Consider the following 72,089-nt stretch of genomic DNA (forward strand, 5'->3'; position numbering starts at 1 on the left):
TACTTGGCCCAATTTTCCAAATTGGGCCCAACTCCTTACTTAGGCCTCATCCTAAAGCCCACCCATTCTATTAGTCGAAAACACTTGCACTCAGATGACCCAACAAGAACCCAAGCACTTAAGGCCAAAAGAAAGGCCCAACCTCGAAGCTCAAAACACAAAACCCAACAGACTGAGTATGCGGGGCGTACTCAGTTGTACGCTAAGCGTACATGCTAAATGGCTTGTATGTCGTGCGTACAGACTTGTACGCCCAACGTACTCACCCATTAAGCCAAAACCCTCCTTAAGCACTTAATGCTTAAGACCAGAAGTCCAAGCCACATATCTAATCCCTAATAAGCGTCTAGAACAATAAAATAATTGACTTGGTGACTTTGCATGCCCAAAAAGGACCCAAATTCAAGATATAAAACTTCACTTATACTAAATGGACATAATATTATGCAAGTGTGATTCTTAACCCTAAAGGTGCCAACTTTATGGACTTTGAACCTTAGAAACACCAAGAGTGGCAACTCATAGCTCCTGGAGTGGTGTCAAACCATTGGATCTCATTCATGGGGCAAAAAAGGGGTCCAACACTCATATAAACTAGATCTAAGATTCTAATGAACACGATCAAAACTTTTTACCTCAAACAAGCTGGAAATGGAGTAGAGAATCAGGATCCACAAGCTCTTCTTTGATCAACAACCTTGCACCAAACTCTTTCTTCTTGATAATGAACCAAAACACACCAAGAAGCACATAATGAGCTCAAAAACACAAAGGAAAGGTCAAGGGTTACGAAAATGAGGCTATAAGGCCAGTGGAGGCTGAGAAATAAGGGTTACATGAGCCACAATTGAGATTATATAGTGTCCAACCCCATATATTAAGGTTTCACTAAAAGACACGTACGCCCTGCGTACATATGTTGGGTTTTGAGCATTCTAACACTCCTAAGTGTACATGCAACCCTAAATACCTTGGATCTATGTTTTCTCTATTATACATGCAAATAAGAACTTCCAAGGTATTATCCTAATCTAGCATACAAAACAATAACTATAGCAAGATAGAATACATACCTCTTTGATGTAGAAAGTCTTCATGAAGCTTGAGTGCCTAGTGCCCCAAGTGTGACACCTCAAATGGAATCACAATCATCAAAACACTTGGAATGACTTGAGAGAATTCTACACTTATCAAAATCGGCTAGCCCTCTCTAGAATAATACTAGTTGCCAATTTTGTCAAGAATAAGATCTTTATATAGTGTTACAATTAGGGTAAACCCTAATTGTCATGACTTTCCATTTCCTTGGATCCATGGGTACAAATACACCATGGAGCATCCATGGACCATCCTATGGGTTTTAGCCCAACTTGATTATCCATGGAGCATTAGCCCACTATACAAGTATGGATGATTTACACAATCAACCCATATATTTAATTAGTCTTCTTTTGATCACTTAATTAATCCTAGATTAATTCTTGATCAATACTAATTAAATAATCTTATTATTCTTATTATTAATATACTAGAACTTATAATATATTAATAACCATAAGTGTCTTATTTCTCTCATCCAAGTGCATGATGGTATGCAACCCAAATGGACCATGCCGGGTCGGGTCAAGTCTTACCAAATATAGTTATGGACTTAGACATTAATCCAACAGTCTCCCACTTGGATAAGTCTAAAACTATTATTGCGAATGACTTCAAGAACCGACCGGCAATCGTAGCTCTCAAAAGCTTCTGTCGAACTCTGACCTTGTCGATGAACTCTGACCTTTGTCAGTGACTTGTCCATTAGATAAGGGATCATATATTCCTCCATTCTAGATATCATATGGACTGAGACATGGATTATAATCATTCTCTCTGTCCATTTGTTGTTTCCCGATTTCCGATTTATGACGACTGACTAATTGAACAAATCAAATCAGTCCTGGCCCGGCCGAGCACTTCCATTTGTCATCATCAAATCATCGAGGGGCCCACAGATATCACTTTTATCCCGAAGGTAAAAGGAATGGATAAACTTCGACTCATATGGCTTGCTCTACTACTTGTTGAATCATACACAAAGGCACGTTTTATAGCACAGAGTTACCAAATGCGTTTTCGTGCTATCAATGTACTATCAACTCATAGTAACAACTCATATCTCTAGGTTTGAAGAATATAAGATATTATCGTCTCATGATCACTCGTGATAAAATCCATGAAGTGATTCCAATGAGCGCGGGTTGAATCCAATACTCAGAACTTATGAGCACTCATGAGTGTTGTAGCCTTGTCCAACAGCTTAGACCTCTACAAGCCAACCCATGACAGTCTTAATTCATATCTACTTCCAAAATATGACCGACTGTGGATGGTTTGAATAACTTAGTCATTCCAGAAGAATAACCCAGTTTATTCGGGAAGTCAAAACATGCAAAGTGAAACACAACAATAATTGAATCCAATATGGTCTCAGAACTTATGAATATAAATAAAATACCTTTTATTTATTACCATATGATTACACATTATTCATTGTATACTGTTTCAACTATCAACTTTAATCTTGAATTTAAAACAATAGTTGTCCCATGCTCCAAGCATGTACACTATGTTTTCTAAACACTAGTCATGCCATACACCAAGTATGAATACTATGTTTGTCTATGATCTTTACTTTATGAACTAGATCAATTGAACATAACTTCAATGATTCTCTTTTCACACTCCCAAATCCTTACTGCAAATGCAAGAATTCCAAATTCATGCCATTTACTGAAATCTGTTAGATTCTAAACTTATATGCATTGATACTCTTGTAATGATTATGCACAAAGTCATAAAGACTTGACAACAAACATTACAGAGCATTCCAAAGGAGATCAACTCCTTGGAAATATCCTTCTTGCATTAAGTTTCCTTAATCTTACACAGATTGAAATTTCTAACTTTGAAACATTTCCAGATTCCATTCTGACTTATCACTTCTGAACAGGAGTTGCCTCCTTGCAGATTATGTCAATATGGTCCTTCCAGAATTATCACTATACTTCCAATTGTCCTTGAGCAACCAATCTTTGGTAAACCTTAGATTGTCCTCGACAATTGTTTAATCCTTTTAGTCATATCCAGTTCTAAACCTTTTCCCTTCTTAATGCCCCAGGCATTTGGAAAATTTTAGAACGGATGATTATAGCACATGTAATCGATCCTATATCCGAAGCATATGGGACACGATTCATGATGTCTCACATAAAGACTAAACCAGTCTTTTGCTATAACATTTCCATTTCAATTTGCCAAGTTCTCATAATTCAGATTATGAAAAGGGATGCCGTAATCATAATCGAATTTTAGAACGCAAATAATGGACCCATATACAGAATTTCCTTATGTTGAGCCATTCCAACATGAAATTCATATATATCCTTAACTAAATGATTAAAACCTCATGATCTAAGCTTATAGATTTCAGATGAAGTATAATTTCCTCTCCCTTAATTATAGCAAAACAACTTTTTCCCAATTGAAACTTTTGTTTTCTATAATTAACATTGCTAGCTTGCAATACTTATCATAATTATCATGCTCCCACTAACATGATGATTATTAGCATAACACTTATGCTCCCACTAGCTTTGACATGTACCCAGAAATTAGTTGGACTTCTAGAAATCAATACTTCATTGACTTTCTTACCAAAGTTCAGATTTCTGATGCTAGATTGTTTTGATAAAGCTGTATCAAAATCATACACCTTCTCTTAGATAGCACACTTGTGTATCTAAACAATTATGAAGAGGGATGCCGTAATCATAATGTTTAGACCTTTTTGCCACTTCTCACAAGTCCAGGTTAGTGTGCCGGTTAACCACACGCGCTCCACTAACGACTTTGAGAATGCAAATATCACAATTGCTATCTAGATAAAATCTACTTAGTGAAAGTGTTTCCTCACCATCATTTTCATGAATCGGAGAGAAACCTTATGACACTTAGATTTAATGGTGTATGTGTTCTTATCCATGTGAATTGTCAAAACCATAGCCACAAGACAAGGATAATGACAAATCCAAAACCATATGGATTGAACTCAATCTTAACTTCTTGCCACTTGGCAGCTCAAGGGCCTGCCATTGCTTCCAAGTTGTTATGCAACACATTGAGAACTCTAAGAACTCATATGCAAAGTCAACTTTAACTGGAATGGGCACAGAATATGTCAACACGATAGGTTATAAACCTCAAGTCGTGTGCTAGTGAAGAACTTCAGGTTTTATTCTTGATTAGTTCTTGAGACTTTCAAGACCTTTAAGACTCCCACTGTCCTCTTGACCTATAAGACTCCCTTGTCAAACATCCAAGAGATAGTGCGGATTCTAATCAAGAAAAACACTTCACACAATTGGCCTAAGTTGGTCTTAGTTTTATCCAAAACATCACAACTTACCAATTTCAAATGTACAAGAGTAGAAAACTTTTACTCTTACATTTGACAAGTGTTTTAAACCTTCTTTAAGACATGTCACTCAAATTACAATCTTGGAGTATGACTCTAAGACTTGTATTGGAACGAAGTATGACTCATCTTCTTGATTTAACCATTTCAACAATTCAAGATCCCTCTTCTTAGTCATAAGAATGCACTAAGATTTCCTTAGAGAACTAATTGTGCTATGGTTTCTTGATCATTAAGATGATCACAAAACGGATACTAAAGTACTCTCCCATCTTTTCAGATTTGAGAAACTTTTATCCTTCTGCCTAAATTGATTCTTCTTATTCGCTCTGCCATACATTGGAACCTTTTTCCAATGTCTCAGAGTTACACTTAAGCTTGTAAGTATAATCATATTTACTGAGCTTTAGTAAACTATGACGAATAGTCTTACCAATCTTTTGTGGTGGACTAAATCAGTGCACAAAACTATGTACTCGATCCTTTAGTCCTTTACTTGACTCACACATCCATGTGAACAAGTAATTAGTCTTAATTTTTCCAAAACTTGAAAGTTCTCATTCATCATGCTATACAACTTGCATGATTCCAAGTTCCGGTCCAATTGAAACTTGGGTGATGAGAATCTTTCCTTATTTGGTAAATTTAGACATTACCATAAATGAAAGAATCAATTTCATATTTCCACTCTTGCTCTTAACGGAATTATATAAGCAACAATTTTTCCTCAAATGCCATTGTAAGGATATTTTTAAAATAAATAAAATCAAAAATTTTTCTTTTATTTTAAAACTTTGCGGAAAAACTATCCTTACAATCCATATGAAAACTTGTTGTTATCTATTCCTAAGCAATATCTCATAACTCCTAAGAAGTAGCTCAAGAATCCGATCTTCAAACTATGCGATAGAAATCCATCTACGCCATCAGATTCAGCATATTCTTTCTTTAAGTTTCTTCACTTTTCTTTGATTCTTAAAACATCACCATGTGACCCAGTCACATCATGTATCAAGAATCTCAGAATAGAAACTTAACAGAGTTAGATAGTGGACTTTACCTGAAGTAGAGTCAAACTTATTGACTTTAACACCCTTAGGTAAATTTGGCAGCTTCGCAACCAATGCCCCTTCCTTTGGCAATATACACATATGGACCTTTTGATAATGGTACACGAGACTATCACAGACTTAGCTTTTCTCTTTACCATTTGGTCAACCGAGTTGACTATGGCCGATCCCTTTCCATTGGGAAGAGAATGCTTTTCTGGATGTCCAATGTCATCATTGTCAATGTCCATAAAGTTTTAAGGAAGTTGATCTTAACAAATAGATAAGATCATTAAGGGTCTTGTCATAGTCTGTTTCATAGGTGTTCCAAAAGAACTCACTATGTGACTTAGAAAGTGATTGAACCACCAACTTTCTCAAGACTTTGACACCCAACTCTCCCGGCTTGTCAATATGTGACTACATCTCCAAGACGTGACCACACCTAGACCTTGCCTTGCCAATAGGGCTTGAGTGACCTTAAACTTTTCAAGAACTTGTGGGTTAGGGAGAATAATTGGAGGAGGTGAAAGAAGTATGATATCCATGGGACATCATCTTCATTAGGAAACCTTGTTTCAAGAGATTTGGGAAGATCATAAATGTCTAAACCAGACATCTTTTGGGAGATATTCAAGATAGTTGATTTTAAGTCCTTAATATGACACCCAATATGAAATATTAAGGCTAGGACCCAACAAACTATTTTATAACTTGGAAGAGGTATGCCGTAATCCAAGCTATAAAATATTTGAAGGTAGGTGAATGACGATTCACCAATTTCCACCAAGATAAACGAAATGTATTATTAGGTTTTAATTGGTTTTGAAACTCCTAGATCTTTGAGATTCATTGAACTATTCAATGGCATGTTTCAATCTCGAGTGTGCCCTCCAAGTTTTGTGACTGGGATGCCGAGGATCACAAAACGAGGTGTGAAGTAACCATGCAAATCACTTGGTTCCCTTAATAAATTACCCCTCAATCGATGTGCCGGTTAACCACACACGCTCCATCGATACTATGATAAATATTAAGTCACCCTTTACCTACTTTGTTAAGTCCAAGTTAGTGTGCCGGTTAACCACACACGCTCCACTAACGACTTAAACAAAGTGCAAAGTGTAATTTCATGGATTAGCACCTTATTCACATTTTTCCTAAGTAACTAAGATTGGGTATTATTAAGAGTTTAGTTACTTAGTATTATCATTAATACTTTTAATGAAGGGAGAATTCTAGTCCTGTCAAACCCGTTCGGCTAACGACCCTCCACCGGTCAAGCAAGCGGTGGGTGAGAGTGGACACCCATTAAGTTGCCATTTTATAGGCAACAACCTTATACCCACCTTATAGACCGGCTTCGTGAATGAGGCGTACTAGCGGTAAGACTGACTTTACTCTTATACATATATATATTATTAACTTATAATATTATAAAGTATAAGGGTTGAATTTTAACTTTTAAAATTCTAAGGGCTAACTTGGAATTAAAGTATTCATAAGTGAAAACTTTACAAATTCCAAAACTTGAGGGCAAGTTTTGAAACTATTCAAAACTTTTCATTTCTTGTAACTTATGAGTTTAATAGAGTAATAAAATGAGGACTTTTCATTTTTCTAACTCTTGTGTTCTTTTAATGGTTTTTTTTTTTTTTTTAATCCAAGAGACTTTTGGTTTTCCATAACTTGAGGACAAGTTATGGACTCCATTAAAACACATTATGATCAAGAATTAAACTACCATATAGGTTACAAATAATTCCTATGATCATCTAAACTTCATAAGAACAAGAACATGAATATGAACACTTTCAAGAATAAAAATCACATTAAACTTTGTAATTTTGATAACTAGTTGTTGTAAATGAATTAGCAAAAACATTACACCAGCTAAAACAAGTTTTTCAAGTACCAAAACAGTTTAGGGTAATGTTTCCAATCCATTTCCAGCAACTAAAGTCGAAAATCTGCACTCTGTCGACCCTACTCGCCGAGTTGCATGAACCTACTCGCCGAGTAGGTTGAAGATACTCATGAACTCGCCGAGTCCCCCCCATGGACTCGCCGAGTCCATTCGTCAGGCAGCAAGTTTTCGACTTTTTTCAACTTTTAATTACAAGTATAAGAGAAAGCAAGCCTAGGCTCTGATACCACTGTTGGGTTTTGAGCATTCTAACACTCCTAAGTGTACATGCAACCCTAAATACCTTGGATCTATGTTTTCTCTATTATACATGCAAATAAGAACTTCCAAGGTATTATCCTAATCTAGCATACAAAACAATAACTATAGCAAGATAGAATACATACCTCTTTGATGTAGAAAGTCTTCATGAAGCTTGAGTGCCTAGTGCCCCAAGTGTGACACCTCAAATGGAATCACAATCATCAAAACACTTGGAATGACTTGAGAGAATTCTACACTTATCAAAATCGGCTAGCCCTCTCTAGAATAATACTAGTTGCCAATTTTGTCAAGAATAAGATCTTTATATAGTGTTACAATTAGGGTAAACCCTAATTGTCATGACTTTCCATTTCCTTGGATCCATGGGTACAAATACACCATGGAGCATCCATGGACCATCCTATGGGTTTTAGCCCAACTTGATTATCCATGGAGCATTAGCCCACTATACAAGTATGGATGATTTACACAATCAACCCATATATTTAATTAGTCTTCTTTTGATCACTTAATTAATCCTAGATTAATTCTTGATCAATACTAATTAAATAATCTTATTATTCTTATTATTAATATACTAGAACTTATAATATATTAATAACCATAAGTGTCTTATTTCTCTCATCCAAGTGCATGATGGTATGCAACCCAAATGGACCATGCCGGGTCGGGTCAAGTCTTACCAAATATAGTTATGGACTTAGACATTAATCCAACAACATATACATACGTCCCGCGTATGTGTCCTGAGTCCCGATCCCACCTCGCATCAGTACGCTAAGCGTACAATGTGGTACGCCTCACGTACTACCCAAGGACCAAAAATGCAACTTTAAAATAATCAAAGGGCAATAATGAAACATAACAATATTCAAGTGTTACACTTATCTTGGTGGTCAATAAAGTTAGGAATCTTAATTTGGTTCCTCTTCTAGATACAACTTCTACATCAATAGTCACAGGTGCTTCTAGTGTTAGAAGAAAGTCAAAACATGCAAAGTTCCTTTTTTCTTTTAGAAATGTTTATAAAAATAATGTTCTTCTAGTAGGAGTAGATATTGTTCAATATCTCTTCATAAGAGAACCAGAACATGAAATGTTTTATGTTGATGATAAATACCACATGTGTTTTCAACGATTTGTTAATCTTTACAAAGCTCCTACATAACACTTGTTTCATCTAAGACTTGAATGTAAGGACAAACCAGAAGGTGGAAGTCATCAATGGTTTGTGTATTTCGTGATAGATAAAAGAAGAAAATAACTTGTTTGTGCTGATTTCCAGAGGATTAAGCCATAGATTATTGTTGAAGTCAATAAAGTTTGTCTTCATGACTTTCAATTTGATTAGGTTTTGACATCATCATATTAGGGGAGATTGTAAGGCCGAACCTTATAATATGATGTGTCAAAACTGAGTCACACAGATAATATGTTGACAACGTAATCAACCATTGTTCAAAGGAGTTTCATTATAGTATGACAGTTACTTCTGCAACAAGATTCCAAACCAATTATCTTAGTGATAAGATCTTCTTTTGTATAGTATATATCTCATTCTATCCGAACCCTTGATTTTTAAGGATTTGATTATGTTGGAAACAAATCAAATAAAAACACAAAATTTGGAGGAGTTTAACAGAAAACAATGAAGAAAAATGGTTGCCTTGTACACAGAACATAATTCTTTATTAATTACTGCAACAACAAAACATTACATGGACACGTACTATATATAGATCTATGTGTAACTGTCAAATGACAGTTACTATCCCAACCAATGCACCGATCAAATGAAACCCATTCAATCTAATCGGTCTAGGACAAATACCATAAATACTAATAATAAATACTATTTTAATAGATAATTACCAAACTACCCTTGTCTAGCTTATATTTTCCAACACACCCCCTTAAGCTATACAAGATTCCAAAAAACATCATCATAAACATTCTTCACCAAACACATCCACAACCATGCATTACACAACTTCTAATTCATCATAGAAAACATCATCAGAAACATTGCCCATAATCTTTTCATATGGTACAACATCATACCTTTTTAATGAAACAACACAATCATCCACAGAGTCTTTATCATCTTCTTCAATCATCAAAAACATAGTCTCCTCGGACACCTTCACAAACTTGGCATCTTCTTGACTCTCATCTTGTTGCTTCTTCTTACAAAACCTCATTACATGACCATAATTGTGACAATAATAATATTGTGTTTTCTGATAAATGTATTTTTTTGAATAATCCTTCTCCTTTGGAAGTTCCGCCATCATGATCATCCTTGTTTTTATCTTCACCCAAATAATTTCCAGGTTCATTCCCTTTCAATTTGGTTGAAACTTGAAATGCTTGTTCCATCAGGGAATCATCAAATTGCCTCATTCTCAATTCATGGGATTGCAAGGTACCCAATGAACTTTCTAAAGATAATGTTTTTAAATCCTTTGATTCTTCTATAGCAACCACAATTCAAAATTTCTTGTTAAACTTCTCAACATTTTCTCAACAATCCTTTTATCATCAATATCTTATCCATTTAATTTGATTTGATTTGTTAACATAACAATTCTGTTGTAGTAATCCTCAAACGACTCAGATTCTTTCATCTTTATACCATCAAACTCGCATATGAGAGTTTGTAGTTTCACAACTCTAACTTTATCTTCCCCTTTATAAGTTTTGTGTAGTGTATCCCAAGCCTCTTTTGATGTGGTTGAAGATGAGATTCTTTCAAAGATAACTTCATCTACTTCCTGGTAAATAAGGAATAAAACCTTCCTATCTTTCTTCTTTGTATCTTTCAATTCTGTGCGTTGCTGGGCCAAAAGAGTTGTTTGGTCTCTTGGTTCAACAAAACCATTTTCGATCACACTCTAAAGATCTTGTGATTCAAACAAAACCTTCATCTGAATATTCCATTGATCGTAATTCCTTCCAGTGAGTTTTGGAATCTGATGTAACGACCCAAATTTTACAAGGAAATTTTTTATTTTTAATTAGTCAAACACGTTTTGCATAGATCACGAATTCCCGAAATAATTGTTTTTCAAATCCACATTCATTACAACTTTATTTAAAACATTAGAGTGTCCCCAAAAATATCAATGAAAGAGATAGAGTGCACGTCGCGCCATCACGCCTTGCCCTTGCCCTTGGGCTCAGATGTACATGAAACAAATCAACAACCTGTAACTGAAATGCTTAGTGAGTTCCCCAGAGCATACCACACGTAATCCACATACACATATCTTGTTAGCTATTAAAGCTATATATATATATATATATATCATATAAGCCATGCATACATAAAATTTGTAAGAATGCCATGGCTACCCTACGTGGTATTTACCTAAGAATGCCATGGGCTACCCCACATGGTCTGACATCCAATGTCATGGGCTACCCTACATGGTCTTTACCTAGGACTGCCATGGGCTACCCCACATGGTCTTACATCCAATGTCATGGGCTACCCCACATGGTCTTTACCTAGGAATCCTATGGGCTACCCCACATGGTCTCATATCCAATGCCACAGGCTCCCCCCGGGGTCTTCCATGCAATAACACACAATCACATAGCATATCAAATCACAGAATGACTAACACATATACCATAATCACATAATCAGTCAACAATCCACATATCATAGAATAGGCCGGCCTTGGTGCCTTAGACCCATTAGTATGGTGAGAAGACTCACCTTTGTCCGCTGAATGCAAAAGCTGCTCTCCTAACAGTCCGTAACCTCCCGTGCTTAATAATAATATTAATAAATGTTAGGAATTTACTTAATCAAAGGAAACCCAAACCCTAAATCCTTCCATGAGGCCCAATTATCCTTTCCTTGTTAATGGGCGCAAACTCCATGTCTAAAATCATTAATGGGCCTCTTGGCCCAGTCAGGCCTAATCAACATATCCATGGCCCATAACAAATAAAATGGCTCATAATTCCTGGAATGCAACCAAGTCCAATAACCAAATGGGGCCCAATAATTCAAAGGCCCAAAACAGATTCAACCCATCTGTGATGCGTATGCTCAGCATACCATCCTGATACGCGCATCGTACTGGGGTTTTGGGACTTACGCGCAGCGTACACTAGATTACGCCCAACGTACTACTAGATTAATCACTTTCTCCATTAAGTGCTTAATGCTCAATTCCTTTACGTCCAAAAGTCAGATCTAAGCTTTTTAAGACGTCCTAAGGCATAAAGTTGGCAACTTTATGCCTTTGCATGTCCCATATGCACCCAAAACCCCCATTATTCAAGGTTCTTAACCCATGCATGAGGTTAAAACTCCCACCAAGACTCCATTTTTATGTTGCTAAAGGACCATGGTGTGACATACCCAAAATCTCGGTCAGAAAAGACCGATTTTTCATTTATGCATTTAAAATAATTTCAGAGTAAATCCTTTTGATTTAAAAGAGTTGCAGAATTTGTTCCCAAAAACAAAACATGATAAAACAATGTTTACCAAAGCATTTCATAAAAGAAATGTATTTTTCATTATATAATCAAAACTCGGGGTGTCATGTTCCGATACAGACCAATAAGCATAAACGATAACATTACAAGTCATTCAACAAATATATACATATACAGACTTGTAAACAAAACAACTGATGGTTCATCCATCTCATGCCCTTGCGCCACTTCCTGTAATACAAATAAAACTGAGTGGGTCAGGCTTGGGAGCCTGGTGAGCATATAGGGTTTTCAACCCACAATAAATAATCATATTTAATTTTCACCAACCAACAATAACCCAATTACCCATTCCCGTTATTCTCACTTTATGTCCCTAAAACAACTAACATAAGGGACCTAGTCTAAGAATATTTCATCGGGGCGACAACACATGCTTCGGGGGTACCTCAACAATATAAGTCAAATAAGGCAACCATGAGGGGGATGGAGTACAGCGAATGAACACCCAAGTTCATTAACACCTACAGGTGGCGAACCTGCTAATGTTTCCACAAGACTATCTAGAAAAGTATGTGGTCGTCATCTAAACTCCGCTAGATGACTAAATAAAACAACAACGAGGCCTCTCATCTGTTTATTACACACCAACTATCTACCCATGTTCTACCCAACATATTAGTAGATAAAAATATACATTTTTATACATAGTTTAAAAACATGTATAGCATGCTTTAATCAACACATATTTCACATAACAGATGAGGCATACACACACATAACACATATCTCATAGAGAATAAATCATATCTATGAGTTAGAAGAAAGTGAATACACATTCACACATATAAACAACAATATACTTAATACACTCAAACCATACTTGTATTATTATCGTGTTTATGAAAGGTAGTATACACTCACTTGATCAGAAGATGATCAGACAACACTACGACTTGCAGAAGTAGTAATCCTCAGCAGATCTGGAAGATCTCTTCAAAAATCGAACTTCTCGCGGGCAGAGCTTCGGCTCGGGAACCGCACTTCTCGGCATCTTCGGGATCTCGGGACTTGCCTCGGGGCTCAAGAATAATACCGGGGCTTCGGGATATTTCTGGCACGCAAATCGATGCAAAACGGGAGAGAGAAGAGAGAAAATAGCAAAAGAACTCGGCTGCCCTCGCATCCTATTTATAGGAGGCTGGAGCCTCGGAGTACGCGGGGCGTACAGGTCCGAAATTGTCATGGTGTTCGTCATCCGAAGCCACTTGCTGCGAGGGTCGTCATGCTTCGCTGTACGTGGGGCGTACTTCGGATGAGTCCGATGACTCGTCCTCAGATAATACCGGATTTTTCAATTAAATTTAAATACAAAATATTTAATAAACTTCGGAAATTCATATCTTCTTCATACGAACTCCGTTTTCGACGTTCTTTATATCCACGCGAAGGTGAGACTACGCTCTACAACTTTTGTTTAGACTCCGTCGGCTAATTTTAATTTTATTTTTATTATTTATTTTTAATAGGCCGCGACAGAAAAACTTCGTTATAAATTCATAACTTCTTCGTTTGACGTCCGTTCTCGCCTAACTTTTTATCGCTTTGATACCAACAACGAGACATTCGATCCTCGTTTAGATTGCTTCGGCTAAAAACCGCTCGATCTCAATTCGAGTATTTCAGGCTGCATACCGCTAAGCCGAAACTTCGATAAATCATAACTTCCTCATACGAAGTCAGATTTGGGCGTTCTATATATATTCGGAAACCTCGTTTCAACTACTACAACATTATTCAAAGATATCAAGTTTATTTTACACTTAAATTTTGACGCTTATTTTTATTCTTAATTAATCAGACCACATAATTAAGCAATTAAGCACAAAACACATAATACTCAAATAATACACTCTTATTATTTCAAAACGGGTTACAAAGGTTAACCTAGACTATTACATTGCTAAAAATGGCAAGTCCGGAAACACAGACGTTACAATTCTCTCCACCTTAGAATGATTCCGTCCCCGAAATCACACATCAACAAACAAATGCGGATAGCGACTCAAAATGTCACTCTCCGTCTCCCAGGTGAGATTCGGCCCATTCGTGTGTTTCCATCAGACAAGCACTAACCCAACCATTTTGCGTCGCAACTTCTTAGTCTTTCGGTCAACAATTGCCTCTAGTTCTTCAATCAACCTTTTGTTCTCATCAATTCTCAATTCAAAAATTGGAATTATATCGGAAACTTCTCCCGTGAACTTCCTCAAATAACACACATGAAAAGTGTTGTGAATTCCATTCAGTTCTTCGGGTAATTCGAGCTTGTAAGCTTGGTTCCCAATCCTCTGAAGCACTTTAAACGGTCCAATAAACCTTGGACTCAATTTTCCCCTTTTACCAAATCTTATAAGTCCCTTCCACGGTGAGACTTTAAGCAAAACCGAATCTCCAACCTCAAAAGTCATCGGTCTTCGCTTTTTGTCAGCATAGCTCTTTTGACGATCCTGAGCTGCTAACATTCTTTCCCTAATTATTTTCAACTTTTCAGCAGTTTGATGAACCATCTCTGGTCCCATAAACTGCTTTTCCCCAGCCTCAACCCAACAAGACGGCGTACGACACTTCTGTCCATACAAAGCTTGATAAGGTGCCATCTTAATGCTCGAGTGAAAACTATTATTATAGGAAAATTCTACCAATGGTAAATGTTCATCCCAATTACCTAGGAATTCCAAGGTACATGCTCTCAGCATATCTTCAAGTGTTTGTATCGTTCTTTCACTCTGACCATCAGTCTGTGGATGGTAAGTTGTGCTTAAACATAACTTGGTACCCATTTCCTCTTGTAGACTTTTCCAAAACCTTGAGGTGAAACGGCTATCACGATCCGATACAATCGTTAACGGAACACCGTGAAGCCTCACAATTTCCTTCACGTAAGAATTCGCAAGATTTTCCATAGACCATTTCTCCTTGGATGCTATGAAATGCACAATCTTAGTGAATCGATCAACGACCACCCAAATCATGTCGTGACCATTCTTTGTTATGGGCAGTTTAGTGACAAAATCCATAGCAATGTCTTCCCACTTACCCATAGGCACAGGCAATGGTTCTAAACTCCCGTAAGGTTTCTGATGTTGTGTCTTGACTCTCGCACAAGTCACACACTCAGCCACATACTTTGCAACATCAAGCTTCATCGTCGGCCACCAGTAGTAGGGTTTCAGGTCCCTATACATTTTAGTGCTACCAGGATGAATTGAGTACATGGTCTTGTGAGCCTCTTCCATCAGAAGATCCCTAATTCCTCCTGACTTAGGTACCCAAATACGATCTTGGAATACCTTAAGTCCATGACCGTTTGTACCAAACACCAACGTTTTACCCAAACGTTCCTCCTTTCGGTCATTTTTCTCAGAAGCTTCCCCTTGAGCTTTCTTTATACTTTCCACAATGGTCGAGACGACTTCAATTCTCAACGCTCTTGGCCTCTTCCTTTCAAGATTGACTTTCCGACTGAGAGCATCAGCAACAACATTAGCTTTACCGGGGTGGTAAAGTATCTCGCAGTCGTAGTCTTTAAGTAATTCTAGCCAGCGTCGTTGCCTCATATTCAATTCTTTCTAATTAAAGAGATATTGGAGACTCTTATGATCAGTAAAAAGTTTGCACTTCGTGCCATAGAGGTAATGCCTCCATATTTTTAGAGCGAAAACTACCGCTGCCAACTCCAAATCATGAGTCGGGTAGTTCTTTTCATGCTCTTTCAGCTGTCGAGACGCATATGCTATCACCTTTTCTCTTTGGGTCAAAACACAACCCAATCCAACACCAGACGCATCGCTATAAACAGCGAAGTCTTCAACTCCATCGGGTAGAGAAAGTATCGGTGCCTCGCATAGCTTCTTCTTTAGATTCTCGAATGCTTCTTTATGCTTATCATTCTAAGCATAAGTAGCTCCTTTGTGGGTCAAAGCTGTTAATGGAGTAGCAATCGAAGAAAAGCCTTGGATAAACCTGCGGTAATATCCGGCTAATCCTAAAAAACTTCGAATCTCCGTGGGACTTTTCGGTTGTTCCCACTTCATCACAGCTTCGATCTTCGCTGGATCAACCATTATCCCTTCTTGGTTGACCACGTGACCCACGAATTGGACTTCACGAATCCAAAAATCACATTTGGAGAACTTCGCATACAGCTTCTCCTTCTTCAAAACTTCTAACACTTCTCGCAAGTGTCTGCCATGCTCCTCCTGGCTTTTCGAGTAAATCAGAATGTCGTCTATGAACACTATCACGGATTTATCAAGGAAAGGATTACAAACCCTATTCATTAAATCCATGAATGTTGTCAGAGCATTGGTTAGTCCAAACGACATAACCAAGAACTCGTAGTGTCCATATCTAGTCCTGAATGCAGTCTTCTCGATATCTTGCTCTCTTACTTTGAGTTGATGATATCCTGACCTTAGATCGATCTTCGAGAAATAGCTTGAACCTTGCAATTGATCAAACAGGTCATCAATCCTTGGCAACAGATATCTATTCTTTATTGTTGCCTTGTTCAGCTCTCTGTAATCGATGCACATTCTCATACTTCCATCTTTCTTCTTCACAAATAACACCGGAGCTCCCCAGGGCGATGAACTAAGTCTAATGAAACCTTTGTACAATAACTCCTGAAGTTGCATCATCAGCTCCTTCATCTCCGTCGGTGCTAATCGATAAGGTGCTTTTGCTATTGGCGTGGTTCCTGGTAACAAGTCTATTCTGAACTCCACTTGTCTATCAGGTGGTAATCCAGGAAGATCTTCGGGAAATACTTACGGATATTCACACACCACTGGAATGCTCTGCATCACCTTCTTTTCGTTCTTAGCATCAATCATGAATGCTAAATATGATGTACATCCCTTGGTCAAACACTTTCTGGCTTTCATTAGAGAAATGATTCCAGAATTCACTCGTCGTTTGTCTCCATACACCATAAATGAATCTTTCCCAGGCGGGTTTACTTTAACTATCTTCTTCTTGCATAAAATTCCGGCATCATTGGCGCTAAGCCAATCCATTCCCAACACGATGTCGAAACCATTAAGTTCGATAGGCAATAATTCCTCGTGGAACTTATTCCCATTAAGATCAATTAAGATTTCTTTCATACGATGGCTAACAGGTACAAACTTTCCACTAGCTACTTCGACTAATAAAGTATTATCTAGTCTATCAACAGGCAAAGCTAGCTTTCTACCAAACTCATGCGAAATAAAGGAGTAGTTGGCTCCAGAATCAAACAAAATTTGAGCAGGTAATTCGTTTACGAGAAAGGTACCTGAAGCGACATCAGCTTCATCTTTAGCAGCCTCAAGTGTCATTTGGAAGGCTCTCGCCTTCGACTTTGGTGGAATGTTGGGCCTAGCTGCCTCCTTCTTCTTCGGACAATCTTTCAAAATATGCCCCTCTTCATTACAGCCAAAACACATCCTTTTGTTATTCGGACATTCATTGGCAAAATTTCCAACCTTTCCACACTTGTAGCAGGTTACATCCTCGCTACATTTCCCAAAGTGCTTTTTCTTACACTTATCACACCACTTCGCTTCGCCTCCTTTTCCTCCAAACTTTTTCGAATCAGATTTCGAAAATTTTCTTTTCTTACCAGAACCAGATGTTCCCTCAAACTTTCTCTTCTCACCAATCTCAACCTTGACAGTGGTTCTCCCCTTAATCATGTTCTAAACAGACTTGGTAGCCCATATAGCTGCCTCTAGAGTAAGTGCCTGACGTACTGGCACCTCGTACTCCCATGGAAGTCCCTTCGCATACCGATACACCTTTGTCAGCTCATCTGGAATGATGCGCAAAGCAAACTCCATCTTATCGGTGAAGTTATTGGTGTATTCATCAACTGACATGCTGCCTTTCGTCAATGTCAGAAACTTGTTCTCTAGTTCCAACAGATTTTGAGCCGAGCAGAACTTGCGCTTGAACTGCACCAAGAACTCTGCCCATGACAATTGCAGTGGCTCATTAGGGCTTAAGGTCTTCCCTAGAGTGTTCCACCAACGAACGGCTCCACCTCGGAATTGACGCACTGCATAGATAGTTTGCAACTTACCTCTGCAGCCACAAGTCATGAAGGCTAGCTCCATTTCGGAGATCCAATCCATAACCCCAATCGGATCCTCCTTTCCATTGAAGGTCGATGGTTTGCAAGTTAAAAAGTCCTTGTACTTGCATCCCATTCCACCATTCCTTCCATCATGGTTGTGTTGCCTAACTATCGGTGGGTTGGCTTGACCAACAGACCCACTGAAGTTTCCCCCTTCCGAGTGCCCTTCATTTAATTCAGGCTCTTCCACACGAATTGACAGTTCTTCACGATTCTGTTGAAGCAACCGTCTAGTTTCATCCATCTGACGATCCAACATCGTCTGAATCATCATTTGCACACCAACCATGGTTATTGGCTCAGGTGTTGCTGCTACGACAGGTATTTGTTCAATCACTGGTGGTTGATTCCTGTTTTCGTCAGCATTTCCAACTCCACTTCTTGTTCTCACCATTTTGATCTACACACCAAATAAGGTGAAATTAGATCCTCAATCACGATAGATATTCAAATCATCCTTATCACTCCGAAACGTTTACATGCTAGTTCTAATATCGTATACGTACACTTAGAATCTTACACACATAAGGTTTCTAGATCCGGTCGGCAACAGACCATAGATCCGAACAAATAATATCATATATGGCAACATATAACATTTAGCACATAAAGCATTTTAGGCAACTTCCCTAAAATAAACTAGTGCTCGTGTCTAAAACACAACAGACACACATCTCAAAATTTCACTTAGCATTCTAAGTTTAAGTCTAGAAATCCTACAAATTCCTAGTTCGCTTAAACTAATGCTCTGATACCAACTGTGACATCCCCAAAATCTCGGCCAGAAAAGACCGATTTTCATTTATGCTTTTAAAATAATTTCAGAATAAATCCTTTTGATTTAAAAGAGTTGCGGAATTTGTTCCCAAAAACAAAACATGATAAAACAATGTTTACCAAAGCATTTCATAAAAGAAATGTATTTTTCATTATATAATCAAAACTCGGGGTGTCATGTTCCGATACAGACCAATAAGCATAAACGATAACATTACAAGTCATTCAACAAATATATACATATACAGACTTGTAAACAAAACAACTGATGGTTCATCCATCTCATGCCCTTGCGCCACTTCCTGTAATACAAATAAAACTGAGTGGGTCAGGCTTGGGAGCCTGGTGAGCATATAGGGTTTTCAACCCACAATAAATAATCATATTTAATTTTCACCAATCAACAATAACCCAATTACCCATTCCCGTTATTCTCACTTTATGTCCCTAAGACAACTAACATAAGGGACCTAGTCTAAGAATATTTCATCGGGGCGACAACACATGCTTCGGGGGTACCTCAACAATATAAGTCAAATAAGGCAACCATGAGGGGGATGGAGTACAGCGAATGAACACCCAAGTTCATTAACACCTACAGGTGGCGAACCTGCTAATGTTTCCACAAGACTATCTAGAAAAGTATGTGGTCGTCATCTAAACTCCGCTAGATGACTAAATAAAACAACAACGAGGCCTCTCATCTGTTTATTACACACCAACTATCTACCCATGTTCTACCCAACATATTAGTAGATAAAAATATACATTTTTATACATAGTTTAAAAACATGTATAGCATGCTTTAATCAACACATATTTCACATAACAGATGAGGCACACACACACATAACACATATCTCATAGAGAATAAATCATATCTATGAGTTAGAAGAAAGTGAATACACATTCACACATATAAACAACAATATACTTAATACACTCAAACCATACTTGTATTATTATCGTGTTTATGAAAGGTAGTATACACTCACTTGATCAGAAGATGATCAGACAACACTACGACTTGCAGAAGTAGTAATCCTCAGCAGATCTGGAAGATCTCTTCAAAAATCGAACTTCTCGCGGGCAGAGCTTCGGCTCGGGAACCGCACTTCTCGGCATCTTCGGGATCTCGGGACTTGCCTCGGGGCTCAAGAATAATACCGGGGCTTCGGGATATTTCTGGCACGCAAATCGATGCAAAACGGGAGAGAGAAGAGAGAAAATAGCAAAAGAACTCGGCTGCCCTCGCATCCTATTTATAGGAGGCTGGAGCCTCGGAGTACGCGGGGCGTACAGGTCCGAAATTGTCATGGTGTTCGTCATCCGAAGCCACTTGCTGCGAGGGTCGTCATGCTTCGCTGTACGTGGGGCGTACTTCGGATGAGTCCGATGACTCGTCCTCAGATAATACCGGATTTTTCAATTAAATTTAAATACAAAATATTTAATAAACTTCGGAAATTCATATCTTCTTCATACGAACTCCGTTTTCGACGTTCTTTATATCCACGCGAAGGTGAGACTACGCTCTACAACTTTTGTTTAGACTCCGTCGGCTAATTTTAATTTTATTTTTATTATTTATTTTTAATAGGCCGCGACAGAAAAACTTCGTTATAAATTCATAACTTCTTCGTTTGACGTCCGTTCTCGCCTAACTTTTTATCGCTTTGATACCAACAACGAGACATTCGATCCTCGTTTAGATTGCTTCGGCTAAAAACCGCTCGATCTCAATTCGAGTATTTCAGGCTGCATACCGCTAAGCCGAAACTTCGATAAATCATAACTTCCTCATACGAAGTCAGATTTGGGCGTTCTATATATATTCGGAAACCTCGTTTCAACTACTACAACATTATTCAAAGATATCAAGTTTATTTTACACTTAAATTTTGACGCTTATTTTTATTCTTAATTAATCAGACTACATAATTAAGCAATTAAGCACAAAACACATAATACTCAAATAATACACTCTTATTATTTCAAAACGGGTTACAAAGGTTAACCTAAACTATTATATTGCTAAAAATGGCAAGCCCGGAAACACAGGCGTTACACATGGGACCTCAAATCTGTCATTTCCATCTCCTGGAGTTTCTTAACTCACAAATGGTGGTCCAAAATCAACTAAAGGGACAAAACTAGAAAACCCTAGCTAGATCTAGAGATTTAAGTGGAAAGATCCAAGCTTTTTACCTTCATGAACTCCTCAAGGTTGTCTATATGCAGATTCTTGAAACCAAAAGACACTCCAAGCTTCCTTGACCACTTCTTCTTCTTGAAGGAACACTAAAAAGGACCAAAAAATGCACTCTCAAGGCCCAAGATGCACTCACAAAAGGTATTAGGGCTTCCAAGAACATTTGAAGGTGAAAAGAGCTGGTGAGGGTGAGGCTCAAGTGAGTTAAGGACGTTTAAATAGGTCACAAGTCCGCAAATTAGGGTTTGGACCCTCGGCACGTACGCCCAACGTACGTGCGACTCCTCCACGATCAATCATGCAGAGTACGCTAAGCGTACTCATAAGTATGCCCAACATACTCAAGGGACCAGTTATGTCAAAATAGAAATTCTTCGAGGGTTTCAAGTCATACCTGATTTAGGGCGTTACATTTGAGATTGCACCCCATGGAAACTTGTTGAAGTCATTAGGACAAACTTTTTTCTGTTTTTTAGTTGTTGTGATCGACACCCACAAACCAGGCTCTGATACCACTTTGTTGGAAATAAATCAAATAAAAACACAAATTTGGAGGAGTTTAACAGAAAACAATGAAGAAGAATGGTTGCCTTGTACACAAAACACAATTCTTTATTAATTACTGCAACAACATAACATTACATGGACACGTACTATATATAGACCTATGTGTAACTGTCAAATGACAGTTACTATCCCAACCAATGCACCGGTCAAATGAAACCCATTCAAACCAACACAATTGTTCAATCTAATCGGTCTAGAACAAACACCATAAATACTAATAATAAATACTATTTTAATAGATAATTACCAAACTACCCTTGTCTAACTTATATTTTCCAACAGATTCTAGAATAGTTTTACCATAGTATATAAGTTACAGTAGGGTTCAATGTAAAATAAGCCACCTTATGCATTCTCTCTTTGTGAGAGTTCTTAATCAAAATTGGTTTTTGATTACTTATTATTCTTTATTGTTTGATATTTTGTTTTTACGTTCATACATTGAACATCACTGGGTTCAAAATCTATTTTGGGTACCATATGTGGTTGGGGTTAGGATTGGAATTAGGTTTGAGATTGGATTTGGAAATAGGGTTAGGAATAGGCTTGAAATTAGGGTTAGAGTGAAATCGGAATTGGGTTTCTAGAATGTTCTCAAATGGGGTGAAATCACTCTGGGATTGTAATCGAGATTGAGATTGAAATTGGGGTTGAGATTGGAATCAAGGATGAAATTGGCTAAGATATGAATTGTAGTATGAATCGACACCAGAATAATAGAAAGTAAAGGTGAAACAATAATGCGATCCATCTGAGGTCGGTAGAAGACGGGTGATGAAGGGTTTGAAGTGGTTGTATTTTGAGTATTTTTTTTTTTTGGTTCAACTTGGAATGTTTTAGTTGGAGGAAACCATTTTCACCAAAATAAGAAGAATGTTGAGTGAAATATGGAGAATATTGAAAATCATGGTGTGATATAAAATTAGATAGATGTTGATATCTATGTTGGTTGAAAGATGATTAAAAATTTAAATTTTGGTTGAAAAAGACGGATAGTTTTTTTGAAAATTGGTAAAAAATTAATTGGTTTTTTAATTTGAATATTCTCTCTCCTATGTTAGCCGTTACCGAGTTTCACCGTCAAGCTCAACATATTTAGGTCAATGCGCGATATACATCGAAACAACCTCAACTCATGTTGAAGTGTTGCCGAGCCACTCTGTAGACCAAACGTTATTTTGACCTCAATGAAAATATAAAATTTATTTCATAAACAAGCTTTAGTTACAATCATCATTATTGTGAATCCCACTCAATTATTTTAAAATATTGGGAGACCTAAAGAAATGATGAGATAGATGTTAGAAACTTGAAAGTTTTATGAGTCTCGCAACGCAAAGCAACGCAACACTTGGCTCAGCACCTTCGTCCCTTGGGTCGCCTAGTTACCCTTCTTCTTCATCACCCCCTATCCCCCACTTCAGGTGCTCTTATACACACCCATATTTTATACATAAAGTTTTACACTCTCTCTCTATCTCTTCCCAATCTTGCTCATGCAAAGAATCTTCATTCCACCCTTCACTTCACCCCACCGATCTTATCTAACATAATTCAAACAACAAACCCAATTCCAATTTCCAGGGTTGCAAGATTTCCAGGATCTGTTGCCCCTACCTCCGTAAACTCCCAGATTCCTGTCATTTCCAATTCGGAGGCGGGACCGAATGCAAGTTTATTTGATTTGAAAGGGATAAAACACACGAAGCTCTACGAAATTGATTGATGTGAAGAGGGTTCGCTTTTTTTGTTTTTTATTGTTGGTTTACTAGGGTTAAGTGATCGTCTCGGGTTTTCAATTTGAGATCTGGATGATAGATTCTGAATTCAGAGGCTGATAAAGAAATTGATTTGCAAAAGATGGACATGGATTATAATGGGGATGCGGGTTTTCTTGACCCCGAATTGTTACAGCTGAATGAAGTGTCTCCTTTGGCTCTTAAGTCAAATCCTTATGTTGCCGAGAAGCTGTTCGAGCAATGGCTTTCCCTTCCGGAAACAACTCTTTTGGTAATACTATATGACTTATCTTTCTTATCGTCCCTAATTACTGTATCTTATTGATGTTTTCTTCATCTTAGTACATTTTAGCTATTGTTTGGTTTCTGTAAGATGTAGCTAGACTAAGGTGGCAAAGTGGTGGCTGATAGATTCTGAATTTCAATGCCCTTTACTGTGTTGATCAACAGTTATTTCATCTAAGTCACCTGAGTGAGCAACACATTAACCTTTTACAAAAACTGCATACACCAATTGGAAACCCGTATTTTGCCTAATGTTTGGAAGGCTTACATGCATTAAATGTCGGTTGGCTATGTTAGGCATACCATGTGTTATGAAATAGGGATGTTGAAGGAAAGCCAATAATGGCATAAACAAACAAGGCTTGGAACATTGTCTAATTAGTTTACTAGTAGAAATTGTTGCTTAGGTTTGTAATCACAATCAATGAGGTCTTTACTTTAATAGTCTTTTACTAAATTTTGGTTTTAGTGTCCAAAGTTCACTTTCAGTCTTGTTACCATGTTGATTCTGAAAGCATGTGTTATGCTTTTTACAAAACACTTGTGTAGAAATGAAATTGGTGATGATATATTGTGTGTTGATGGATGTCATGTAGGTGAAATCATTGTTTAACAATGCTAAAGCAGGTGTTCCATTGAATGTTAGTGGATCAGTTTCAAGCCCAAAAGCTTCTTCCATGAACTCAATACCTTCCATGTTTCCTGCTGGAAGTGCACCTCCACTTTCACCAAGAAGTTCATCTGGTTCTCCTCGGATCACAAAACAGAGGGCAGGTCCTTCTGTTTTAGGGTCTCCTTTAAAAGTACTGAGTGAGCCAGTTAAAGAGTTGATTCCTCAGTTTTATTTTCAGAATGGTCCTCCTCCTCCTAATGAACTTAAAGAAAGATGCTTGCTTAGAAGCAACCAGTTTTTCTATGGTCATTCAGATGGATTACAACTGAATGAATTCAAACTGCTTACTAAGGAAATTTGCAAACTGCCTTCCTTCTTCTCCACTGCCCTTTTTAAAAAGATTGATGTTGATGGCACTGGTGTTGTCACAAGGTATTCTTTCTTTGAAAAAAAGTTATGTTTTGATGTTATAAATTATCTTGTATTTGAGTTCCTTAACATGGCTGCAGGGATGCGTTTGTTGATTATTGGGTGAATGGCAACATGTTGATAAAAGATGTTGCAACCCAAATATATACAATATTGAAGCAGCCTGATTTGAGATATCTCACTCAGGTATTTCTTACTTTCTTGTATCCTGTATTTAATTGAATTTTGAGGTGTTCATTTGTTTACCTGATTGTTCGGAAACTGTACATACAATAGGAGGATTTTAAACCCATACTTCGGGAACTATTGGCAACTCATCCAGGTTTGGAGTTCTTACAGAGTACACCCGAATTTCAGGAGAGATATGGTATGTTCTACTTCTATCTTTATCTTATTTACTTCAAACATAACATGCTCAAAGCCTTAGCTTTCAATTTTATAACTAAGTATAAACAATGCTGATAAATCAATAACATGGTGTGCATCTACTTTAGCAAATGGACATAGACTCACTCACCTCTCCCCAAATGTTGATCTAGATGTCCGATTACATGATCTTAGTTGCTTTAATCTTTTATTTTTTTTTTAAAACATTGGAGTTGTATTTGTTGATATAAAATAATGTTTATGATTGGTTTGGTTTGGTGTGAATTGTGATGAGCAGCTGAAACGGTTATATACAGAATTTTCTACTACATGAATAGAGCAGGTGATTCTCGTCTTACCCTTAGAGAACTCAAACGTGGAAATTTAGTTGCTGCAATGCAGCATGCAGATGAAGAAGAGGACATTAACAAAGTTTTAAGGTAATCATCATCATTCATCATCATCATCTTTATTTACTAGATTAATATTATAATTGATTTTTTGGTTACAGATATTTCTCTTATGAGCACTTCTATGTAATTTATTGCAAATTCTGGGAGCTAGACACAGATCATGATTTCTTGATAGATAAAGAGAACCTTATACGATATGGTAATCATGCACTCACATACAGAATTGTTGACAGAATATTTTCACAGGTTTGTGTTTCTTAATCTTTTTTCTTTTTGTTTCCTTTCTGCTGCTTTTCTCTTTAATTCTCCATCAATCTCTTATCTCTCTCTCAGGTACCCAGAAAGTTCACCAGTAATGTTGAAGGAAAAATGGGATATGAAGATTTTGTTTATTTCATTTTATCCGAAGAAGATAAATCGTCGGAGCCGAGTCTGGAATACTGGTACTACTGTCCTTACCTTTCTTCATGATTGATTAGATTTAGATTTAGATTTAGTCATTTAGTAATAAGTTTTGTTTGATTTCAGGTTCAAGTGTGTAGATTTAGATGCAAATGGTGTGATTACAAGGAATGAAATGCAATTCTTCTATGAAGAACAGTTGCATCGAATGGAATGCATGGCCCAAGAGCCTGTCCTTTTTGAAGACATTTTGTGTCAAATAGTCGACATGATTGGACCAAAGGTAACCGATTTTCTATGAATTCACTTGTTTTTTTTTGCATATAGCATGAGTTTTTTAATACTAATAATAGTATGGTTTGGTGTGTAGGATGAAGGGTATTTCACATTAGGTGACATGAAAGGAAGCAAACTTGCAGGAAGTGTTTTCAATATCCTTTTTAATCTGAACAAATTCATGGCATTTGAAACACGTGATCCGTTTCTGATACGTCAAGAACGTGAGAATCCAACATTGACAGAGTGGGACCGGTTTGCACATCGGGAATACATTCGGCTTTCAATGGAGGAAGATGCTGAAGATGCCTCTAATGGTAGTGCAGATGTCTGGGATGAATCTCTTGAAGCCCCTTTCTGATTTTAAGGTAGTAGTATTCAGTTTCTCCACTGTTATTGTTATTTTCATCACATTTCTTGGATCTTATCCTTATTCATGTTTTTGGATGAAAGGTGAATGAAATTGAAGAATTCTTTAATTTAAGGTTGTGGGTGTGGGTGATAGAAGGTTGTAAAGTTTTTGGGATTAGTGAGTGAGGAAGGAGGATGTAGATGATATGATGTGGTTTCATAGATGTTGTTGCACTTGGATGGTGAATGGAAGAAGATGATGATGATGTTGTTTTGAGGTTGAGGTGCTTTAATTGGAAGCATTTATTAGTAGTGCCCTTTGAATAGTTGCTCTGTTTGACTTTGACTTTGACTTCTACAAATAGATGTTTATGTTTTTTCTTTTCTTTTTTTCTATTTATACAATTTGTGCATCAAACATTTTCTGAATGGGGTCTAGTGTTTGTATTTAATATGTTTGAAATTGAATGTCTTTGTTTTTAACGTCAAAAAAAAAATCCATTTACCTATTCTTTTTAAACAAAAAGGGTCAATTGTATTGTAGGTTAAAGAAATTAACCTTATTTGAAAGAATGTACTTTCAAAATCAATGTTGCAACGTTGTAAAAAAAAGAAAAAGAAAAATAATTGTATCAATCAATATACTATAAACGATTATAACCAAGAGTTCACTCTTGTAAACTAAACACAAAAGAACAAAAAATTACAGAATAATCTCTAGATCTTGAAGCATAATTCCAATGTGATGTCTCGCTTTTCTTTTTATTTATACATTCCAAGTTTTGTTACTTTTGTGATTAGAAGTTTGTGAAACAAAATGTCATTATATATATAAATATAAATATATTGTGTGATCATGTAATAAAATATTCATATAATTCAAAAAAGTAACAAAAGACCCATAACTTTGATACCAAACCAAACCATATTTAGTCTAGTAATCTAAATATATGATTAGCATAAGTTGGAAACACCAAAAGTAATGTTGAAAATTTGAAAGAATAAAAAGCAAAAGGGCATCTATATTAATACTTTTAGATTATTAGTTGCAACACTAACACATTGGCTTTCACAAATCACAAAAAAACAACTCTTTATTGCCACGCTGTGTCAGGATCAGCACCACATGAGATACAGAGTGAAGAGAGAGAGAGAGTAAGCTTGAAACTTGAAAGAGGGTAAATAAGAACAACAAAAAGTAAAAAAGAAATATAAAAAGTAAAGGGAAGATAGATGCCCACTTTCATAGTTTCATTGCTCCATTTGAACAAAAATCGTCTGCAAAAATCACCATAAAGAAGAAAACCACCCCTCTTATTTTGAGTTTAGAGTTAGAGTAATTACATTATACACTGGTCTTTTCCATAAAAAAGGAGAGAGAGAAAAAATCGAGATCTGATTTGGGTCAGTGAGTTGCCTCTGAAGAACAACAACATGACGATCCATATGCATCGCCATAGATAGACCTTCTGAAAGCTTTTCGCTTTTTCCCTTTTAGTTCTCATTCAAGGAAACCCATTAGATCGATTCAACTCCTAGAGGTATCTATCTTTCTGCTAATTTCTTCTTTCTCTTTCCTCTTCGAGCTAAACTATGTTTGAAAAGTATCAATCTTTACCAAAACCCAACTCAGTTTTTCTGGATTTCTAGTTAAGTATTTCGATTTTAGGTTTCAGGAATGGGATAATTTCTTAAAAAACAAGTCGGATCTGTTTTCTTAGTCGAATTATCTAACTTATTATCGGTGTTATACTTCACTTTACCTTTTGTTTTTAGATTGAGCAAGAGAGTTTGAGCATGCTACGGAAGAATTTGTAGATGAACACAAAGATTCAAATGGAAGATTGGTCAAAGTATTCCCATAGTCCTGCTCATTTAGCTGTAGTACGAGGTGACCATACAGCCCTCAAGAACATTATCTCAATCCTCCCTCGCTTAGCAAAAGCAGGCGATGTTACAACCGAAGCCGAATCAATAGCCGCCGAATCAGATGCCGATGCCGTCTCAGCCGTAATCGACCGCCGCGATGTTCCATTCCGCGAAACCCCTCTTCATTTAGCCGTTCGTCTGAAAGATCCGATTTCAGCCGAGATTTTAATGGCGGCTGGAGCAGATTGGAGTCTTCAAAACGAAAATGGATGGAGTGCACTTCAAGAAGCTGTGTGTAATCGGGAAGAAAACATAGCCATGATCATCGCCAGACATTATCAGCCTCTCGCATGGGCTAAATGGTGTCGTAGGCTTCCTCGTATCACCTCTTCTGCTTCCCGGATTCGTGATTTTTACATGGAAATAACATTCCATTTTGAAAGCTCTGTGATTCCGTTTATAGGCAGAATCGCTCCTTCTGATACTTACAGGATTTGGAAACGTGGGTCGAATCTTCGAGCTGATATGACGCTTGCTGGATTTGATGGGTTTAGAATCCAAAGATCTGATCAGACTTTCATGTTTTTAGGAGATGGGTTTTGTTCTGAAGATGGTAAAGTCTCATTGCCTCCTGGTTCTTTAATCGTTCTTTCTCATAAAGAAAAAGAAATCACAAACGCATTAGAGGGAGCTGGAGCACAGCCTTCTGAATCTGAAGTTGCTCATGAAGTTGCATTAATGTCTCAAACAAACATGTATAGACCTGGAATCGATGTTACACAAGCTGAACTTGTTCCTCATTTGAATTGGAGGCGACAAGAAAGAACAGAAGTTGTGGGCCCATGGAAAAGCAAGGTTTTTGATATGCTTCATGTGATGGTGAGTGTGAAATCAAGAAGGGTTCCTGGTGCCATGACAGATGAAGAGCTTTTTTCCACAAATGATAACGAACGAGTTACTGGAAATGATGAATATGATGATGTTTTGACACCTGAAGAAAAAATGCAACTGGATTCAGCCCTAAAGGGAGGGAATCCAGATGGGATTTGTGATGATGAAGAACATGAAAATGGTCATACAGGTTCATCTGGAAACACTGAATCCAATGGTGTAACAAAAGATAAAAAAGGTTGGTTTGGTTGGAACAAGAAAGGCTCAAAGAATGGAGGTGGAGGTGATGATGATCATGAGGACTCAAAGATTTTAAAGAAGTTTTCAAAGTTAAATGACAGTCAACAAAAGTCTTCATCTGAGGACAATGGGGAGGGTAAAAAGGGGAAAGATAAGAGTGGTAAGAAGAAAAAGAAGAAAGGATCTGTGACAGAGGGTAAGCATGAGAGTGAGTATAAAAAAGGGTTGAGGCCTGTTTTATGGTTGACACCTGATTTTCCATTGAAAACGGATGAGCTTTTGCCTTTACTTGATATTTTAGCTAATAAGGTGAAGGCCATAAGGAGATTAAGAGAGCTTTTAACTACTAAACTACCTCAAGGCATGTTTCCAGTCAAGGTACTTCCTTTTTCTATAATCTTTTGCCCTATTACTTTTTTTTTCTTAGTTTGTAATGTGATTATAGATTGTTTTTTGTCTTTACTTCTTTACTTATTGCATAACCTTGCTTTTCAAGTAGAAAGAACGACTTAATAGAGAAAGACAGGAAAACGAGGCTTTTCCCATTAAGTCATAACTTTTTGCAAATTTCCCTTTGATTATCCTTTCCTTCTTAATGTTGTTACTAAAAAGTTGTTCATAGAATATTTGGGAAAATAACAGTGTACTCGGGAAAATTGAAGGAAAAAGTAAATTAGGGAATATTGGACCTTTTATTGGAAGTTTGTATGACAAAAACATAATCATGGGATCATGATCTCTATCTGTTATTGCAGATTGCAATTCCAATTGTACCAACAATTAGGGTTCTTGTAACATTTACAAAATTCGAGGAGCTACAACCTCCATCAGAGGAATTTTCAACTCCTCTCTCAAGTCCAGCTCATTTCCAAGATGCTAATAAATCCAAAGAAGCAGAAGGATCAGGTTCATGGATCTCATGGATGAAAGGAGGAGGTCAATCAAGTGACAATGAAGCTAGCAGCAGCTTTAGAGATGAAACAGATCCGTTTAATATTCCATCTGATTACATGTGGGTGGATGCTAATGAGAAGAAACGTAGGATGAAGGCTAAGAAAGCTAAGATTAAGAAACATAATAAGAAGCAGCAATCAGCAGCTAGGAATCTTGAAAATGGAAATGGTGGAGAACGCAGAGTAAATGAAGAATTGGAATAAGTGTGGTTGGGTTGAGTTGAGTTGAGTTGGATTTAGCAACAAAAGATAAGATGAATCGTGTTCTTTATTGGGTTTGATTGAGGATGATGGGATTTAGGGTTTTAAGTTGTTGAAATTGAGTAAGAAGAGGTATATGAGCTTCTTGTTTGTTGTTCCATTGTTGTAACTTGTAATTTTAGTTTTGAAATTTGAAATGTGATGCTGAAAAATTGAAATTCAGTTGGGTTTTTGGGTACCATGTTTTGCGACTCTGAAACATGGTGCATTGATATTTATTTTATTGTATTATTATTATTATGTTGTTTACTTGTATTTTCTTTTTTTGTAAAATGGGTAAATTAAATTATATACAGTTTGTTAGTGTTGGTGATATTTTCTTGTACTATGATAAAATCATCAATTCATTCATTAAAATTTGAAAAATACATATGTAAGTTATATAATTCTAAGAGGACAAGTATGTATGGGCATTACGAATAGTCCAATACCTTTTATTAAGATAGTACATGCATCATGCAATAATGCAAGATATTTTTAGCACTCCACTTGTATAGTTGTATAATATTAGACAAATTTGAGGTCAAGTAAAAATCCATCCAAAGGTAAGAAACTTGCACTCGATGTAAATGTGAATTTTGTTCATTCTAAAAACAAATTTTGGCATGTGACATTTTTTCATAATAAGTTGTTTAAACATGGATACTTCGTGACAATATATGATAAGAAAATGGTTGAGTTTATTAGTAGCATCCATGATTTGATATTATCTTACTTGTTTTATTATTATTATTATTAGTAGCAGCAACAGCAGCAGTAGAAGTCTATGGTTTTGATCTTTTTTTTTTGGTAATTCCAACTGTCTCTAACTCTATACAATGATTTTGTTGCGGTTTTTACCTTACACATCTTATTGATGATAAGAGGCGTTTAGCTGACCAATCTATCATCTACAACTTATATTATGGTCTATATCGTTCACATCCAACTACCAAACCCCAACCCCTAGAGCATGCTTGATCTGAAAAAAAATATATATTGAAAAATATATCAGCAGAAACCTTTGTCTGCTTAGAAATTGATACATAATAACATCTATATAATTTATGATGTCTTGCAGACCAAAACATAACGGGAAGCACATCGATGAATCTATTTTGCTTAGAAAATGAAAGGTAATATTATGTGTGTTTGCAATGAGAAAAACAGTGTCCGATATAATAAAGTGTCTGGTATAATAAGTTAATATCTAGTTACCGCAAAATCGGTCCAAATTCAGTGAGTGACTTATGTTGTTGAAATAATCTTTATAAATCAACGAGTATTCTTCGGTCTGTGGTAATAACTCGTTGCATAAATCCGACCGAATATTATGCTAATCATTTTTGCAACCGAGAGAAATAGCTATTGCCTGGAATCCACAATTTAATATATTGTGTCGAATTAATAATGATTCTTGATACTGTTCGTCAAACATTCCTAGTGTTAGTTTCTATTTTTTACAGGCGTATCAGAACTTTTTTTTTTTATAATTATTACGTATTTTATTTATTTTTATCTTATAATAATTACGTATACTGTAAATAAAAAGTGGTGGACAAACAAAAGAGGAGGGGAAAATCTGTTGAGTAAATAGAACTTCTTCAATGAACTTATAAAAAAAATATTCTAATTATTAAGAACTCAACGGGACCTTCTCCCTCAAATCAGACAAACAAAGAAAGGAATCCGTTGAGTTATTACACTTTCATGTCTACAATTCAATTCGTCCGATTACTACAGGGATGAACCCAATCCGGAATATGAACCAGAAAAGAAAACACCTACTAAACCGATCACAAGAATACCAGCTCCAGTACCTATTATCCAAAGAGGAATTCTTCCCGTAGTATCGGCCATTTACCCCACTTCCCTCCACATTTCATCAAGTGGTCATGCTAGAGACATAAATAGTCATGAATAATTATGAGATGAGATCATTCCGATAGGAATTGAGAGTTTATACACCACAATATACAACTTTTGAAAATCAAAGGGACGCTATATGTCAAATTTAAACGTTAGACTAAAACTGACACCCTAAGAAAACCTTTTTGAAAATTATGATTTCATTCACATCAATATACCTATAATAATGAATTGATTATTATTAAAATACATAAAAATTTATTAATATCAATAACTTTGTAATACAAGAATGATATGTAGAATGAACATATCATTTTTCCGAATGTGATTTCAAGAATATTTTGTGTCATATCATTTTTCCAAATGTGGTTGCAAGAATATTTTGTGTTTTATACATAGTATCTTGATAATATATATCATGATTTATAAAAACATATACTTCAGTAATCCACCCATTCCCATTTCATAAAAAAGATGCATAATAATTTAACATGATTTCATATAAGTTACAGAAAATATGTATAGAGATAGTTTTAATTGGTCAAACATCATTTTCCAAATGAAAGATCAGAAATGTCATAAACAGAAACCCAAGAAAAAAAATCAAAACTACAATGGATAAGGGAACTACATAAAATAAAAGATACATCAAAATCTCCCACGCCCCCTACTGAACCCACCACCACGTCCACCACCACCACGAAAGCCACCACCTCTGCCGCCTCTCGGAGCACCTCTGCCCCGGAATCCACCACCACCCCCACGCCCACCTCCTCTTCCACCCCCACGACCACCTCCTCTTCCACCACTTTGTGCTCCCCTGTAAATTCAAACCTCAAAAACCACAAACAAGATAACACCAAATCCAATATAACAATTAATTGAAAAGACACATACTTTGGCTGTGGAAGAAATCTGGCTAATGGTAATAGCTTCATTGGGTCAATGTAGAACTTATCACCAGCACCATAAGAAGTTGCTACAATACCTTCCATCATTTTAACTGAGAAGAACTATAAATTTAAGCAGAAAGAACACATATTAGTATAAAAAACACCAGCTTTTAGCTAAAACATCAACGATAATGGCAAATGCTCAAGTCTCACTCACCGATTCATTGATTGGACCAAAGATTTCATCAACTTTGCCTATTTGAGTTTTATTTTGAAGATAGATTGGGGCATTGAAGTAAGGTATTTTCTCATTCGTGAGCTTTGTCACTGCATCTCCCTCACAAGCATGAACAAATGACGAAACCTCTGCACAATTAAATTCAGAGTCAAAATCCCAGATTAACAGATGAAACTCATCGGATCTATAAAAAACAAACAGTTCGAATGTTTAAAAATGCAACGGCATAAATGAAGGTGGCTGTTCACTTGTTTGAGCTCGACGACACATACGTTGACAAGATAATCAACATCATTCGGATCAAATCTGTAAATTAGGTTTTTTAAGCATTGTTAAAGAGACGAAGGAGATGATTACAAACCTACAACTTCCTCAGGAGGACCTTCGTTAAACCGGTCACCACCGAAACGGCCACCACCGCCACCTCTTCCACCACGGCCACCTCCGAATCGGCCTCCACCATCCCTGCCGCCCCTGAAGCCGCCGCCACCACGACCCCGACTACCGAAACCGCCGCCTCTTGGAGGTCGCATTTTGTTGACAGCAGACGAATAATAATACTAGGGTTTTGTTAGGGTTTAGAGTATTGTTGGCTGCCTTGAACTTTTGCCTCTTTAAACCAACTGAGGTTTGGTTTGTGAATAAGTCGGTAAGAATTATTTTAGTATTGTTATTTGTTTTTATAGATTACGCTTAAAGATGGCTTCCTAAAGTTTATATACAAAAATACAATCTACTTTTCTATAAATCAATTTAATTTCATTTAAGTTTTTTCTCATTATATATAACAAACTAGTTTATAACCTATCGATGATTATAAAATTAATTCAATTTTCATAAAAGTTCATCATTATTAATCAATTATTTTAAATAAATAATTTAATTAAATTATTAATTAAGAGATACATCAAATTTTAAAGTCAATTATAACTTCAAATTTAATATATAATTTAAAAAAGTAAATGTTTCTATAAAAATTTTAAAATCTATTATTTAAAACATTAACCTCATTAATAATGTGATAATGATTTGCCTAATATATCTTTTTGACACATGTCATAATATTAATGTGGATGTGTATTAGAGTGACACAATGCAAAAAAAGATTAAAATTATTCTTTTATTAGTATAAGGATAGAGATAGGAAAAATTCAATTTAATTTCGTTTACGTTTTCAGTTATATAATAAAATAGGAATTTGGATGGTTTATTTTGTTCTTTCAAACCAAACAAATACAATAAGTGAAAAAAATCAATAAACTAATCATATTACTTAAAAGGGGAAAATACAAAATATTTTCATATAAATTGAATTTTGTAAGTGACATTTATGAAATTTTGTAACAACCCAATTTTCACGTCCAAAAATTTCGTTTTAAAACATTACTTTAGAAGACTTTAATAATTAAAACATTGTTTGATCAAACCATGATACAACGTAAACCGTGTCTAAAAGTCAAATCATACAACCAATCAAAATATCAGAGTATAAATCCCAGAGAATCTCGTAAATGCGGAAACCAGAGAGTGTGTGTGTGACATGTTGCTACCGCGCCGGCTCCTTTCCCCTAGCTGAAGAGGTACCTGAAACCAAAACTGAAAACCGTAAGCACAAAGCTTAGTGAGTTCCCCCATCGTACCACATACCAAATAATCTCATAACATACATATATTGTCAGGCATATCTGGGTGCCTGACCTTCCCCTTCGGCCCTCTCAATCGGACATTGCCTAGCATATCTGGGTGCTGGCCTCCCCTTCGGTCCTTTCGACCGGACACTGTCTAGCATATCTGGGTGCTGGCATCCCCTTCGGCCCTACCGACCGGATACTTCGGGGACTATCTCCCCCCTACAGTCACTAGCACATAACATCATATCATACTAGCACATAACATAACGCAAGCAATACCTAGATAAATATCACAGAGACAAACATCTACAAATAACTCCTATTGGTGGGCCGGCATTGTGGCCGCAGACCCACCGCTACTGGAAGGTAACTCACCTCGAAGTAGCTGCTGATCTGATCAGGAACTGACTGCCTACTGCTGCTGCTGCTGCTGCTCCGGAAATCCTCCGGCTGCAATTCCCACAACACACTCAGTCAAATACTGCTAACTGTCCTTTGGGTAAAATGACCATTTTACCCCTGATCATGACCTAAGTCAATAATCAGAGTCAACTTTCAGAGGACCCGACTCGTCGAGTTGGCTTTCCAACTCGCCGAGTCCCTACCCAAACGATTGCCCTGAATCCCGATCCTACTCGTCGAGTTAGGCGACGACTCGACGAGTTCACCTTCTAAACCGATATTCAAGTCCTTCATCCTACTCGCCGAGTTGTATGAACAACTCGTCGAGTTCATCTTCATCCGACGAACACTTATGCTAAGACTCGCCGAGTTGTATGAACAACTCGCCGAGTCCATCTTCATCCGAATAACACTTATGCTGCGACTCGCCGAGTTGTATGAACAACTCGCCGAGTCTGTTCTTGGTCTAAGGAGATTGTCTTGAACTCGCCGAGCCAGGGCATTGACTCGCCGAGTACCTCCATGGATGAGTTCAGCTTCCGACTCACTAAGTCATACCCTGTGACTCACCGCCCACTCGACACTACGAAAAGGGGGCAAACTCGGAGACTCGCGAACAGACTCGCCGAGTCATATGAATGACTCGCCGAGTCGTTGCCATGCACCCACTAAATACACAGATTTGATCGATTCCAGTCCATGTCATTCACAGATCTGGACTCCTAGGACACGAATCACACGTAAAGTTTCCAACTTTACGTGTGGATATTCACCAATATGGATTTTAGGGCTCAAAATGCCTCAAAAGGGTAGATCTAGGGTGAACAAGCAACATGGGGCCATAAAGCTAACAGATCTGAGCTCCTGGAGCTTAATCTTGCCTAGATCCAGAGGCCAAACATCTTATTACGACATATAATGCACATACAAGCTTGGGGATTTGTCCAAGAAAGACCTAAATGAAGTGCTAAGCATAGAATCATGGGGAAAACGGGTTATACCTCAAAGGAACTGCTGGAAGAACACAATAATGCCTGGATGGCTTCCCTTCTTCTGGATCTACTTCCTTCCTCCTTCAAAACCTTCAAAAGTACACAACAAAGCTTCAATTCCTCAAAGAACAAGCATAAACGAGGGTTGGGAGCTCTGGGGAGAGAATGGGGGCTGGCCTGGGGCGGAGGTGTTGCTTAAATAGGGTGCAAACCCTTGAAACTTAGGGTTTCATCCAACAGCTGTTACTCGCCGCGTCCAGGATATGGACTCGCCGAGTCGCCAACTTAAACGTGTCCCGGGTCCTGCATCCACTCGGCGAGTCGGACCTATGACTCGTCAAGTCCAAGGCTAAAAGAAAGGAAATACTCAAATAACATTTACGTACCAGGAACCGGGTGCTACAAATCTCCCCCACTTATTTTAGACTTCGTCCTCGAAGTCTACTGCTTGATCCTGAAACAGCTCGGGATAATGCTCCATCATCTCGTCCACCGGCTCCCAAGTCCATTCCGAACCCTTGCGGTGCTGCCATTGCACCTTCACTAGCTCCACCCTCTTGTTCCTCAAATCCTTCGACTTCCTGTCGAGGATTGCGACTGGGCGCTTAATGTAATTCAGGCTGTCATCAACCTGAATGTCCTCTAATGGCACAACCGCTGAATCGTCCACTAGGCACTTTCGCAGCTGAGAAACATGGAAAGTGTTGTGGATCTAGCTGAGCTCGGCTGGCAGATCCAACCTATACGCTACCTTGCCCACCCGGGCTACAACCCTAAACGGTCCGATGAATCACGGGCCCAACTTGCCCCGCTTACTAAATCGAATGACGTCTTTCCAAGGCGACACCTTCAGGAGAACCATATCCCTGACTTGGAACTCTAAGTCGGATCGACGCTTATCGGCATAACTTTTCTGCCGACTCTGAGTAGTCTGAAGCCTGCTCCGGACCTGTTGGATCCTCTCAGTCGTCTTGAGCACCACTTCGGTGCTCCCCATGACCCTCTGGCCAACTTCACCCCAGCATATCGGGGTCCTGCACCTCCGTCCATACAACATCTCGAAGGGAGGGCGGTCGATACTCGCGTGATAGCTGTTGTTGTAGGAGAACTCGGCCAGGGGAAGATAGGTATCCCAGCTACCACCAAAGTCTAGCATGCACGCCTGCAGCATATCCTCCAAAGTCTGGATGGTCCGCTCGCTCTGACCATCCGTCTGCGGGTGAAAGGCAGTGCTAAAATGCAGACGAGTGCCCAACTCGTCATGGAATCTCTTCCAAAATCTGGAAGTAAAACGCACATCCCTGTCCGAGATCACCGATACTGGCACCCCATGTCGTGCCACAATCTCCCTGATATAGATGTCGGCCAATTTCTCGGCCGATACGCTCTCCTGAATCGGGATAAAGTGAGCACTCTTGGTCAATCGATCCACAATGACCCAAATCGAATCCACTCCACGCGCGGTCCTGGGAAGTTTCGTGATAAAGTCCATCGTGATATCCTCCCATTTCCATAGTGGGATGTCCAACGGCTGCATCTTGCCATGCGGCCTCTGATGTTCGGCCTTGACCTTCCTGCAGGTCAAGCAGCGTTCAACGTACCATGCCACGTCCCGCTTCATGCAGGGCCACCAATAATCTAGACGAAGATCCCTATACATCTTCGTCACCCCGGGATGAATGGAGAATCGGGACTTGTGCGCCTCTTCCATCAAAATCTGGCGCACGCCTCCGTGATACGGCACCCACACCCTACGGTGCAGTGTCAAAAGTCCTCGGCTATCATAATCAAAGGAGGAAACCTGACCCACCACACGCTCGCTCTTCCGATGCTCCTCCTTGATAGCCTCCTGTTGAGCCTCCCGAATCTGCTCCAACAGGGGAGTCACCACGGTCATCCTCATGCAAACATCCCTGATCGGCGCCGCCTTGCGGCTAAGCGCATCGGCCACCACATTGGCCTTCCCCGGGTGATAAAGGATCTCACAATCATAATCCTTCACCACGTCCAACCATCGACGCTGCCTCATGTTCAGATTCGGCTGATCCATGAGGTGCCTTAAACTCTTGTGGTCCGTGTAGATGGTACATCGAACCCCGTAGAGGTAATGCCGCCAAATCTTGAGGGCAAAGACCACCGCCCCCAACTCCAAATCGTGCGTCGGGTAGTTCGCCTCGTGAGGCTTGAGCTGCCTCGAAGCATAGGCAATGACATGCCCCCTCTGCATCAGCACCGCGCCCAACCCAGAAATGGACGCATCGCAATAAACCACAAAATCCTCTACGCCCTCTGGCAGGGCTAAGATCGGCGCCTCGCACAGTCTCTGTCTCAGCGTCTCAAATGCAGCCTGCTGCTCGGTCCCCACCGAAAGACCACGGTTTTCTTCGTCAGCCGCGTCAGGGGTACGGCTATCTTGGAGAAATCCTGGATAAATCTCCGATAGTAGCCTGCCAATCCCAGGAAACTCCGAATCTCAGATGGAGACTTCGGAACCTCCCATCTTATCACGGCCTCGACCTTGGCCGGATCGACCAGAATCCCGTTCTGGTTGACGAGGTGTCCAAGAAATTGCACCTCGCGCAACCAAAACTCACACTTGGAGAACTTGGCATACAAGCTCTCTCTCCTCAGGGCCTCCAACACCTCTCTCAGATGCTCCTCATGTTCCTCCCGAGTCTTGGAATAAACCAAGATATCATCGATAAAGACTATCACAGACCGATCCAACATCGGTCTGCATACGCGGTTCATGAGGTCCATGAACGCGGCAGGAGCATTGGTGAGCCCAAACGGCATCACCACGAACTCATAATGGCCATAGCGCGTCCGAAACGCGGTCTTCTGCATATCCTCCTCCCTGACCGTCATCTGATGATAACCCGAACGCAAATCAATCTTGGAGAACCAATATGCTCCCTGAAGCTGGTCAAAGAGGTCATCAATCCTCGAAAGCGGGTAACGGTTCTTCACTGTTACCTTGTTCAGCTCCCGGTAATCTATACACATCCGATGTGACCCGTCCTTCTTCTTCACAAACAGAATCGGGGCTCCCCAAGGCAAACTGCTCGGGCGAATAAATCCCTTGTCTAGCAGCTCCTGCAGCTGCGTAGACAACTCCTGCATCTCGGGAGGAGCCAACCGATATGGTGCCTTGGCTATTGGAGCCGCACCAGGAACAAGGTCAATCCTAAACTCCACCTGTCGCTCCGGAGGTATCCCAGGAAGCTCCTCTGGGAAAACATCTGCAAAGTCTCGGACCACCGGAACCTCGCTCACTGTCGCCTGACCCGCCTCCCGGGTATCCATCACATACGCGACATATCCTGTGCATCCCTGCTGAAGGTAGCGCCTAGCCCTCGCTGCTGAACATACAGCGGGTCCATACTGAGGCCTCTCACCATGAATCACTAACTCTCCCCCGCTTGGGGTCCTGACCCGCACCAGCTGCTGCGCACAATCTATCACCACCCCATTAGGGCTCAGCCAATCCATGCCTATAATCACCTTGTTCCCACGCAACGGAATGGGAACCAAATCTACCAAATAGCGCTCCTCGAACAAACGCAGCACGCAATCTCGAAATACCATCGATGCTCGCACCGATCGATCATCAGCAATCTCCACCTCCAAAGGGCAATCTAACTCGCCTGATGACTCGTGAAACTTCTTGCTGAGCGCAATGGAAACGAATGATCGGGATGCACCCGAATCAAATAACACCTGAACTGGGAGGCCGTTCACATGGAACGATCCTAATGCATACATATACATACAGAGCACATATCAATAACATAACATCATAAAAAAAAAAGATAGAGGGAAAGAATCATACTCGTCACCACGTCGGGTGCGGCGCGTGCCTCTTCGGCAGTCAGCTGAAATGCTCGGCTCCTCACCACTGGAGCCTCTGCCTTGCCCTGTCGGCCATCTGTGATCCGCAGGGTCGCTGGAGCTGGCGCCTTCATCGGCGCTGAGACTGTCAACTGGGGGCAATTGGCCTTCTTGTGGCCCCTCTGGTTGTAGTGGAAACACAACAACTCTGATGTATGAATGACTGCTGCCGGAGTAGTGCAATCCCTGCTGATGTGCCCAGTCTTGCCGCACTTGTAGCAGCCTGATGATCCCATCCTACACGCCCCCTCGTGCGCCTTGCCGCATTTCCTGCAGCGTCCCCGTCCCTGTTGGCCTTTCGACCCCGCAATAAATCCCTTGGGCTTCTTCCCCGAAGCCCCTCCTAACTGACCCTCTTCTGCCTTCCGTTTCCGGATGTGCTCCAAATCTATCTCCCTTTCCCTCGCCCTGGCAATCATGGAGTCCAGGGTAGGGCAAGCCGAAAAGCTAACATGCTCTCGGATGTCAGCTCGTAGCATATCATGATAACGAGTCCTCCTCATGTCCTCGTCACCAGCATACTGGGGCACCAACAAAGCCCTCTCCCGGAACTTGGCGGTGATCTCCACCACAGTCTCCGTCGTCTGCCTCATGTCTAGAAACTCCTTGGCCAGCTGCTGAAGCTCGACAGCCGGCACAAACTCTGCCCTGAACCTGGTCACAAAGTCCGACCAGGTCATAGCCTCGATAGCTGAGGCTCCCAACGAGTCACCCACTGACTCCCACCAATCCCGGGCTCGGTCTCGTAAACACCCTGCTGCATACCTCACCTTCGACCCCTCGGGGCAGAAGCTAGTCAACTGGGCAGACTCGATGTCTGCAATCCATCGCCTGGCAGCAATGGGTCTTTCACCCCATGGAAATCCGGCGCACCACTGCCCCTGAAGTCCTTGAAGGACAGTGTGCGAGATCCTGACTGACTAGATGCCACGTCACTCCGGAATGCCCGAAGGCGATCCTCCATCAACTCCATGATCCCTTCCTTGATCGACCCAAAGAGGATGGGGGTCGACTCAAGGATGCCTCTGGTGATCTCTGACGCGATGAACTCGCGTAGTCCCTCATCAACCGGCTCAGAACCTGATCCCGAACCTGACCCCTCTCCTGAACCGCCATCTACCGGCCTCGATCGAAGTACCACCATTCTGCAATACATCACAACAATCATTAGTGATACTGATACTTCCTGAGGGATCACAACTACCTACAAGTTCCCTGGTCTTATCTTGGCCTTCCTTGGTTCGGGTACGGATCCTCTGCTTTCAATAGTACGGGCCCATACTACCTTCCACATCTATCCGTACCTTCTTCAAGGAATGCCTCGACTCCACCAGATCCCTTTCACTACTGCTGATCACTGCTATACTCGTCCTAGGCTTGCCCTAGGGAAATCTTTAATTCCACTCTAACCAGTCCTCAGCTGCTGCAGGCCTCCTTGTAATGCCAATTAGCCATTACCCGAATACCATCACGTGTGACAAGGCTCAGATAATCCTTCGAGTACCCTACTCGTCCCTACAACGGTTGGACTCAAACAAGAGCTGCGCAGTAGGATCAAATCCGGCACTCTAAGATTATTCAACCCTGATCACATGTGACGTGGCGCATTCGCCTAATGGCTAACACCCATTATTCAGAGTCCCATGTAGCACGGAGCAAGCAGCATTAAGATAAGGGTAATGATCTCAATTAACTCTATCTACTTTCAGGAACTGAGCAAGCATTTAGTGCTAAGCTCATACTACCAGGCATAACCTAATCAGGCTATCCTACTTACTGTCTACTCAATAGCTAGCATGCAATTTTCATACAACTGAAACACATAGAGCAGGCACATAAGGCATCACTCCTAGATCCTTAGTCCTATTCTAGCATGCTGTTCTACAAAAGCTGATAAACATAACATAAACTTGTATGGGTACTTTGGGGAATACTTACTTGAGCTCGGCCGGTCGCGCACATCACACACTTCGTTCTTTCTCAAACTCTTTCCTCAATTTTAGAAAACATTTTCTTTTAGAAAAATCATTTAATCCCTCGATTTGAGTTCAGACACTCCCGAAGGTGTGTCCGAATCCCTCAAACCAGGGCTCTGATACCAACTTGTAACAACCCAATTTTCACGTCCAAAAATTTCGTTTTAAAACATTACTTTAGAAGACTTTAATAATTAAAACATTGTTTGATCAAACCATGATACAACGTAAACCGTGTCTAAAAGTCAAATCATACAACCAATCAAAATGTCAGAGTATAAATCCCAGAGAATCTCGTAAATGCGGAAACCAGAGAGTGTGTGTGTGACATGCTGCTATCGCGCCGGCTCCTTTCCCCTAGCTGAAGAGGTACCTGAAACCAAAACTGAAAACCGTAAGCACAAAGCTTAGTGAGTTCCCCCACCGTACCACATACCAAATAATCTCATAACATACATATATTGTCAGGCATATCTGGGTACCCGACCTTCCCCTTCGGCCCTCTCGACCGGACATTGCCTAGCATATCTGGGTGCTGGCCTCCCCTTCGGTCCTTTCGACCGGATACTGCCTAGCATATCTGGGTGCTGGCCTCCCCTTCGGTCCTTTCGACCGGACACTGCCTAACATATCTGGGTGCTGGCCTCCCCTTCGGCCCTACCGACCGGATACTTCGGGGACTATCTCCCCCCTACAGTCACTAGCACATAACATCATATCATACTAGCACATAACATAACGCAGGCAATACCTAGATGAATATCACAGAGACAAACATCTACAAATAACTCCTACTGGTGGGCCGGCATTGTGGCCGCAGACCCACCGCTACTGGAAGGTAACTCACCTCGAAGTAGCTGCTGATCTGATCGGGAACTGACTGCCTACTGCTGCTGCTGCTGCTCCGGAAATCCTCTGGCTGCAATTCCCACAACACACTCAGTCAAATACTGCTAACCGTCCTTTGGGTAAAATGATCATTTTACCCCTGATCATGACCTAAGTCAATAATCAGAGTCAACTTTCAGAGGACCCGACTCGCCGAGTTGGCTTTCCAACTCGCCGAGTCCCTACCCAAACGATTGCCCTGAATCCCGATCCTACTCGTCGAGTCAGGCGACGACTCGACGAGTTCACCTTCTAAACCGATATTCAAGTCCTTCATCCTACTCGCCGAGTTGTATGAACAACTTGTCGAGTTCATCTTCATCCGACGAACACTTATGCTAAGACTCGCCGAGTTGTATGAACAACTCGCCGAGTCCATCTTAATCTGAAGAACACTTATGCTGCGACTTGCCGAGTTGTATGAACAACTCGCCGAGTCTGTTCTTGGTCTAAGGAGATTGTCTTGAACTCGCCGAGCCAGGGCATTGACTCGCCGAGTACCTCCATGGATGAGTTCAGCTTCCGACTCACTGAGTCACACCCCGTGACTCACCGCCCACTCGACACTACGAAAAGGGGGCAAACTCGGAGACTCGCGAACAGACTCGCCAAGTCATATGAATGACTCGCCGAGTCGTTGCCATGCACCCACTAAATACACAGATTTTATCGATTCCAGTCCATGCCATTCACAGATCTGGACTCCTAGGACACGAATCACATGTAAAGTTTCCAACTCGCCGAGTCCCTACCCAAACGATTGCCCTGAATCCCGATCCTACTCGTCGAGTCAGGCGACGACTCGACGAGTTCACCTTCTAAACCGATATTCAAGTCCTTCATCCTACTCGCCGAGTTGTATGAACAACTTGTCGAGTTCATCTTCATCCGACGAACACTTATGCTAAGACTCGCCGAGTTGTATGAACAACCCACCGAGTCCATCTTAATCTGAAGAACACTTATGCTGCGACTTGCCAAGTTGTATGAACAACTCGCCGAGTCTGTTCTTGGTCTAAGGAAATTGTCTTGAACTCGCCGAGCCAGGGCATTGACTCGCCGAGTACCTCCATGGATGAGTTCAGCTTCCGACTCACTGAGTCACACCCCATGACTCACCGCCCACTCGACACTACGAAAAGGGGGCAAACTCGGAGACTCGCGAACAGACTCGCCAAGTCATATGAATGACTCGCCGAGTCGTTGCCATGCACCCACTAAATACACAGATTTTATCGATTCCAGTCCATGCCATTCACAGATCTGGGCTCCTAGGACACGAATCACATGTAAAGTTTCCAACTTTACGTGTGGATATTCACCAATATGGATTTTAGGGCTCAAAATCCCTCAAAAGGGTAGATCTAGGGTGAACAAGCAACATGGGGCCATAAAGCTAACAGATCTGAGCTCCTAGAGCTCAATCTTGCCTAGATCCAGAGGCCAAACATCTTATTACGACATATAATACACATACAAGCTTGGGGACTTGTCCAAGAAAGACCTAAATGAAGTGCTAAGCATAGAATCATGGGGAAAATGGGTTATACCTCAAAGGAACTGCTGGAAGAACACAATAATGCCTGGATGGCTTCCCTTCTTCTGGATCTACTTCCTTCCTCCTTCAAAACCTTCAAAAGTACACAACAAAGCTTCAATTCCTCAAAGAACAAGCATAAACGAGGGTTGGGAGCTCTGGGGAGAGAATGGGGGTTGGCCTGGGGTGGAGGTGTTGCTTAAATAGGGTGCAAACCCTTGAAACTTAGGGTTTCATCCAACAGCTGTTACTCGCCGTGTCCAGGATATGGACTCGCCGAGTCGCCAACTTAAACGTGTCCCGGGTCCCGCATCCACTCGGCAAGTCGGACCTATGACTCGTCAAGTCCAAGGCTAAAAGAAAGGAAATACTCAAATAACATTTACGTACCAGGAACCGGGTGCTGCAAATTTTATGCTACCCACATGCTTAAGATTTTCTTCTAGCTATCCATATAGATGGGTTTGGCCAACATATGTCTTCTGTGGAGTATCGTACCATCCTCAAATATCGAATCATGATTCTAATATTCTCAGCCGACGAGATATGTCCGGTGTGCCATAAGGCATGTTTGGACTCTTTTGGAATGAATGCAGTTCATTGCAAAGAATTCTCGGGGTTCAAATACAGACACAATATTGTTATGGATGTTTTGGTCGACATATTTAAGCGTGTCGGGGTTTCCGCCAATATGGAGGCTCCTGTTAATTTTTTGACTGACCCAACAGAAGGAAGGTCAACCCTTAGACTGACCGATATTTTGATTCTTGGATGGGTTGGAGGGAAACATGCATGTGGTGGACCTAACAGGGGTATCCCTTCTTGTAGACTTGAGAGTCGGGGGTTTCACGGTGGGACAAACTGCATTAAAAGCTGCTAAATGCAAGGTCACCAAACATGAGAAATCATGCATGGAAAATCAACACGTGTTCATACCAGTTGCATTTGATACGTTTAGTTTTCTTACACCAGATGCATTGGAGCTTCTTAGTTGAGTATAACGGATCATTCATACCAATGTTATATCCTTAGATTTATGGATGTAGTCTTCAAGAGAATTGATTTTACCATACAAAAAGGTTTAATGGCGCAACTTGTTGCCTGTTTGAATTCTCAGTTGAATAATTATAGTACGTATATATATTTATCTCAAAATTAGTTAGCTTATATAGTTATATACCATATTTCATTTGCGAAAAAAGTAGTTTTCCTTACCTTGTCATCCATAAAAAAAAAAAAAAAAAAAAAGGATTTTCCTCACTTTGCAATTTGCGAAAAAATGGATTGTCGTCATTTTCTAAAAAAAAAAAATTAATTTCCTCGCCTTGAAAAATACAAAACCCATTTTCACATTTAAAAAAAGTTAACATTAAAGTTTGACCCGTAAAACTACACACAAAAAGATTTCTTACCATTTTGTAGAGGATTTCGCTAATGATTTTCACATCTCCGTTAGAGAATCCTTTGAAAATAGTGAGAAATCATTTTTTTTTTTGTTATTAGTCAAAACTATAATATTAAGTTTTCTTTTGTTTTGTATATGTTTTTTAAAGACTTCTAACACCAAAAAGAAAAAAAAAAAGATTTTCAAGGTGGGGAAATCCATTTTTCATAGATGTTAAGGTGAAGAAATCCATTTTTTTGCGGATGACAAGGTAAAGAAATTAACCTTTTCATAGATTGTATATGAGGAAAATCTTTTTTCTCACGGATGACAACATTAAAAATCCACTTTTTCGCCTATGACATATAAGGAAACCTATTTTTCGCAGATGGGTAACAGAGAATTTCGTAGATGTCATCTATGAATTTCTCCAACTTAAATGGAAATATTTTCGATTTTTCCATGTTAGATGCTAAAACGATTTCGGCAGACCATATATGAACTTTTGACTAAATCTTAGAAAGTGATAAATGAGATTAATAAGATTTTCCTTTTTCTTATATTATAATAATAATATATTAAATTATAATAATTCATTTAATTACCTTATGCATTAAATTATGTTATTAATTTTAATCATTTACAATAACTCAATAAGATCATAAATTTGTACATTAGTCCGACCAAACCAATTATCCCATTTTAGTATTATCATTTCATCAAATAAAATATCAACCGATTATCCGTTCGCACATCTCTTCAACACACAGAAGTTACTTGGAAGACCCCATCTCGTTACAAGAAATAAAAGATGTAGTATGGGCATGTGGCGATGATAAGACCCCTGGCCCGAACGGATTCACATTTAAGTTTATCAAGGCATACTGGGATATTTTTTTGGGCGACATATATCTCTTTGTCAAGTATTTTGAAAGGTTTGGTAGTCTTATCCCTGCGTGTATTTCCTCTTTCATATCCCTTATTCTGAAAACCAAGGATCCCATAAAATTCAACGACTTTCGTCCAATTAGTCTAATTGGGTGTTTGTACAAAATCATCTCCAAAATACTTGCTTCTCGTCTCAAAAGGGTCATCGAACATTGCATAGATGAGTGTAACGCCCGTAGACCTGGGCTAGTCAATTTAGAGATAATAGGGGTCGAAAACGAATTTTTGACAAAATATTATTTAGAATAAATAATCTTAACCAAGTTGTAGAATATGTCTCAAGGGTTCCATACATATAAAGAACGCCGAAATTCGAGTTATAATGAAGAAGTTATGGCCTGTCGAAGTTTTACGGCAAAATTGGCACGACACCGGGAGACGTAAATACTTTTTGATCTAAACATAATTTGTAGTATACGTTAAACCGAGAACATACAAAAAAAGAACGCCCAAATCTGACTTCGTATGAGGAAGTTATGAATTTTCTAAGATTTGACATAGCAATGCACGCCCCGAAACTCGAATTTTAGATCGAGCGGTATCTAGCCTACGCGACCTAAATAAGAATTGAAGATCTCATTAATAGGAACTCAACGGTAAAAAGACAGACAAAAACAGAGTTCGTATGTAGAAGTTATGAATTTTACGCGGACATTTAACAATATAATCTCATCGTACTGTTAAATTTAATATCGGTTGAGAATTAGCCAACGGAGTCAAAATGAAAGTTGTAGATCTTATTTTTACCTACGCGTGGATATAAAGAACGTCGAAAACGGAGCTCGTATGCGAAAGTTACGGGGTTTAGAAGTCAGCAGGGTGCTGTTGCAAAAGGGGTGACGTGGCACAATCTTGGCCATTGCTTTTCTCCCCAAGGTGTAACATCCGGAATTTCAGGTATTATATCTATTCTTTTTATTTCAAGTTTTTTGGAAGAACTCGGCGAGTTGGTGCGTAAACTCGCCGAGTAGAGACGCGATTTCTCACCCGGATTAATGACCGGACTCGACGAGTTGCATTGGTGGACTCGGCGAGTCCGCGCTGTTTAATGAAACCCTAATTTCTCGGGTTTGGGACCTATTTAAAGGGCCTTATGGCCGTCATTTGTGCTCACCAGCCCCCAGAGCGAAACCCTAGTGAGCTTGAGCGTTCGGAGTGAGAGAAGGAGCCATTGTCGACCTTGGAGGTGTTGTCTAGCAAGAGAAAGGAAGCTATAGCCAAGAGGAAGCAAGAGGGTTAACTTCCTGAAGATCTGAGGTCCAGAACATCACGTTTGAGGTACTATTTTCGAACCATTTTCTGTTGTGGTGATGTTCATGTTGATTTAGGGCTTATTGAGCCCTTTTGTGACTAGATCTAGTGCTCCCATGGTCCCTTAAGCGAATTAGGTTCTGGATCTGGACCCATGGAGGTCCAGAGTGCCTCTTTGTCCAAGCTTTATATGAGTCTATGGAGGTTTTGGTTTGGGATCATTGTGTTTGAGGTTAAAACACCATTTATGAGTCAATAGGTGTGATATGAGCGCCAAGACATAAACTTTACGTGATAAATGAGCTTGGAAAGACTGGATCTATGAGTTAGTGGAACAGATCTGACCTCAGAAGGTCGTTTGGGGTTGTGCATGGAATGCACTCGTCGAGTCCATTGGCAACTCGACTAGTTGGAGCGATCTGTTCCGTGTTTTCGAACCAAGGGTTGAGTAACGAGTTGGGTGAGTGACTCGGTGAGTCGGAAGGGATTCAGAGGAATCGGGTCCCCGTAGGGACTCGGCGAGTTGGGTTGACCGTTGACCATTGACCAGAGATGTCCGGTGTTGACTTGGTAGAATTATTCAACCATAGTTGGGATAGTGTTAATTAGAGATATACTTGTGTTATAGGAGGACTATAACTCGGGAGATCGAGCACTAGTGATTTTCGGGATTTACGAGTTGCCGAGATACGCGAGGTGAGTCTTCTCACTATACCTTACCTTGAATAGGTAACCAAAGTTATGTGACAGAGTATTTGTATGCTATGTATGTTATGTGTTGTACTGCATTATTTCTATGTGATTTATGTTGTGCATGTTTACAGAGTTAGAATCGGAAGGTTCCCAGAGTTAGAACCGGAAGGTTCACAGAGATAGAGCCTGAGGGTTCACAGAGTTGGGTGCACGGACCCACAGAGTTATAGCCTCGAGTGGCTAATGTGTGTTATATATGGTATTTTGGGGAACTCACTAAGCTTCGTGCTACAGTGTTTTGTGTTATGTGTTTCAGGTTTCTCTCAGGATCACGGGACGGCACTGGCTCGATTGTACACACCAGAGAAAGAGTCATGTTTTGAGGATCCTGGTTTATTATGCAAGTGGAAATGGAGTCATGTTTTGTAATTCGATTATGAATGAGATTTTAAGCAAAGTGTTTTTTTAAGAATTAAACGATTATTTTTAAATGAAAATTTGTTTTGAAATTTTCGGTGTTACAAGTTGGTATCAGAGCCTTGGTTTGAGGGATTCGGATGCGCCTTCGGGTAAATCTGGACTCAAACTGAGGAAGTAAGAAAAGTTTTCAAAGAAATAATTTTCTAAAGCGAATAAGAGTTCAAAAAGAAAGCGAGAAAGAGCAGTGTGTACAATCAGCCAGAGCCCGAACGGTGATTTCCCAAAATACCCTTACTTTTGTGTTATGAGATATTTATGATGCACTTTATGAGATATTATTGCATGCTAGAGACAGGCTAGGTATTCCATATCTTAGGACTAGAGTGGCCTGATTTGTGATGCCTTAGCCTAGGAACTGATGTTATATGCGATGTGCTTTTGAGTATGTGATGAGTGAGAATATTTAGTTGGAATCCTTTAGGGGATTTGAGTAAAGGAGTAATCTAGGGGAGATACCTAGATAAGTACCAGGGTACTTAGCGAAAGAATAGTTAGAACCCACGAGGGGAAGAGTTGCAGAGTTCGGTGGTACTCTCGAGGATGAGTAGAGCAAGTGGAGTTATCACCCAGAGTGAGTCATATATATTCTTCGATGCTCGAATGTTGCTTGCTTCGTGCTTTGTGGAACTCTCGATGATGGGAGTCAGCTACCAAGCGAATATGACGATATTCAGGAGGTAGATGGTTGGCATCATTAGGAGCTCTTCAGCAGCTGATGGCAGAGAAGTGTGGGAATCTAGGAAGAGCCTAGGGAGTAACCTTAGCCAGATGAGTGCGCTGGCAGAGTAGAGAATTTCGCTGGGGAGCGAGCGTGCGACGGAATTGGTGAACGAGAAGGTTGAGCAGCTACTTAGGAGCTCCGGGATAGTCCGTGTGGAAAGTATGGGTAGATGTGGTAGGTAGTATGGGCCCGTACTACTGAAAGTAGAGGACCCATACTTGATACAGGGAGTATTTTGAAGGTTCTAAGGAGCAGATTGAGGAGTGATGTTATGGTTCGAGTACCATACATCGGAGCGGATTGAGGAGTGATGTTATGGTTCGAGTACCATACATCGGAGCGGATTGAGGAGTGATGTTATGGTTCGAGTACCATACATCGGAGCGGATTGAGGAGTGATGTTATGGTTCGAGTACCATACATCAGAGCGGATTGAGGAGTGATGTTATTGTTCGAGTACCATACATCGGAGCACATTGAGGAGTGATGTTATGGTTCGAGTACCATACATTGGAGCAGATTGAGGAGTGATGTTATGGTTCGAGTACCATACATCGGAGCAGATTGAGGAGTGATGTTATGGTTCGAGTACCATACATCAGAGCGGATTGAGGAGTGATGTTATGGTTCGAGTACCATACATCGGAGCAGATTAAGGAGTGATGTTATGGTTCGAGTACCATACATCGGAGCGGATTGAGGAGTGATGTTATGGTTCGAGTACCATACATCAGAGCGGATTGAAGAGTGATGTTATGGTTCGAGTACCACACATCGAAGCAGATGGAGGAGTGACGCTATGGTTCGGGTACCATACACCGGAGCATATTGAGAAGAGATGTCATGGGATGAGTACCATGGTTCGTAGCGAATGATGCTTGTGGTTCTTCGGTTATCCGGTCACGATTGATGAGGTAGAGATTGGACGTTATGGGTTTTAGGCCTGTGGGCCATGATTGAGTCCGAAGAGGCGTCCCTTGAGAGGGAGGTCGAGAGCCTTTCAGAGAATTTTGGTAAGGAGTCAGAGGGAGGGGAGAATCTCGGTCTGAGTTGAGCAATCAGTCGATAGAGGAGATGTCACCTTCTATGACCTGGGTGGTGCTATTTATGTTCGTGTGCGGAACATGAGAGGTATGATGTTTAAGTTATGGGTTGGTGGTAAACCCTGCAGGTTGTCATTGATGATGATTGTCCATCAGAGTATCAGGTAGCATGTGTGCCGCGAGGCAGTGATTTACCATGAGCAGATGGTCATTTGGTACTGAGATAGTAGAGGACCACATTGCACCTATTCGAGTATAGTAGGGCGTATTGTGGAAGTATCAGTGGGGAGTCCAGTCGATTTAATCAGTGCAGTGGTTTTTCTATCTATATTGGGTATTGAAGAAGGGAGTAGGTCCCTGTTCTTGGGATGATCCATGTGTTGGAACGTCGGTTGATGGGTCGAGGTAGGGGAGTATGATGATTTCGTGGTCCAGTCTATGAGTCAGTGATGTTATTGGATAGTTGAGTTGTTCGGAATTGGATTGGTACGAGACTTGGAACGACTAGATGCAGTCGTGACGAGAAGTTCTTGAGGATTTCATATGAGGTTTAGAGTTATGAGATCGATTGATTTTCCTTAAAGGGGATTATCGGGCGTTGTGTAGCACTTTCCAGGGGCAGGTGCGTTATTGCTGGTGAAAATAGTTTGTGAGGTTGTTGATGTGTCAGATAGTGATGGTTCGAACCCTGAGTGGGGGGGGGGGGGGGGAACCGGGTGGTTTATTGAGAGAACCAGAGAATTGTGCAAGAGCGGTTAGGGTTGGATACAGAAACCTGCGGCTTGAATTCATGAGATCAGGGTCATTGGTGATCAAAGAAAGGTGTAGGGCGAGATAATGCATGTGGTATATGTATGAGAGAAGAATGGGTGTCTCCACGGCGGGTGGTCAATGGTCAGGAATCTGGTGGTGGTCAGAGTCATTTCAAGTGGAAGACTCGTAATGATGGTATGGGCAGTTGAGAACTTCTGGGTTGAAATATGGGTAGAAGATTATCGAGTAGCCAATTCCCGGGCTGGGATGTGTATTCTTGCTTGGATTTTGAGTAGTAATGGAAAGGTTTTCGGAGGATCATCAGTGTGTTCTGACGAGTTAGCGCCTTCCTTGTATTCCAATTGAGTATTTGGATGCACTGAAGTTGCGCATTGAGTGAAAGAGGAAATGTATTGTTGTATGTGTATGGTGCTGGGAGTAAGGGAATCAGTGGTAGAGGCAGGACATTGTGATGCTCTGTTAGGGTGTTCCGTGGTTTCCGCGTATAGCGTCCCGATTTCGGAGTTATTTAGAGTCTTGGGTTTAAGATGACTAGTGATGTATCATGTATCCACGGTTCCAGTGGGAGCCCTTCGTGTATTGTCATCAAGAGGGATTATTTAAGGAAGTGGATCTCCGCAGAGGTAGGTTCTGTGTTATGGCGGTTGCCGCCAGAGTCTGTAATGCATATCGGGGCAAGTGTGTGTGTAACTATCTATGATAGTCTTCGGTGCATGAGTTAGTGAACATAGTGTGGCGTTGTAATGAGAATGAGAGTATAGGGTGATGCTACGGGGAGCCGTAGTATTCGTTAGTCATAGGGTGTTGTGATGCTACGGGGAGCCGTAGTACTCACAAGTCAGAGAGAGAGAGAGAGAGAGAGTCGTGATGCTACGGGGAGCCGTAGTATTCGCCAGTCAAAGGGTGTTGTGATGCTACGGGGAGCCGTAGTACTCACAAGTCAGAGAGAGAGAGAGAGTCGTGATGCTACGGGGAGCCGTAGTATTCGCCATTCAGAGGGTGTTGTGATGCTACGGGGAGCCGTAGTACTCACAAGTCAGAGGAAGGGAGTCGTGGTACTACGGGGAGCCGTAGTACTCACTAGTTAGTCGGCGTTGTGATACTACAGGGAGCCGTAGTACTCATTAGTCAGAGGCTGTCGTAATGTTGCGGGAAGCCATAGTACCCACTAGACGACAAGAGAGTGTGATGATGGAGTGTTCTCCGATAGGTGCATGATGCAGAAGAGTGTTAGGCTTGAGTAGCCCTAGTGTTGAGTTTTTGGAGCCTAGTGGTTAAACCGGGGCGAGACTGGGGTCTCCGTCTCTGTCGGGAGGGTCAGCGAGGCGCGCGGGAAAATAGACGCAGCATACGCCAGAGGTTAGATCTGAGTCGATCTTCGATTGGATTGTATTTTTATGAGGAAAAGGGAATTTCGTGACTTGCGTGTCACTGGGCCGTGATAGTGGTCACGGGGAGGAAGTTAGTAAGATATGTTGGATCATGTTATGTGTGACCTTTGGGGGTTCAGTTGTGGGGCCAAAAGCTGACTTGGTGCTCGGTATCGAAGATGAATATGAGAAATGAGCTAGAGTTTACCGTGGTGATGTCTGTGGACACTTCAGAGCGAGCGAACGATTCAGACGCTCGAGGATATGTTTCGGGCATGTGTATTAGATTTCGGGGGGGGGGGGATTGTGGCCCGTATTTTCCCTTGGCAGAGTTTTCCTACAATAACAACCATCATTAGTGCATCGGTATGCCACCCTTTGATTTGTTGTAGGGAAGGGGGTATCGGACCCCATTTGTTGGGGAGAGGTAGAGCAACGTGTGATGGGAAGTATAGAGATCGTGCTTCAGACGTTAGAGCAGATACAACAGGTCAGGCAGAGGTTGCTGACCGCTCAGAGTCGCCAGAAGAGTTATGCGGTCAGGCGCCGGTCCGAGCTCGAATTTTTGGTCGGTGGCTTTGTACTCCTGAAGGTCTCTCCTTGGAAAGGAGTGATCCGATTCAGGAAGAGGGGCAAGTTGGGGCCCCGATATATCGGTCCTTTTCGGGTGATCGCGAGGGTAGGCAGGGTAGCCTACCGGTTGGAGCTAACTGCAGAGCTAGGTCAGATCCATGACACTTTCCATGTGTTGCAGCTGCGAAAGTGTATAGCCGAGGAGTCGGCAGTAGTGCCATTAAAGGATATTTAGGTGGATGTGGGCCCGAACTGCGTTGAGAGACCGGTGGCTATTCGGGATCGAAAGATCAAGGTTCTAAGGAACAAAGAGGTGCCTCTAGTGCAGGTTCAGTGGCAACATCGGAAAGGATCCGAGTTGACTTGGGAGCCAGAGCGAGAGATGCATGAGCAGCATCCGGAACTATTTCAGGGATGAGACTTCGAGGGCGAAGTCTGATTCAAGTGGGTGAGAATTGTAACATCCGGAATTTCAGGTATTATATCTATTCTTTTTATTTCAAGTTTTGTGGAAGAACTCGGCGAGTTGGTGCGTAGACTCGCCGAGTAGAGACGCGATTTCTCACCCGGATTAATGACCGGACTCAACGAGTCGTATTGGTGGACTCGGCGAGTCCGCGCTGTTTAATGAAACCCTAATTTCTCGGGTTTGGGACCTATTTAAAGGGCCTTATGGCCGTCATTTGTGCTCACCAGCCCACAGAGCGAAACCCTAGTGAGCTTGAGCGTTCGGAGTGAGAGAAGGAGCCATTGTCGACCTTGGAGGTGTTGTCTAGCAAGGGAAAGGAAGCTATAGCCAAGAGGAAGCAAGAGGGTTAACTTCCTGAAGATCTGAGGTCCAGAACATCACGTTTGAGGTACTATTTTCAAACCATTTTCTGTTGTGGTGATGTTCATGTTGATTTAGGGCTTATTGAGCCCTTTTGTGACTAGATCTAGTGTTCCCATGGTCCCTTAAGCGAATTAGGTTCTGGATCTGGACCCATGGAGGTCCAGAGTGCCTCTTTGTCCAAGCTTTATATGAGTCTATGGATGTTTTGGTTTGGGATCATTGTATTTGAGGTTACAACACCATTTATGAGTCAATAGGTGTGATATGAGCGCCAAGACATAAACTTTACATGATAAATGAGCTTGGAAAGACTGGATCTATGAGTTAGTGGAACAGATCTGACCTCAGAAGGTCGTTTGGGGTTGTGAATGGAATGCACTCGTCGAGTCCATTGGCAGACTCGATGAGTTGGAGCGAGCTGTTCCATGTTTTCAAACCAAGGGTTAAGTAACCGAGTTGGGTGAGTGACTCGGTGAGTCGGAAGGGATTCAGAGGAATCGGGTCCCCGTAGGGACTCGGCGAGTCCACGCCAGACTCGGCGAGTTGGGTTGACCGTTGACCATTGACCAGAGTTTTCCGGTGTTGACTTGATAGAATTAGTCAACCATAGTTGGGATAGTGTTAATTAGAGATATACTTGTGTTATATGAGGACTATAACTCGGGAGATCGAGCACTAGTGATTTCCGGGATTTACGAGTTGCCGAGATACGCGAGGTGAGTCTTCTCACTATACCTTACCTTGAATAGGTAACCAAAGTTATGTGACAGAGTATTTGTATGCTATGTATGTTATGTGTTGTACTGCATTATTTCTATGTGATTTATGCTGTGCATGTTTACAGAGTTAGAACCGGAAGGTTCACAGAGATAGAGCCTGAGGGTTCACAGAGTTGGGTGCACGGACCCACAGAGTTATAGCCTCGAGTGGCTAATATGTGTTATATATGGTATTTTAGGGAACTCACTAAGCTTCGTGCTACAGTGTTTTGTGTTATGTGTTTCAGGTTTCTCTCAGGATCACGGGACGACACCGGCTCGATTGTACACACCAGAGAAAGAGTCATGTTTTGAGGATCCTGGTTTATTATGCAAGTGGAAATGGAGTCATGTTTTGTAATTCGATTATGAATGAGATTTTACGCAAAGTGTTTTTTTAAGAATTAAACGATTATTTTTAAATGAAAAATTATTTTGAAATTTTCGGTGTTACACAAGGCTTGCCACTAGATGGTGACATGTGACACCAATTTCAGCCATATTTCACCCTATAAATAGAACCTCTCCCACTCTCATTTTCTTCACACATTTCTCATTCTTTCTTCTCTTTACTCTCTCTCTAAAACATCTCTTTAGCCCTAACCCCCCCCCCCCCCCCCCCCCCCCCCCCGAAAAGCCTAGGGAACCTCCCTAGCACGAGGCAGAAGCCCCGGAGTGCTCAACGGCTCTGAGAAGAAGACCTTTTCAGCTCGGGAACGTTGCTCCAAGCAAAGCCCGGTTTTCTATAAAACCCGTTGTAAGTGAGCTACATCTACGCTATTTTTAATATAACTTTTATTTAATTATAGTAACGTCATTAGGAACTTATAATAAGTACTTGGACTATTATTATGGGTTATATATGTATTTTTTAACGCTTATATAATAATAATAATATATAGACTATTAATTAGTCTCGACGAATAATAGACTAAACTCTAGTGGTAATAATACTAGGTTTCGTCGAAGGAAATTATTTTAAGAAGCGAAACGCTGTCTGAGTTCGGAATCACCACCTTTTCAAGTGAGTGTATGGTCCCTTTCATCTTACACATATATATGAAGTATTTTATATAAACTACGTGTTATGTGTGCATATTATATGTATACTTGCTGTCTATGCTAGATGAACGATTTTATAACACGTTTTAAATGATTTAAACTGTATATGTATTTTATATCTACGAAAATTTTGAGGTAAAACATGGGTAGATGTAATAGATGAAATATGAGTTGGATGACGAGGTGAGAGGTGAAATAGACCATGAGGTGAGGGTGAGAGGTGGACGATGTGAGAAGCCTTGTACCCAAATGCTGGCCCCGTCATCTAGCAGAGTATAGATGACAACCACGGACTATTCTAGACAGTTCAGTGGAACACTAGCAGGCCCGCAACCTGTAGGTGTTGTGAATGATGTGTTCAACGGTGTACTCTAAGAGCCCATTGACATGTATTGTGAGTGGACTCTCGAAAACGATACTGTCAATAAACGAGATAACCTAGCAGATGTGCTCGAAGGACAATACTGGCAGTTGTGCCTCACATAGAATGTCACAATTCTGGCAGTTGTGCCTAAGTGATAGAACTAGCAACTGTGCTTGACAGCTGTGTCCTTAGGAATGAATGAATGAGAAATAACTGATTCTTAGGGTAGATCCTTAAGGATAAAGAAGATAATGACGATGGGTAATTGGGTTAATTGTTTGATGATTAAACATAATAATATTATTGTGGGTTGAAAGCCCTATGTACTCACCAGGTGACCCACTCAGTTTATTTTTTATCACAGGTGTCGATATGAAGTTACATTACACTGAGAGATTAAGGAGATATAGATCACTAGTGTAAATGAATGTAAGTTCTGTTTATGCTTATGTTTATGTATTAACGATAACATCCCAAATGTTTTAAAATGAATAAAATACGTTTCTTCGGAAATGCTTTAATAACGTATTTATCGTGTTTTTCTGGGAACAAATTCCGCAACATTTTTATTAAAAGAGGTACTCTGATTTTCATAAAGCATAAATAAAATTGGTCTTTTCTGGTCGTGAAAATGGGGATGTCACAATGAGGTACAATTTGCTTATGTAGAAAGAAGGTACATTCTTGACGGGCCTTTGACTGTAAATGAAGTGTGTGTATATGCGAAGAAAGAAAAGAAAAAAAGATTTTGTTGTTTAAAGACGATTTTGACAAAGGCGTTCGATTCGGTAAATTGGAAATTCTTGTACTCAATCCCTGTTCAAGTGGGATTTGGAGATAAATGGCGAATGTGGATTCAAGGGTGTATGAAATCATCCGGGTATCCATGTTAGTAAATGGTACTCCTACAAAAGAGTTTGCAGTGGAAAAAAGGGTGAGGCAAGCTGATCCCTGTTCTCCGTTTCTCTTTGTCATTGATATGGAAGGACTCAATGTGTCTTTGAAGCCAGCTTGCAGCAAAGGTATCTTTAGAGAAGTGCAACTTCCCAACAATGGGCCGATTATCTCACACATTCTGTATGCAGATGATGCACTCTTTCTTGGAGAATGGTCAAAGGGAAATATTAAAAATCTAGCTAGAATTTTGAGGTTTTTCCATGTCTCATATGGAAAAGTGAACTTTAACACATCCAGAGTGTTCGGGGTTGGTACCACATTGGAAGAAACATCTCGTTGGGCTAGGTCACTTTTGTGAACCCTCTTCTCTTCCTTTCATATATCTAGGGTACCAGTGGGGGCAAACATGAACCTAAAAAAATGGAAACCAATTACCGATAAATTCACGACTAAACTTACCTCGTGGAAATCGAAAACAATTTCGTTCGACGGGAGACTCAAGCTAATTACCTCTATTTTAGGCAAGGTTTTGAAAACCGGACCGGACGTCGAACCGACCGTCTTACCAGTTCGATGGTTCAGTTAGCCCGATCGGTTGGACCGGTCCCGAAAACAGGAAAAAACGGATATATATATATATATATATATATATATATATATATATATATATATATATATATATATATATATATATATGGGAGAGTTCATGCGAAAATGCAAATAATTTGCGAAAACGCGAAAACAAGAAAAACCTATGATATTGTGTCACCTCAATATTATATTTTGGAAAATAATTCATCCAAATTTTTAAATACATGATGATAATCGATTACAAATGAAAAATTGTTTCATATTAGCAAAGTATGATATTTAACATTTTTATTATGAAAACATGAATTTAAAAATGATTAAGGACGTGAAAAAAAATAATTATTAAAACCGTCTTTAAATCTATATTATCATAACACCATACAATGTAGACTTACTATATTTAATTTATTACTAAAAAATTTATTTTTTTATAGTGCATGTGTTTGATTTTATAAAATAAAATCTGTTTTCGCGTTTTCGCAATATATTTATATTTTTGAATAAACCTCTATATATATATATATATATATATACATATATATATATATATATATATATATATATATACACACACACACGTATGTGTTTTATATATGTATATGTATATTAATTAAATATGCATTGTGTGTTTTTTATTTGTATTTGTCTATTAAATATATGAAGTGCAGATGTTTAGATATACGTATGTAAAAAATAAATAGTTTAAATAAGAAAATATATGTAATGTGTGTATGTCGTGTAGAAAATAGTTCGTGTAAAATAAATTTAATGTGTTGTATATGAGAAAATAGTTCGTGTATTTGAGCCGGCTTGCTCCTTTGAGTTGAATATGAGAGCCAAATTTATTCATTAAACCGGTTTTATTCCCAGTTTAACAAGACCGGTTTTTTACGGTTCTAAGCAAAACCGATGGTTTTTGGGGGTTTAAAAACCAGTAACCTTGCCGGTTCCCGGTTAAACCGGTCCAACAGGACGGTCCGGTCCGGTTTTCAAAACGTTGGTTTTACGTAATCTAACTACATGTTATCTTTCCTTATTCATTGTACCAAATGGGATAGTAGAACAGCTTGAAAAAATTAGGAGATCTTTTTTGTGGGGTGGTTCGAGTGGCACATCAAAAATCTGTTGGGTTTCTTGGGATAGAATCACAACAGCTAAAAAAGGTGTGGATCTTGGAGTTGGGTCGATAAAAGCCCTAAATATTGCTTTAATTGTCAAATGGTGGCGACGGTTAAGATCAAATCCATCCTTACTATGGTGTAGGGTTGTTTCATGCATTCATAATTTACACACAAAACCGGCTGATTATTATGCAAATAAGAGACTTACTTGTCTTTGAAAAAATATAGCAGGGGCAAAAAAGGAATTTAGCAAACATGATATTCCTGTTTCAGATATTTTCTCAAAAATTGTCAATGGGGAGAACACCGAATGGAAATGTCATTTAACTCCTGATGGGAAATATTGTGTCCACTCATTAAGGCATAAAATTGACCAAATCACCACTGCAGGAAAGACGAAAATAGATTGGCTAAAGGAGGTTCCTTATAAAGTTTCATGTTTTGTATGGAGAGCTAAGATGGATAGATTTCCATCTGCCATGGCATTGCAAAGAAGATGGGTGTGGCTAGAATCCACGACATGCAAGTATTGCAATCATGAGGAAGAATGCAGCGATCACATCCTTGTACAATGTCCATTTGCAAGGTTGGTAATGGAATGGGTTTTTCAATGGTGTGGTATACATATTGATCCGTTCAACACAATCGTTGCGGTCCTTGATTTCGCAGCTATATGGGGGAATTGACCAAAGAAAATATGGATTTTACAAGTTATTTGCTATGGAACCCTTTGAAGCATATGGAGGGCAAAAAATGATAAGCTATTCAACAACCGACGAATTTCACATACTTTGTTGGCAGACATGATAAAATCTATAATATTCACATGGATTAAATTTAAGAGAACTTTAATCTGGAATGGATTGATTGGTGCATGGGTCATTTCCTTTGCTTTTAAATTGTCAATTGTATTTTTTAAACACGTTGTTCTGTCCCTTCTCTAGCAACTTGCTAGTTTTGGGTTTGCTCTATTTTCTTAATATATTTGCCCTCCCCCCCCAAAAAAAAAAAAAAAAAAACTAAACTGCCAACATTTTCTTATTAATGAGTAAATTAGTTCATATTTCGGGGCAAACTATAGGAAAGCAACTACATTGCTGTTATTTATAGGGTTTAATCATTTGTGAATCAAAATGCTTAACAAAAATTATCCACTTAAACAATTTATTCTATATCAATCATTGTGATATGCTATAGTAGGTTAAAGTTGTCAAAATTGAATGACTTTAGTGGAATAGAAAAATTAATCAAAGTGTTTCTATGAATCAAAAAATATTTCACTAGAGCGATTAAACTTTGACAAGTTTTTATATTGTGACCTTTTAATTTGTTTTATCATGTTACATAGGTAGTTTATAAGTTACTCCTGATACCTATTCTTCCAAGCCGATCTGTTTTGGCATGAAACCGGGCTAGTCGAGGACCAATTTTGTGGACCATTCCACGCTTCATGTAGTTCAAAACCAATTTGCACTACTCTCAGACAAATCGACTTTAGGATTGGGTAAATAGACCGGTTACAAAGCATTGACTTTTGAGATCAATTTGGACATGGACTGAACTAGAAACTAGGTGTTTCTAAAAAAATTATTAAATTTACACAAAAAACGAGTTTTAATATCTGAAAAATCCGATTGCTTACGCCTAACCGAAGAAGAAGCAAATTTTGCACAAAACCAAATAAACCGTATTAAAAAGCTTTAGGAACATCATCAAGCAGTAATAAATCACTCAGTGATGATCAAGTATTAAGTAATAGAACTTCATAATAATGCCCTACATATTCAACATGTAAACAAATACGAACCTACACAAATAGTAGGAATTAGGAAATTATACGCATCAAAATTTACAAAGTGTACAAGTATTGATTCGAAGAATATTAAAAGCTAAATTTGTTGGTACGGTGGAAAACTAAGAAACCACAATTTCCAATTTTGGCCACAATGATCTGAGATTTATTAACTATTCACGCTTCTATAATAGCTCCAAAATCTACATTTTTTTAGTGGTAAGGTTATATCGTACCATAAAATAGGATTTGCACCTCATGTCATTTTTTATTTCTTGTATTTTATCATTAATTAAACTAGAAATATATTGTCTCTGAGTAAAATAATCTTATAACTCATTTCACAAAAAATACAAAAGTTTAGTTTTTGGGTAAACAGCTTTGGATCGGTTTGTATGGGCCTACTACTTTAGAACCGATATTGGCCCGATTACATTGGGCTAGTAATTTTAGGACTATGCCCGACACTCAAACCGGTTTTATTCACCCGATTTAGATGTTTGTGACAAAACCCTGGACCGGTTCAAGCCTAGTCCCAAAACCGATTTTGCCCACTCTAAGTTTTATAACGGGGCTAAAGCCCATCTAGCAATGTCATTTTCATTTTCAAAAACCCAATTAAAAACTTAATATACTTTTTGGAAATCTTCTAATTCCATAAGATTCCTTAAAGGCTTAAACTTTATTCATATAAAAACTGGAGTTTACAAGAATTTCATTTCTATATGAATACACACAAACCATGGAAAACTAATGATTGTGTAGTATAACAGAAAGACAGTACTAACAAGAACCATGTATCATTCAAAGATAAACCATTCTCTAACAACAAACCCTTGTTCATCATGCAATACATAAACAATGATTGATTATTCGAAAAGTAGAAAATTGCCACAAAAAAGACCATTAAAATTTAAACAAAAAACGGAATTGGATGAGTTCATAGCAACCGAGAGTATTAGCATTTCAAATCATTGTGTTTGTCATTTACGAAATTGAAAAGAAAAAGGAGAACATTTTGACATGACAAACATAGCCAAGAAACCACTACGTTAGTAACGCTTCGAAATGCTAATCGTTCATGGCCAAAAGGGAAGCCATCAAGATGAACTAAAATGCAATGAAAAGCAAGATTGGCTATCTTTATAAGCCATCTTAGTTACACAGCTTCAAAATCAATAGTTTGAGTTAGTCAAAGTTCCAAAAAAAAAAAAAAAACCCAAAATGGTTATATGAATCATGAAACTGTTTTCTTTATAGATGTAAAATTCAAGTCCAAATCGTAATTGGTATTTGTTCCAATTTCAATTAGGGATTTTGAAATCAATTGTTCAGAAGACATTGATCTTACCCATGAAATCCAAATACGCGTTTAGGCTAAGCACAATTCTGCATATTTGCCAAAGAAAATCGACGAACAATCCCCAATTTGCAAAAACCCCTCCAATTTTTTCATTGATTTTGACGGGTAAAGTAACAATATCAGATTATAATAGAACTAATGATCTGCTCCTGTATAGAACAGATCTGTAGTAACAAACCGTAAATTACAAAAAGAAAAGGAGAAAAAAATTAGAATCATTAACCGGTGATCTTAACTGCGGATGATGTCTCCATGCGTCGTTTGGGGGTCAATGGCTGAAGAACAGAGTCTCTGTACTTCGAAGGCATTGTCATGTTAACTCTCCTCTGCCTTTTAGCTTTCGGTTTCGGTTTCAGTTTCGATCTCGATCTCGATCCCGATTTGGATAACAATTCAGTAGTAGTGAGAAGAAGATTGTTGAACTGAAGAGGTCTCCGTCTTCTGATTACGATTCTTCTTTGAATGTAGGGAACACCAACAACCGATCCTGCTGTAACTTGGTGAATTGCTTTCACGAGTAGATTCAAACCAAAACAACGAGAAGGAGAGGGTGATTGAAAGGAAGAAGAATCAATCGATGATGCTAAGAGTGAATGAGTTGTGATTGAAGAATGAGATTGTGATTGTGAATTAGAAGAAGAAGAAGATGACGATGATGATGATGATGGATTACTTGAATAAGGGTAATTGTGCGAAGATTTCTGCATTTTGGTGTTGGATTCAGCGATCTTCGATCGGAAAGAAACGAAATTGGAGAGAATTGTAGGAGACGAAATCTCCCCGGACGGTGGTGAATTGAGAGCGACTGTCGATAGTTAGATGATAACGCCGTATCTATATATTAGAAAATTGCCCAGTATTGTATTATATTTTAAAGGAATTGTAATTAAATAAAATGAGATTCTTAACAAAAATAAAAATCATCAAATTTTTTGTGTAATATAGAAATGCTCATTTTGACTACAATAATGCGTATTTTTTTTTATTTGCATAAAAAAAATTTGTTTAGATCCGAAATGATAATACGAACCGAACCGGAGCCAAATATATAATTGTGTTGTGTTCTCGGTTCATCAATATCCATAAATTCAATTGTCGGTTTTTCAGTTTCGGTTCAATCCCATTTCGAATCTAACAACTATGAGTGAGCAAAATATTCACCAAACCGATTGGGAATCAAATATGTAATTCGGGTCGGTTCTTGTTTTCAGGTCGGGTTCCGAGACCAAGCACACCCTAGTAGTTTTTTGGAACGAAAAAATTATAAACACTAGCAACGAGCTCACCCTATTTCTTTAAACAATTGTTAGCTTTGAGTAACCACAATTTTATTTTTAAAATTACGAAATTGCTCATCATATTTGGACTTGTTCATTAAGTTTTAAAATAGATTTTTCTGTCCATAATTCAGAATGATCAAAAACAAAAAATATACTTTATTAATTTTTTTTGAATGGGCCTAAAAACCTTGTTATTATATAAATGCCAAAAGGGAAATGCTTAATAAAAAACCACTCAAATTCGCAATTCAAATTGCAAGTTAATACATCTTAGTTATCATCAAATAAAATAATTTTTTTTTTCAGAACACAAAAAATCTTGTTTATTAATGTTAACATCCATTTCCGTTAAAATAATTATGTTTTAACTTCATGTATTATACAAACATATAAAACATAAATTGTTGTGTATAACAAAAATTGTTTTGTACAAATCATTTTCATATATTATAAGGTTTGTGATAATCATTTCCTTTATATTTAATTGATCACATCTCTTCATTGTTTTTATACAATTCATTGTTTTTATACAATTGGTCGATCCTATATATATGCATGGGTTTCACGAATTTTGTTGTAAGTTAATCCATACGAATATCACTTCAAATTTTTGCACAAATCAAAAAATAATTACGTTGGATTCTTTCAAGGTATGTTAGAATACTTAGGAGAGACAAAATATATATAGCGTATTAACTATTATACAAATAGTATCCACAAGATGGGTACATATAACTGGATAAAGATAATGATTTTTGGAGAATCTTACCGGACATTTATAATCATACCAAACCACAGATTAGCTATGGTGAGCTCCAATGAATGGCGACCCAAAAACATAAATTGCCTTTCGTTAATTCTAGAGACGACAACTCTCGATCCAACCCATAACCCGATTATGACCAAACCCGAAAATAAATAGGTTTGAATTGAGATTTTTGACCCGCCAACTCGTTTATTTCATGGGATGGGTTGGGTTATCTATTTGGGTTCGCGGGTCAACCCCCAACCCGTATATATATTACATTTAAAAGAATATATATATATATATATATATATATATATATATATATATATATATATATATATATATATATATTAATGAAATCTAATTTCATTCCTAATTCCTAATATTTTGTATCATTGTATTTCTTCTGTATTCGTATGTGGCTAGTTTTTTATAGTGTCCTAATCAAAAAGGAAAACACATATGTCGTCATTTATAGATAATCACGAGTCACGCACGAAGAATTTGAATTAATACTTAATAATTTTTGGTTTTTTCGTGTTAATTAAAATTTTGTATTAATTTTTTTTCCTATTCCTTATGCAGTTGATTTTGATTTGAATGTGGTTGTTGACAGCTTAACTCAAAATATAATGAATTTGAATATCAACAAAGACAATAGGTAGGCTACAAATTCCAATACACTTTAAGTTATCATTTTGTGAGTTCTTTTTAGTATAAACAGTAGAAGACATAAAATTATTTATGTAGCTTTCAAAATATCATAAATTTAGTTTTGCATATTGTGTCTATTTGAATATCTTCATGAAGAAGTCGGTGTTGTAGGAAGAAATAAGAATTCTAGCATGAATCAATTATTGATTTGGTTTTTGGATATTTTTTAACAATTGCACTTTATATGAATGTTTTCATTTTTCAATTTTATTTGAATGTTAGTCATTTTATGATTTTATGTTGAAAACCTATTTTTTTTATGTTAATGACCATAATCACTGTATGACTTATGTTGAAAAATCTCATTTTTTGAAAATGTTTCCTTGTTTATTAAATGGGTTATGCGAGTTGGGTTCAACCCACTAACATGTAAACCTATGAATTCATATACTTAAACGGGTTATATAGGTTGTGTTGGGTTGAAATTTCCAACCCGTAACCCGTTAACCCGCCAACCTATATATTATATGGGTTGGGTTTATATTTTCTGACCCGTCAACTCGCTAACGCGTGACCCACCAACCTGATTGTCAGACCTAGTTATTTCAAAGTCATTAAGGATGCATTGAAAAAATTTCTAGTTTTGCATGAAAATTTTCAAATGAAAATAAAAATTTTGAAAATACTTTTAGTATATTCAAGTTTCAATAGAATTCCAAGAAAATGAAATTTTTATGTTTTATAACTTGTATGTAATTAGAAAAATGATTTTTTTATAGTTTTTCTAAGTTTTTAAGATTTTTAAAATGGAAAATGAAAGAACTTCACCGTTTTCAATCAAACATGCTTTTTAAAAATTTCATTGAAAACTAAAAATAAAAATTCAAATCTATTAGTGAAAACGTTCTCTGAAAAATGAAAACAATTTTTTAAACCCGAATAAGTTGGTCAACTTTTTACATTAGTTAATGACCGACCAAGATTAGGTTTCCTAACCTTACCATAGAACCATTTCATACTTATGTTCATTTTTTTTAGTATGAAAATCCACTAGATTATGACCCGCGTTTAACGCGGGGAACACATAAATAAAATACAAATTTATATAGATATTACAAAATAATTATAAAAAAAACAGGATTATTGGTATTATTGAAATGTGTAGAAATTACACTAAAATAGGTAAATATCTATAGCATTGAAGGACCTCTTTATAGACAATATTTTTTGTTTTATTAGTTCAATAACCTTGCTTGTAACATATAAGTATCTTCAAATATTTTTTACTTGTGACATGGAAAACAACTATATACAGCCAACCATTCGTGAAAATTGATCTATACAAGTATAATACAACATTTGACAATGTACTTTCAAAATATATTGCGAAATATAACTGTTTATTTCAAAAAATAGCAACTTATTTATGTTCCTTCAAAACGAACCACATAAAACCCCCACAAAGAAACTATAACCAATAAATCTGCAACGAAGTTAATCATCCCCTTCCACTTCATCTCTAATATCAGGTCTTTTTTTTCCTTAATTTGAGTTGTTGTCACTATCATCGACAATGTTAAGATTCATTGATGACTTCTTTTTTATTTTAGGGATAACTATGACATAAATCATTTATCAGGTCCATCATTTATGTTTATATCTTCGTTTTTTTTGTTGATTTTGATATGCCTTCTTCGGTTTACCACCATCTTTTTTTCAGACTCCTTTTTTATGAAATAACATTTTTTTTTTGTGAAATTCGTTCTATAGTTTTTAGTATGTGCAAGTACGTTGATTTTTTTTGAAGTAAAGAAAGTAGGGTTTTTGTTCGATGTTGGTTCCTAGGTTTGGTTCTTATTTTTTGTGATTTTTCATAATCCATTGCGTTTTATTTTCCATCTTTATCTACAATCTTTAAGTATAGAACATTTTATCCATATATTCATTCACTACAGAGTTTAATAAAGGAAAAAAGAAACACCCCCTTAGTTTTATTTACTTTGCAGATCATCGGGCCTCCATGCAAAGCTTACAACATAATGAAAAAAACAAAAAACCCTTATGAGGTAAATGCCAATTATGATTCTACCCATTTTCCTCTTGTAACAATTGTCTCACTTCAATACTTCAAAACATCTGTTTTTGTGTTTAAACATATTATTGATAGCATGAAAGATCCAATCATTGTTGCATTTTGGTTAATCACAATGCCTCAAATTATGGGAGGATTTAAATATGATGATGAGGTCAAACATAAAATATGATGGCAATACAAGGTTCTTCTTTTTCTTATTTATTTATTTACTTATTTTTAATTCAACTTTATTACAAAATTAAATAGCTTTTTTTATTGATATTAGTGTTTCTTATTTAGAAAAATATGCGATATGATCAACTTCTTGATGCTATAGCAATGAGAAAACTTGGATGAGCAGGAAGTGAGATAAATTTATAATTTATTAACTTTAATGAGTAATTAATTAATTACAATTTTGTTATTGAATTTGAAATACAACAGAGATTATATCAATGGATCCTGAACGTGCAAGAAATGATCCAGTGGTAGCAAGGAACATTCGTTACTATAAAGCAAAGAGCAAATTAGAGGCAGAAGTGATGAAGCTCTATCCACCAACATGACCTCAAAACTGTGTGTGTGTGGGTGGGGGGGTGGGGGGGGGGGGGGGATCAGTATAAACAAAAGTTTTTTCATTTATTTTTAGTAATTTATATATTTGGTCCCTTTGTTTAGTTGTCGGTTTTGGTCCCTAAAAGAATCAGGTTGTAGTTTTTGGACCTTGTTTCACTGTTTCATAAAACTTTTATGATTGCCAAAGTTAACAGACTAACTGTTAGTTTTTTTTAAATGACCATTATGCCTTTGAACCAAAACTAAAAACCATATAGCATAACAACAAAATTTATATTTTTCTTTTTTTTACTTAAGTTTAGAGTAAGTTACATTTTTGGTCCTTGAGTATACCTGATTTTTTTTTCAGAAGATTCTGAGGGGTGTTTTTGGTGTTTCAAGGTCAAATGCTGACTCTAGTTGAGTACACACTTCTATTATACCGTGCATTCTTACCTGCCCGTGTATGGTACCGATTCTTTTTGAACAAAGAATACGGGATCCTATTCTCATCATTCATAAGATGCCTATATTTAACTTAAAAGCTAACATCAATTGTTGAGAATTCTGTTACTACCGGAGACATAAGAAAACTTTCTAATGAGGGCTTTCATGTCTTTTGTACAACCCGTCTGTTATATTATGTCATGTCATCTCTTGTCTTGTCTTTTGATTTTTTACAAAGGTATACACACATATAACATCATAATTTCATTATATATAACATCCAATTTTAACATTGAGTTTACTATTTTCGAAAAAAGGATCATAGTTACCGATTAAAAAGATGGAACCAAGAACCAAACACAACATCAAAAAAAATCAAAAACAACATTATACATCCAAATTATAAGTATTCAACAAAGAACCATACGAATGAGTAAAAACATATAAATTCGAAAACAATATCAAACTTACAGATTAAAAGGATTAAAGGAAGAAGTACATATATTTATTCAACTAATCAGACTGATGGGAAGGTTGAAATTTTTTTGCATTTGTTTTCTGCGGAGGAATTATGACATAATGTTTATGTAAATCGATTATTAAAAAGGTTTGAAATATATATACAAGTCAATATGATGAAAATTAGCAGGTAATCAATTAAAATCCCATTTAAACTTAAAATAGAAGATATCATGCTTGAAAGTGTATTGGTTCATAATAATATCCGAAACTTTTGAAATTTGAAATTAATAGTTTCCGAAATTTCAACATATAATATATTTGGAAAGCAATTTTGAATGGAAAGAGAGCCTAAATTTATGGTTTACATTAATAAGTAACCAATTTTGTAGTTGTAAGATTGGTAAGAATTCAAGTATAATTTTCATTCAATTCCTACATTTAATTTCCTAATATAACGGGTTGACTTTTTGTTTGATCAAGGTGACGTAAACAAATTGATCTAAGGGTGTAAAACCTATACAGAAAACACAATCAATAGCTCAGATTGTTTTAGATGATGTCATAAAGTTTCTCTTTTGATAATATTTAGAGAAGAGATAATAGAAACTAAAACAAGAACCAATTTTAACATGATAATTTCATTATATATAACATCCAATTTTAACATTGAGTTTACTATTTTCGAAAATAGGATCATGGCTACCGATTAAAAAGATGGAACCAAGAACCAAACACAACATCAAAAAAAAAAAAATCAAAAACAACATTATACATCCAAATTATAATTATTCAACAAAGAAACATACGAATGAGTAAAAACATATAAATTCGAAAACAATATCAAACTTATAGATTAAAAGGATTTAACGAAGAAGTACATACATTTATTCGACTAATCCGACTGATGGGAAGGTTGAAGTTTTTTCGCATTTCTTTTCTAGCGGAGGAATTATGAAATAATGTTTGTGTAAATCGATTATTAAAAAGGTTTGAAATATATATACAAGTGAATATGATGAAAATTAGCAGGTAATCAATCGAAATCCCATTTAAACTTAGAATAGAAGATATCATGCTTCAAAGTATATAAGTTCATAATAATATTCGAAACTTTTGAAATTTGAAATTAATAGTTTCCGAGATTTCAACATATAATATATTTGGAAAACAATTTTGAATGGAAATAGAGGCTAAATTTAATGTTTACATTAATAAGGAACCAATTTTGTAGTTGTAAGTTTGGAAAGAATTCAAGTATAATTTTCATTCAATTCCTACATTTAATTTCCTAATATAACGGGTTAACTTCTTGTTTGATCAAGGTGACGTAAGCAAATTGATCTAAGCATGTAAAAACCTATAAAGAAAACACAATCAATAGCTCAGATTGTTTTAGACGATGTCATAAGGTTTCTCTTTTAATAATATTTAGAGATTATAAAAACTAAAACAAGAACTAATTTTAACATCATAATTTCATTATATATAACATCCAATTTTAACATTGAGTTTACTGTTTTCGAAAATAGGATCATAGTTACCAATTAAAAAGATGGAACCAAGAACTAAACACAACATCACAAAAAAATTCAAAAACAACATTATACATCCAAATTATAAGTATTCAACAAAGAACCATATGAATGAGTAAAAACATATAAATTCAAAAACAATATCAAACTTACAGATTAAATGGATTTAAGGAAGAAATACATACATTTATTCGACTAATCAGACTGATAGGAAGGTTGAAGTTTTTTTGCATTTGTTTTCTGCGGAGGAATTATGACATAATGTTTGTATAAATCGATTATTAAAAAGGTTTGAAATATATATACAAGTCAATATGATGAAAATTAGCAGGTAATCAATTGAAATCTCATTTAAACTTAAAATAGAAGATATCGTGCTTGAAATTGTATTGGTTTATAATAATATACGAAACTTTTGAAATTTGAAATTAATAGTTTCCGATATTTCAACATATAACATATTTGGAAAGCAATTTTGAATGGAAATAGAGCCTAAATTTGAGATTTACATTAATAAGGAATCAATTTTGTAGTTGTAAGTTTGGAAAGAATTCAAGTATCATTTTCATTCAATTCCTACATTTAATTTCCTAATATAACGGGTTGACTTCTTGTTTGATTAAGGTGACGTAAGCAAATTGATCTAAGCGTGTAAAACCTATAAAGAAAACACAATCAACGACTCAGATTGTTTTAGATGATGTCATAAGGTTTCTCTTTTAATAATATTTAGGGATTTAGGTTACATATCACAACTCGTGACCCTCCACGATTATTTGGTACTCGTGTTAACTCAATTACACAAAGTAATCATGTGCCAATTAAATCATCCACTAACTGCAAATAAAATTTAATTTATTAGCAATCAAATATACTATATACTTAACACGTGTCATCAGAAGTTGAAAATAAAACCATGTTTCCAAATATATATATATATATATATATATATATATATATGTCGAAAATATGTTCTTCTTACATGCAACTAGTTACTTGACCACGCACGTTGTTGGAATTATTGTACATGTTTTTGTTATTT

At 38.3% G+C, this 72,089-nt stretch overlaps 3 protein-coding genes across 3 annotated transcripts; 2 read left to right on the plus strand and 1 right to left on the minus strand.

Annotated features, from left to right (window-relative positions):
* Positions 1-23,207: 23,207 nt before the first annotated feature.
* LOC145066057 (serine/threonine protein phosphatase 2A regulatory subunit B''beta-like) lies at positions 23,208-27,197 on the plus strand. Its single transcript, XM_079013216.1, has 10 exons — positions 23,208-23,904; positions 24,515-24,963; positions 25,041-25,146; positions 25,237-25,327; positions 25,625-25,766; positions 25,838-25,985; positions 26,073-26,182; positions 26,268-26,424; positions 26,512-26,785; positions 26,871-27,197. The coding sequence occupies exons 1-9, from the start codon at positions 23,755-23,757 to the stop codon at positions 26,776-26,778; spliced, it is 1,620 nt and encodes a 539-aa protein (XP_078869342.1). The 5' UTR covers positions 23,208-23,754; the 3' UTR covers positions 26,779-26,785; positions 26,871-27,197.
* Positions 27,198-28,147: 950 nt separating this feature from the next.
* LOC145065696 (Ankyrin repeat family protein) lies at positions 28,148-31,144 on the plus strand. The gene is made up of 3 exons (XM_079012746.1): positions 28,148-28,309; positions 28,545-30,146; positions 30,524-31,144. The coding sequence occupies exons 2-3, from the start codon at positions 28,587-28,589 to the stop codon at positions 30,923-30,925; spliced, it is 1,962 nt and encodes a 653-aa protein (XP_078868872.1). The 5' UTR covers positions 28,148-28,309; positions 28,545-28,586; the 3' UTR covers positions 30,926-31,144.
* A 2,161-nt stretch (positions 31,145-33,305) lies between these two features.
* On the minus strand, positions 33,306-34,601 carry LOC145071088 (H/ACA ribonucleoprotein complex subunit 1-like protein 2). Its single transcript, XM_079018010.1, has 4 exons — positions 34,323-34,601; positions 33,941-34,089; positions 33,728-33,843; positions 33,306-33,650 (listed from the first exon to the last, which is right to left on the minus strand). Exons 1-4 carry the CDS (start codon positions 34,492-34,494, stop codon positions 33,479-33,481), a joined length of 609 nt encoding a protein of 202 aa, XP_078874136.1. The 5' UTR covers positions 34,495-34,601; the 3' UTR covers positions 33,306-33,478.
* Between the last annotated feature and the right edge of the window lie 37,488 nt (positions 34,602-72,089).

Source organism: Lactuca serriola, chromosome 8, assembly GCF_051521515.1.
Source record: "Lactuca serriola cultivar US96UC23 chromosome 8, Lser_US96UC23_V15, whole genome shotgun sequence".
Taxonomy (NCBI): Eukaryota; Viridiplantae; Streptophyta; class Magnoliopsida; order Asterales; family Asteraceae; genus Lactuca; species Lactuca serriola.

Excerpts from the sequence above, each read along its gene's own strand:
- LOC145066057 (XM_079013216.1), top strand. The coding sequence starts at position 23,755 with ATGGACATGGATTATAATGGGGATGCGGGTTTTCTTGACCCCGAATTG. Across the intron at positions 25,147-25,236 it reads ATTTGAGATATCTCACTCAG|GAGGATTTTAAACCCATACT; the intron begins GTATTTCTTACT and ends TACATACAATAG. Across the intron at positions 26,425-26,511 it reads TCGACATGATTGGACCAAAG|GATGAAGGGTATTTCACATT; the intron begins GTAACCGATTTT and ends TTTGGTGTGTAG.
- LOC145065696 (XM_079012746.1), top strand. The coding sequence starts at position 28,587 with ATGAACACAAAGATTCAAATGGAAGATTGGTCAAAGTATTCCCATAGT. Across the intron at positions 30,147-30,523 it reads AAGGCATGTTTCCAGTCAAG|ATTGCAATTCCAATTGTACC; the intron begins GTACTTCCTTTT and ends CTGTTATTGCAG.
- LOC145071088 (XM_079018010.1), bottom strand. The coding sequence starts at position 34,494 with ATGCGACCTCCAAGAGGCGGCGGTTTCGGTAGTCGGGGTCGTGGTGGC. Across the intron at positions 34,090-34,322 it reads TCCTCCTGAGGAAGTTGTAG|AGGTTTCGTCATTTGTTCAT; the intron begins GTTTGTAATCAT and ends TTAATTGTGCAG. Across the intron at positions 33,844-33,940 it reads TTGGTCCAATCAATGAATCG|TTCTTCTCAGTTAAAATGAT; the intron begins GTGAGTGAGACT and ends TTAAATTTATAG.